We start from the raw sequence: 72,089 nt of genomic DNA, 5'->3' as shown, positions 1-72,089 counted from the left end.
AGTACAAATGTGGGCAGTCTGCCAGGAGTATCTTAGAGCCAGCTTGGACCCATAATGATTGGCAAATTTTCTGTGTGATCATTTACCCCTCAGAAAATAGCAAACACTACACCCAACTTGATTTGTTATTTGATTGCTCAGTCATTAAGAATAATCCAAGGTCCTTGGAAGAAAAGACAAGGGATTGGGGTTTTTCAGATTGGAAAAACCAAAGGAAGATGTTCCCAGATCTACAGCCACAAGGGACCTTAAAATTCAACACATCAATTTATGGGTGAAGAAATGAAGAGCAGCTCATAGAGGGGAATGATGCCAGGTGATGCAAAAGTTCTTGGAGTGCTGGGCCCCCAGTCAAGAAGACTCCTTTCCTTAGTTCAACCTGGCCTCAGACACTGAGAAGAGGTGTGACCCCAGACAAGTAGCTTAACTTGGGTTTTCCTCATTTTCTCATCTTTAAAATGAGTTTACTAGCTGTGTGACCTTGGGAAAGTCACTAAATCCTGTTTGCTTCAGTTTCCTCATCTGAAAAATGAGCTTGAGAAGAAAATGGAAAAACAATCCAGTATCATTATCAAAAAAAACCCTAAATGGAGTCATGAAGAGGTGGACACGCCTGAAAATGACTGAGCAACAAAAAGTAGAGTTGAAATCAATGAATGAATGTGCCTCATATTGTAACAGGCCCAGGAAATCCTAAGAGGAGGGTCTCCTCAAAGGACTTACTTTATTTCAAGGATATCTCGGTATGTGTACACACACACACACACACACACACACACACACGTATTTATACATACATATGTATGTATGTATATGTATATGAGTGTGATATAGATATCCATATATATACATACATGTCCTTATACAGATATCTATAATATAGATACACACACATATACACATATATGTATGTGTGTGTATATGTACACACACACATATGGACAGAAATGCATAAAATAACTACAAGATGTTTGGAGTAGGGGAGGCCCTAGCAGCTGGGGAAATAAGGGAGGAATTCCTTTGGTAAACAGCCCATGAGCTGAACTTTGAATAAATTGGAATAAAATTGGAGACTCTAAGGTATGGAGATGAGAAAAGAGTGAATTCTAGGCCTGGGGCACAACCACGTGTCTGTCCCAGATATTTTAAGATGAGGACTCCTGTCTGCCATAGACAGTTTAACTCCAGTCACCAGGCAGAAGTTAAGGGGGTTGCTGTGGTTCCGTTCAGTTACACATTCTGATTCTACGACTCTGTGACTTCAGTTCATTCCTCTGCCTTTTATTCTATCGCCAAGGAGCTTGTTGTCATTTCTGCTAGGACAGCTCATGGGTTACCTTGTGTACTGATGATTTACTAGCAGTACTGTTGCTCTTCCTTGTCTTCTCTGGCAGCTACTGCAGGTGGACTTTCAAGCAGTAGGAACAAGAGAATCATATCAAGAGTATCCTTATACCTCAACCTATTTAAGGTATAAAGGAGAGAGAACCAGTCTCTCCCCTTTAAAACAAAAACCAAATCAACTCTGTCAGCAGATGTCCTAAAGTGACCTGTCCTGTCAGCAGTCATCCTAAAGTGGCCTGTCCAATGGCGGTGTCTCTTCTTTCTTCTCTGGTATGTACATCCCCTGCCCTGCAAGGTCCATTCACTGACCTTATGTGCTGTCATTTCTATGGGCCAGCAAAGCACTTTGGAAAGAAAGAAAAATTCACGGGGTCTGACTTCTTTCTGCTAGGGGGTTTTCATTGTTAACCTCTTAGTTTGTGGATACTCTCATCCTGGGTGATCTAACTAGTTTAAACCTTGGTTTCTTTTCAGTATGTCAAAGAAGCTTTAGAGAAAAGCATGGGGAGTCAGAATACCCAGCATTCTAATCTAACTCCTACTTACCCATCACAAGGAGACAAGAACTGTGGCCTTGAGGAGAAAATAATCTGCCGGAAGGCAGAGATCCATCAGCTCCTGGAACAGAAGAGAAAAGCTGAAGGGGAACTGAAGGATCTGAAAGCCCAGCTTGAGGAAGCAGGATTCTCCTCTGTTTCCCATATCAGGTCAGAAATAGGCATCTGGAAAAGAGAAATTCTTCCAGGCTAGAACTATGATACTCAAGAGACTTGTTCTGCCCCAGTTGGGAGAGGCACTGGGCTACATGCAGGAAGAGCACTGATCTTGGCACTTGAGAGACCTAGATTCTAGGAGGGAGGGAACAAACATTTCATAAGCACCTACTAAGAGCCAGGCACTATGAAAAGTGCTTAATGAATATTATCTCATTTGATCCTCACAACAATGCTGGGCCATTATATAGTTGAAAAAGCAGTGGCAGACAAAGGTTAGTATTATTATCTACAGTTGGGATAGAATCCTAGTTATGGAATAGAAATTGGGATGTCATTGTGAATGGAGTAGTGGAATTGGAGTCCTAGATTCAGAAACTTAGAGGTGGAAGGGATCCCAGAGGTCCTCCAGTCCAGCCCTCACATTTTACAGAGGAGCAAACTGAAGCACAGAAGAGCTAAGTGACTTGCCCAGGATCATATAAGTAGTAAGTGCCTGAAAAGGTCTTTGAGCCCTGGTTTTCCTGATTCCAAATCCAATGCTCTATTCATTGAGCCATAAATCTACTTGTATAATATGATACTGATACATATACCATGGTGTGTAATGGAAAGAGCTGGATAGAGCTGGATTTGAGTTCCAGCTCTTTCTTACATGTCCTGACTGTATAACTCTGGCAAAGTCACTTGGCTTCTATGTGGTCTAGACCACTCTCATAAAACTGTAAGTTGCAAAAAAGTGGGTGATCAGAACTGAGAGGTTGTTTTCACACTGATGCTATTAAAAGGTTGAATGAAATGTATATTTGATAGAGAGCTCCCCTTGAAGCCAAGATGACCTGGGTTTAAGCAGCCACTGACATATACTGGGTGTGTGACCCGAGTCAACCTCAGGACTTTAGGAAACTCTCTAAGACTATAAGATCTAGAAGAGGTGACAACCTATATTGCTGGGGAAAATTTCCTCTCTGGGAAGTTCCTTATACCAATGAAATCAGAGGTCCACTCCCTATCGTCTCTCCCTCTCTTTCTGTCTGTCTATCTGTCTCTGTCTCTGCGGTTGTCTGTCTCCCTCTCCTCCAGTGTCTGTCTACGAGAGACAGAGAGACAGAGAGAGAGAGAGAGGGAGAGAGAGAGAGAGGGAGAGAGGGAGAGAGAGAGAGATAGTAGAAATAGTAGAAAATGCAAAGTTCAAATCATTTTGCTCTTCATCATTACCTTGGTAAAGAATTGGGTAGAAGAGAAAGAACAATAATGTATTAGAAACAACTTAGTTACTTTTGAATGCCCTGTGAATATTATTGTGACTTGTTCTCCCTCATCTCAGTCACCATCTACTGCGAAAACACTACATGTATATGAGTAAAAAAATGCCCTAAAACTCATGGAAATTAATGTTTCACAAGCAAGAATATTCTTGCCTTTTGTCTCACACAAGAAATTAGAGATTTATTTCTGAGAACTCAGATGATCTTGGCTCCTCAACAACTGGGATCGAATCTTGCTGATTGTGGGAAAAAAAACCTGAACCAAGAGTCAGAAGACTTGATAGATTAGTCCTAGCTCTGCCATTCCCTGTTAGTGCACCTCTTTGAGCCTTGTTTTTCTCTTCCATGAAATGGGAAAGTCATTTTCCACCACTTCTAGAACAAAACGTTTAAATCTTTAATTGCCTGTAATAACATAATTCAGTTCATTAAGGAGAACATTAGAGATGTTGTTGAGGTCCTGAGCCTGGTGCCCTGTGTCTGTGTGTGCATCCTGTAGGAACACCTTGCTGAGTGTGTACTTGGAGAATGTGGAGCTGAAGGAGCAGATGGCAGAAGCAATGTCTGAAGCCCGAAAAATGAAGGAAGACAAGGAGAAGGAGGAAAACTGGCTGGTGGAGGAGGCCAGAGGGGTTTTGAAGGAAGATAGTCAGTGTGCTGAGGTCAAAAACGCTCACAGGAAGCTCCAGAATGCCAATACCATGATCAGCCTTCTGAGACAACAACTGGTCCTGAACAGCAAAGAAGGGCGCAAGAAGTTGAATGCGCAGCTTATTATCAGCCTGACCAAGGAGATTGACCGTCTGAAGACGGAAGTCATTTGGACTCCTAGGGATCCCTCGGCTCTAGCAGAGCAACTTCAAGACAGAATGTGCAAAGGGCTGTATTCCAGACCCCAGATCATTGACCTTGTATCTATCCTTGACTTAAAACGCAAGGAAGACCAGCAGGTAAGTATAGGCTTCCAGGAGAGAAACCTAATGTGGAGTCATTCTATCTACCCTTAACTTGTTGGGGAAGCCAGGGAAAGTGGGATGTAGAAGGTAGGATCTCCTAGAGCCTCCAAACCTTGAAGTGTAGTAGTTAATCATCATTCCTTTTCTGGGAATCTTTTCTGGGAACCACCCTCCTACTCCTCACTAATTGTCCTGGGAAGCAATAGTGATGCAATCCTCTGGCTTGCCCTAAGTCTGACTTTCAAATCAAGATAGGGGTGTCCCAGGGGTATTAATCAGAGAATCTCAGAGTTACAAGGGACCTTAGAGTTCTTTTACCTCAGTCCTTATCTAATCTATGATACATACTTACTCTTAATGATTTTTTCTTACATATGACATATAGTAGCAAAGGACAGAGCACTGTCCCTGGGGTCATCTTCCTGAGTCCAAATCCAACCTCAGACACTTACTAGCCATGTGAACCTGATGAAGCAAGTCACTTAACCCTGTTTACCTCAGTTTGCTTATCTGTGCAATGAGCTAGAGAAGCAAATGTGCAAAACTCTTCAATATATTTGCTAAGAAAATCCCAAATGAGATCACAAAAAGTCAGACACGATTGAAAGATGAACAAACAAAAAACCTATTTAGTGTGGAGAAGAGGAGGAGCCAAGGAGGTCGTGAGAGCTTTCTTTATGTTTTGAGGGCTTTATTGTGTGCAATGGAGATTAGGTTCTTTTCTGCTTGAACTCAACAGAAAGACCCAGGAGCCAGAACTAGGAAAGAGGCAAATTTAGGCTCAGGAATGTTTCTAATTAGAATTGTCCAAAAGTGGAACAGTGTTGTTGGGTTCCTGGATCTTTGTGGTGCATGTGGGGATGTGTTCCAGAAGTAATCAGAGGACTGCTTTGTTGGGTATGTTAGAGTGGGGAACCATTTTCTATATGAGTGGAACAAAATGGTTGTTGATCTCCCAACTCTAAAAGTCTGTGATTCTATTCCCCTTTATTAGCAATTCTGACACTTGTCTACTTAAATATTTTTAGTGATGGAGAATTCAATTACCTGTTAAAACATACATACCATCTCCTTTTAGCATTAAGAAGTTGTTGAGTGGCACCTCTAGGCAGGTAAACTGTAACAGGTATAATACCCAACTGGAATCAGTCTAGGTAATAGCTCAGATTACATATTAGCACTCTGCCCACTACCCTCATTTGCAGGTCTCCTGACTGTTCCTTGCTCCAACTATGGAGCTCTTAGAGTTTAGTGTTTTCATTGATGTTTTTCTAATTTTGTGGAAAAAAGTAAATGTTGGCAATTTTTTTTTGCATAAGTGTTTATACAATCTCTCCCTATGCTAGGATTTAACTCTGTGGAGTTAGGTGAGGTAGGAATGGGTAGGAATGATGGATCAGTAGTTCCTAAGCTCACTTTAGGATGATAAGAATAATGATGATCAACATTTATATAGTACCTTCTATGGGTCAGGCACTGTGCTAGGTTTATTCAGTCACTCAGTCATATCTGACTTTTCCTGTCGCCATGGACCATACCACAAAAAGATGCATTTCTATGCCCTCTTATCCTCCAAAGTCTGTGCAATTTAATGGTCAGTGTTTCCATGGCACTAGCCATCTCATCATATGCCATTCATTTTTCCTTCTGCCTTCAATCTTTCCCAACATCAGGGTCTTTTCCAATGAGCCCCATCTTCTCAGTAGGTAGTCAAAGCTTCAGTATTTGATGTTCCAGTGATAGCCTGAATTAATTTCTTTACTTTTTAACTGATTTGAACTCCTTCCCATCTAAGGAACTCTCAAAAATCTTCTCCAGTACCACAGTCCAAAAGTATCAATTCTGTAGCTTTCAGCTTTCCTTAATAGTCCGAGTCTCACAGCCATATATTACTACTGGAAAAACCATAGCTTTCACCATATGGACCTTTGTCAGCAAGGAGATATCACTGCTTATTAGTATGTTGTCCAGATTTGCTAAGATTTTTATAATTACTACCTCATTTTATCATCATAACAACTCTGGGAAGAAGGTGCTATTATTATTATCCTCACTTTACAGATAAGGAACCTGAGGCAAAGAGAAGTGAAGTGACTTGTCCTGAGTCACACAGATAATAGATGTGTAAGTGTGGATTTTCACTTCAGATGTAGTGCTCTGTCTACTGCACTACTTAGCTACAATAATGAGTAGTTATCCAGTCTGTATTTGAAAATTCATTTCGGGGAGCACACTAACATCCAAGGCAGCCTTCTCCATTTTTATACAGATCTCATTATTTAGAAGCTTTTACTTTACCTTAAGACTACATCTGCCATGTGTTATCATTCTTTCTCATTACCAATTAATGGTCCAATCCTTGAAGATGGTGATTAGGCATCTGCTCAGTCTCTTCTTTTTTCTAGGCCAAAAACCCATTCCTCTGTCGAATCTGTTAGTTGACTAACGCTCCCTTTCTGGCTCTTTCAGGTGAACAGCCAAGGGCTGCTCAGTAGCAATGTGTTACTAGAACAAGCTAGTCTGCAGGAGTCAACTCACTATCTCCGCTCCCAAGGGGAACTGTATGAACAAGGCTGCCAAGATCTCCAGGAGAAACTGCTCATGTCTGAAGCTACAGTCAAAATCCAGGCCACTCAGCTAGAGCAATACCAAGCCTTATTTTGTAAGTCCTAAGTTAAAAGTCATCAGACTGATGAATTGTGCATTACCTTAGATGTTAGTAAGATATCTTAGCTTTTCTGAAGAGTTGAAAATACTTTGTAGGTGTTTTACAAACCCTTTTATGTTAATTCTGTCCTCATATTTCTGGCAATTAGGTAGGTATGTTTTTTACCCTATTTTACAGATGGTTCAGTGATTTGAAGCTACTCGATCTAGTTTGCATTCATTTTTTAAAGACGTTTATATATTTTTAGTTTTCAACATTCATTTCCACAAAATTTTGAGTTCCAAATTTTCTCCCCATCTCTCCCCTCCTCTCACCCCATAGCACCTTGCATTCTGATTGCCACTTCCCTCCCTAAGCCCTCCTTTCTATCACACCTCTCCCTTCCCTTGTCCCCATCTTCTCTCTTTCTTCTAGGGCAAGATAGATTTCTATACCCCATTACCTGTATTTCTTATTTCCCAGTTGTGTGCAAAAATAATTCCCAATATTTGTTCCTAAAACTTTGAGGTCCAACTTCTCTCCCTTCCTCTGTCCCCACTCATCCCTACTGAGATGTCAAGCAATTCAATATAGGCTATATATGTGTAGTTTTGCAAAAGACTTCCATAATAGTCATGTTGTGCAAGACTAACTCTATTTCCCTCCATCCTATCCTGCCCGTCATTTATGCTATTCTCTCTTTTGACCTTGTCTCTCCCCAAAAGTGTTTGCTTCTTATTACTCCCTCTGCCCATTTGCCCTCTCTTCTATCATCTGTCTCACTCTACTTGTCCCCTTCTCCCCTACTTTCCTGTAGTGTAAGATAGATTTTAATACCAAATTGAATGAGCATGTTATTCCCTCCTTAAGCCAAATGTGAAGAAAGTAAGCTTCACTTTTCCTTTCTCACCTCTTCTCTTTTCTCCTCCCTTTAAAAACTTTTCTTGCCTCTTTTATGACAGATAATTTTCCCCATTCCATTTCTCCCTTTCTCTTCCCTTCTTCTCTCACCCCTTGGTTTTACTTTTTAGATATCATTCCTCCTTATTCATCACACATTGTGCTCACTGTCCATACATATATGTGTGCGTGTGTGTGTGTGTCTTTGTGTGTGTATAAACTCTCCAACTACCCAAATACTGAGAAAAGTCTCAAGAATTACAAATATTATCTTTCCATGTAGGAATGTAAACAATTCAACTTTAGAAGGTACTTTATGATTTCTCTTTCATGCTGACCTTTTCATGCTTCTCTTGATTCTTTTGTTTGAAAGTCAAATTTTCTATTCCATTCTGGTCTTTTCATCAAGAATGTTTGAAAGTTCTCTATTTTATTGAATGGCCATTTTTTCCCCTGAAGTTTTATAGTCAGTTTTTTTGGTTATGTGATTCTTGGTTTTAATCCTAGTTGCTTTGACTTCTGGAATATCGTATTTCAAACCCTTTGATCTCTTAATGTAGAAACTCCTAGATCTTATGTTACCCTGCTTGTATTTCCACAATACTTGAATTTTTCCTTTCTAGATGCTTGCAATACTTTCTCCTTGACCTGGTAACCCTGGAATTTGGCTACAGTATTCCCAGGAGTTTCTCTTTTCAGATCTCTTTCAGGAGGTGATCTGTGGATCCTTTCAGTATTTATTTTACCCTCTGGATCTCGAATCTTAGGGCAATTTTCCTTGAAAATTTTGTGAAATATCATATCTAGGTTCTTTCTTTGATCATGGCTTTCAGGTAGTCCCATAATTTTAAAATTGTCTCCCCTGGATCTATTTTCCAGGTCAGTTATTTTTTCCAATGAGATATTTCACATTATCTTGTATTTATCATTCTTTTGATTTTGTTTTGTAATTTCTTAATTTCTCATAAAGTCATTAGTTTCCATCTGCTCCATTCTAATTTTTAAAGAACTATTTTCTTCAGTGAGTTATTGAACCTGTTTTTCCAGTTGGCTCATTCTGCTTTTTAAAGCATTCTTCCCCTCATTGGCTTCTTGGCCCTCTTTTGTCAATTGTTAGCTTATTTTTGAAGGGGTTTTTTTTGCAGCATTTTTTGATCTCTCCTTTAGCAAGCTGTTGACTCACTTTTCATGATTTTCTTACATTGCTCTCATTTCTCTTCCCAATTTTTCCTCCACCTCTCTTACTTGATTTTCAAAATTCTTTTTGACTTCTTCCATGACCTGAGACCATTGCGTATTTATTTTGGAGGTTTTGAATGCAGAAGCCTTGACTTCCTCTGACATTATGCATTGTTCTTCCTCATCCAAAAGCATGGAAGAAAATACCTTTTCACCAAAAAAGTAACCTTCTACTGTCTTGTTTTTTTTCCTTTTTGGGGCATTTTCCCAGCCAATTACTTGACTTTTGAGTCCTTTGTCAAGGGGAAGGTATACTCTGGGCACCTGTAAGTTTTCAGTTCCTCCAAGGTTGCACAATCAGTGGAGAGAAGTTTATTCCTCTCCTGGTCTGTGCACTGGACTGGGAGCAACCAAAAGCATTTCTGTCCAGAATCTGCAAGCAAAACTCCTTTTCCACAACCACTTCCAGTGCTCCTCCTCACCTCAGGGCTGTGCTCAAGCTGAGATTCAGATCAATAGCTGAGTTCCCCCAGGGACTTTAGGGGGAGGGCTCCAAAAATGGACCCTGTTGCTGCAGTGGTTGCAGTTGGTGGTCCAGATTTCCTTCCCTTCTCTTGGGTGAAGATTTCCCACTGACCTTTGAAGCTGTCTGTGGTGTTTGTGCGTTGAGCAATCTGGATACTGCTGCTGCAAGCATCATGGGACAAGAGGAAGAGTGAGGACAGGTGCAGGGAAGGGAAACCCTGCAGGTGTTGGTAACGCGAGGATGGGGCAAGGAAAGGGAATAAGCATTTATATAGCACCTACTGTGTGCCAGCCACTGCACTAAACACTTTTTCAAGTGTCATCCCCTTTTGCCCTCACAACAACTCTGTGAGATAGGTGGTGTTATTTTCTCTATTTTATAATTGAGGAAATTGAGACAAACAGGGATTAAGGGATTTCCCTGGGGTTATTTCCAAATATAGATTCTCTTTCCAAGGAAATGTGGATATGAATAAGGTGATCTATAGTGTTGGTTTGTTGTGTTCACTATGGGTGACACTCTGACCCCGAAAATTCCTGGGAAAAACAGTCAGAATTGCACTGATTTGTATAACACAAAACCTTCTCTTTCACTCATGGGTTTGTGGACTCCACTCATCATTCAAATAAAAATGCAGCTGCTTCATCTAAACCATCCTCTGCCACTGCATCTCATGGGACTAAGAAGAAACCTGGCAGCATCCCCACAACCATGATATCTTCTCAGAAACCCCCCAAGGATACCAGCCAAGTTGATGCCCATGGGCATGTGTTGGACCACAGCCTTCTGAAGGGGGAAAGCAGAACATCAAAAATCTACCCTTGCCTCAGAACTCAATTGAACTCTACCTGTTCAAATCTGCTTTCTTCCATTTGGCTTCAATAAACAGTTCAATGTTTAAAGGTTTACTTGGATTAAAGGTTTTTTGTGTAAAACTTCAAATGATAGGCACAATTCTGTGACTGTATTAGAATACTGTGTTAATTTTGCAGAATATGTGTGACATCTATTGGTTTAGATTTGAAGGTCTTAATGTTATACAGGGACATCTCTGTAATGGTTAATTTTTATAAGAGGTCCTGACTTATATTTACCCATTTCTCTCTGGGGTTGTAGTAGTGATGTATGTACCTCATTGTTAAACTGTTTTCTTTAAATGAGTATTCTTATTTCATTTTTTCATGGGACCTTGAGGACAGAGGGTTGAAAATAGTTATTTTACTAAGACATCACTGAAACTTGGATTTGAATCACTGGATGAGGGGTGGGGAACCTGCATCCTGGAGGCCACACCACCCCAGGTTACCTCCTACCCTCACCCTGGAGAAAGCCCGATGTTCAACCAAAGACTTCCAGATACCAGGAAAAAAAGAAAACTTTGATGGACTTCTCAATATTTGTAATTAGCATCATGAAGCTTTTCTTCATCTTAGAAAGCAGCTGTGGTGTCTGAAAAGAAGCATGTCCTTGGAGTCAGATCTGAGTTCCAGTCCTTGCTCTGACACTGGTTGTATGATCTTGGTGAGATTACATAACCTTTTGGGTATCTTAATTTCCCCACATGTAAAATGACGATGATAAATGTTGGGCATGAAGTACTTTAGAAATGTTAAGGACTATGCAAATTTGAGTTTTTTTTTTTTTTTTTATTTCCACAATGGGATGTGATTCCTGCAGTTCTCCCAGAATTTGGATACAGTTTTTGAGGAAATAAGCCTAATCTTTCTCAGGAATTGTCTGGCTTTCATTTGAAGGAAAAGGAAGTCCCATGTGTTCTCCTTAAACAAGAGGGCTTCAGTGGCTATGTTTGTAGGAGATTAGGAGAAAACCCAGCTCTGGGGTGTCAGTACCCTGATGCAAGCAGGTTTCTGGCCATCTGGGTGATTTCTTTAGGATCAGATAATTTAAATCAAACATTTATTGAATCCCCCACCCCCCTTTACTGTGTTCAAGTCACTGTTTGGTGCTATGGGACATACAAAGATAAAGCAGAAGCAAAATTAGAACAACAAAGACTTCAATTTTAGCCTTTGAATGACTCCTTGGTCAGAATAACATTGACATTTTGGATGACATGAAAATGACAAATACCAGGACATCAGGTTATCAGCCTGCAGTTTAGGGGACTCAGGACATTTAGGATCACAGCATTTAAAGATGGAAAAGGCCTTAGATCATCTAGCTTGTTAAACTGGCCTCATTTTATAGCTGAGGATACTGACAACCAGATCCAAATGACTTGCTTGGGATTACATTGGTAGTAAACAGCAGCTCTCAGACGAATACATATCCCTTTCCTCTGACACCAAATCCACTCCTTTTTGCACTCACTGCCTCTGCATCTTGGAATTTAGCAAATACCTTCCTACGATCAGACTCTGGAGAGCTAGCCCACTGCTTCAGATAGATGGTAGGGAGATGGCATCTGGCTTTTATCAAGCCAGATCCTTAATTTCATCTAACACAGATTACATTTCAAAAGACTCTTCTTTGGGGAATAAGAAGAGTAATACCAAGAAGGTAATGGACTCTCAAGGAGGTAAGAAGTCAATTTTTGCCTTTTCAGTAAACACCAAGCCTCATTGTACAACTATCTGAAATTCGTCTCTCTCTCTCTTTCTGTCTCCTCTTCCCGCTTCTCTCTCTCCTGCTCTCTCCTTCTGTCTGTGTCTATTCACTCTCACATTCTCCCTTTAATGATTCCCCCCCCCCATCCTCATCTTTTATGTTTGTTTCTAGGCCTTTATTTTAACTCCAACCCAAGTCAAGTGGCATTCGCCAGCCTCCACTTTCCTCAACCCCCTCCACATTTCTGCCTTTTGGTCCCCCTCGCCCTGCTGCTCCTCCTTCCTTGACTGCTGTGGGACATTGGTACTCTTCTTGGCAGAGACTCAACAGGAGTTGCAGATGCTACGGAAGCAACTGGGAGAAAATGAGAGACTTCCAGTGGATTTGTTCCCTCTCTGTAGCATGTGACTTGCATGGCTTTCAGTAAACCGTGGGGCCTAAAATTAAAAAAAAAAAAAGATATATTTGCAACGTTTGAAGCAATAGTAAATTGGGGGCAGCAAAGGCCTGCTTGCTTGGTACATACATTCATTCAACTTCAGTTGGCTGAGGGAATGTGTGTGTGTGTGTGTGTGTGTGTGTGTGTGTGTGTGTGTGTATGTGTGTGTGTATGGTGTGAAAAGCATTTATTCCTGAAGCTTTAGACATTGTCCAATTATCATAGCTCTATATAAATATAATTTCAAGAATATCTAAAGTAATAGTCTTTAATGCAAGGGAGGACTTCCCTTCCCTCTGACATGGTTTGTGCTGTGGAATCTTTAGATGAGACCCTAGACAATGGCAGGGGAGAAGTGGTCTCTTCCATACACTATATTGTCCTCCCTAACTGCAAAATGCTACTTAGTAGCATTTGGTCTCGTCCTGAGAACAGCCTTGCAAAACAGCAGTCACCAGACCAAGAAGGTAGAAGGCAAATTCTTCCTCTTTCCCTTTTGTAGAAGGTGATATATCTTGTCTGGTTTGGACTGCCAGTGACAAGGTAAGTGTCAGATCTCCAGAGACCAGAAGAACATGCTCTGGGATTTATGGGAGGAGGACTCTGTATTCCATCTTCCAGGATGGTTGTTTACTTCATCTTGTCCCATACACACCCTCCCCAGATTGCTGGCTCTCTATCTTGCAGGAGAAGTCCTTGCTTCCTATGTTGGCTCTACTACTCCTCTTTAAAAGGTCAATTTCATAGGATCAGCTATAGGCAAAATAAGGTTTTCAAAAACCCAAACCTTTTTCACCCTGTGGATTGTTTAATCCAGCAGACCGATGAATGTTTCTGGCTAGGAAGAAACTAAATGGACTTGAAAATACCCCCTGGAACAAACCTGAATGGGCATGCTGGGCTAGTCACTGAGTGAAGGGATCTGGTCAGTGTCAGAGAATTCCTTTTGCCTAGAATCTACCAATTATTGACCCTGAGAGGAGGAGTATGCCAAACTGGAAGTGTGTAGAGTCAACCACACCTGGATTCACTCCCCTGATGTTTTTCAAATATGTTCTCAGGATGAGGCTACATAGTTAACTCTCTACAATAGTCAGTTTGGGGACATTGGTAGATGGAGCTCAGTTCAGTGGAACATGAAGGACTCAAATAGTCCAAGCTAGCCAGCACAGCCTGGTAGTTTGAAACTTAACTGAGCAGAGACCTATTTCCAAGAGGACACAGAGATTATGAAATCTCTTTCCAAACAGGAGAATCGTTCATTTGCCTAGCCTCAGTTACCTACGAATAAAATTCTGCCCAGAATGGGAGGGCAGAATGAAACAATTTCTGGACGTCCCTTCTAGAGATACTAGAGATGTAATTTCTCCTCTTTCTAAAGGATTAGAGAAAGGTGCGAAATACCAGTTTAGAAGCAGAGGCTCTAGAGGCAAGGCCGCTAGAAAATCCACTGTTCCTGTACCCAAATGGCATAGACTTTGCCAATTTCTGCAGAATCATAGAATCTGAGATCTGGGAGGATAGAAGTCATCAGGTCCTTTTGTTTCCCCTCCTCTCTTCCTTTCTCTTTTCCTTTTTGTTTCTGGTTAGCTTCACCCTGACTCAAAGCAAAAGATGGAAAAATGACAAGGGGGCCTCCCTGATACAGCCCTTCAATGAAGAGGGTCTGGCATGGGCTCTTTGAGCCACCCACTTTGTAACTTCTTTGAGTTGAAACATTAGCACCAGATTATCCCAGAGCCTCGGAGGCAGACACATGAACTCCATTTTGTCTTTGGATGCATTCTTCCATCAGAATGACTGTTGCTTAGTGCAGCACTTTCTCCACTCCAGGAATCATATGCTTAAGCTATATTGTGGTTTGCATGGCAGCTTTGATGGTCACTGAAAAGTTGATATACAATGTGCACAGAGGTTACCTGCATGAGTATGAGTCCTTACAGAACATGTGTATTTGTATGTGCTTTGAGCTTTCTGGAAAGGGGAGTGTGGGATATATGAGCATTGCAATTTTGCTTACTAACATACACATGTTTCCAGGACTGTAGTTGAAAAGTATATTCACTGCCTTTGGTTTGTTCCTTTGCCTTAGACCTTCTCACCCCTAATCCCAGAGACTCTAAAGAACACTGACTGGGTATTGTCTGAATTGGGGAAAAGAAGGGATTGTAAAAGTGGGATGGACTGGTCAATGAGGACCAAACACATTGATCTATCTAAGTACCCTGACTGAATGAAGGGCAGAAACAAAAACATCTCTCAGATTTCCAGGCAGTCACAAAAGCTTTGCCCATAGTTATGTGCCCAGTACACAGTAAGTGCTTAATAAATATTTATTGACTTTCTTACTGCCTGGAAGGAAGCAGAATCAGCTGAATTTTCCCTGAGGTCCAGCCTCCCCACCCAGGCTTTTCTGCCAAGGGACACAAGCTTAATCAGAGATGACAGAGGGTCCAGTGGAAGGGCCCACATTGCACAGAAGTTTGATGAGAGAGAAGCTTACGTGTCATCTAGTCCAAGAACTTCCCAGTGCTCATTCTTTCCCAGGAGCTGGATGATGTCTGCTTTAAATAGTGGCCCATTGTACTCCCCATGAGAAACACTTAACTCAGGCTCACTGCTCACCATGGCCTCTGAGGGGAAAGGATCCCATATTTAGAGGTTGAGTGCCTCATCAAGACAAAATAAGTAAAGCACAGATCATCGATGTCATCATTGCCCAGATGACATATCATGTTTTCTCTCCTCCTCCCACTGTACCAAAGTGGAAATTTGAAAGATTAGTCAGATGGCTGCAATGCCAGGATCTGCTCTGTGGTTCCATGGTTTGTTAATGAAATATGAAGTCCCAGAGCTCTTGTCCTAAGCATGTATGGTGGGAGCCCTCTCCCCACCTTCTCCCCACCTCTTACTGTGCTAACTTTTGTCCCTGAGGTGAAAGTTGCAATTGCCAGCAGCACCCTAGACAAAGCCATTTTCTAATTCTCTGCTATGGGAAGAGGTGGGATGTGGAGAAGGGGGTGTGAACCCCCACCTGGCTGATATTTTGTATGAATGTCACCTGGTGCAAAGATCACATAATCCTGTACATATGCCACTTCAGTCTCCATATGTTTCCAAAATTACATCCAGCCATACTGACCCCCTCCCCAATCTTCCTCCTTTTATTTATCTTATTTCTTTCTTACAAATGTCTTTTTCTGTCCAGGTATGAGTCCTACCACTCCTGCCATGCCAGCCCCATTGCCTAGCAACCCTGCTGAAGTCAGTTCTCCTCACTGCCTGCACACCCCCCACTATACTTCCCAGCCCCATCCTCTGTGGATATCTGCAGAACTCTGCAGGTCAGTCACCTCAGGACCCCTCAGTAACAGTGGCCTTTGGGAAACGATTAGAATTCAGAAGCAAACTGCTTTGGGGGGCTTGTCCTCCAACTCTGCAATGTGCCAGCCACAATCTAAACTCTCATGTAAATGTCATGATTTTGAAATTTCAGAATTGGGAGAAGGGGATGGGTAATAAGAGGGATCACTTTTCTCTCCTTTGTCAAGGGCTCTGTTACCTTGCATTTTCAGGGAGCTGGGTGGGGATTTAGAATGACAATTCTTATTTCAGTAATAGAAGCAGTGAGATGAAGAAGTGAAGGGATTGAGTTCCCGCCTTCCTTCCAGTGCTGCTGACCCCTTGATCACTCCTCTCTTCTCCAGCATGCTCTGGGAAAGGATTAGCCATCAGGAGAACACGTTAATCTTATCTTCTCTTTCAAGGGCATTAGCATTTTAAGCCTTTTCTTAAATTATTGAATGACAAATTTTCTTCCTTATCAGAGGTGTGAATCAGCAAATGTAAGAAGTATGGTTTTTTGTGTTGTTTTTAACTTCTTTCTTTTTATTTTTTTTAATGGGCTTAAAATTTATTTAAAATTTGAAGACAAAATAAGAAAACAAAAAAACATTGCCATTTATACAGTAGAAATTTCCATTTCAAGAAAACATATGTAATAAATATGATACATTATTTTCATAGCTATCCGTATATTCTTTACATCCTTGTAGGTTTTCTTTTGTTGTCTACTGTGTACTTTTTACTATATTTTTTTTCCTCCTTCCTCACCCCATCCCCTGGAAGGCACAATTGAGTGTGGAGATTTTATATGTACATATGTGTCTATATGTGTGTGTGTGTATATCTATATATATAGATATACACACACAGATATACATATACATACACACATACACATATTTATATACACACCTACATATACATGTACATATATCCATAGATATCTATAATCATACACATATATACATATATATTCATGCACATATAGGTAAGTTACATACTATGTTTATTTCTACTTGTCCTCTGTTTCTCTAAAGGTGGATAGCATCTTCTTTCATAAGTCCAAGTTTTCTATACTTTTCTAAATCCACTAGCTCATCATTTCCTACACCAAAACAATATTCCAACTTTATACTGCCTGGTTATTTTCAATAGTTTAAAACAATATTGATTAATATGGATGACATGTAGTATAGTTTCTGTGTTTTTCTCTTTTAATGAAATCTATTTTAGCTTTAACTTTACCTGAGATCATGATTACTACCTCTACTTTCTATTTTTATTTAATAAAATCTGCGGATGACTTTTATTTTATGTATGTGTGAATCTCTCATTTTTATAGGCTTTCTTGAAAGCAACATATTGTTGAATTCAAATTTTTAATCTGCTGTTTCCATTTTAAGAGTAAATTCACCACATTCACATCCTAGACTATAGTTACTTGTTTATTTTCGTCACTGTCCTTATTCCTATCCCTCCTCACTCCTCTGCTTTACTTCTACCTGCTACTTTACTCTCCTGTTCCTTAATCCACCCTCCTTCACAAATCCCTACCTTATTCTCTCCCCTGACTGCATTCCCTTCCCTTCTTTTTCTGTCTGAATTTGGAAGATATTTATATCCTTCCAAATATATCTATTGCTCTCTCTTTATCCCATTTCTACTCATCTGCTCACTTTTCTATACCCACCTATTCTCTCTCCCTCATATTTCTTTATGTATTTAGAAGACTTTTAAACCCTTCCAAATGTATATATTGTTGTCTCTTTAACTCAGATCTGATATGAGTAGGGTTCTTTCTAAGAATCCCTCCCTTGTGCTCTTCGTACTGAGCATACATTTATTCTCTTATTTCTTTCTGAATATACCCTTCTGGATACATCTTATTGTTCCCTCTTTATCCTATTCCCAAGGAGAGCAGGGTTCTAGAACTACCAGCTCTGTCCCCCCATCTAATTCCTCTGTATCAATTCTTCTTCTACCATCTCATTTGTATGAGATAATTACTTTTTACCTTTTCTCATATCACTGGGCTTTTTAGAATTACATCATTCTCAGCTTTACCCTAATCTATCTTTTGAACTACCCGATCACTAATAACAATTTCAGACGTTTATATTTCCATGTGTAAGAAGTAAACAGTCTGTCCTTATTGAGTCACTTGTAATTTATTCTTTAATGTTTACCTTGTATACCTCTTAGATCTTGTGTATCAAATTTTCTACCAAGTTCTGGCCTTTTTGCACCAAAATTCTGAAAGTCTGTCAATTCATTGAATATCTTTTTAAAAATTTATTTATTTTTACTTATTTATTCAGTTGTATTTACCTTTGTTGTGTATGATATTTTTAGCCACAACCCCCATTCTTTTGCTTTTTGATAGATAGTATTGCAAGACATGAAGTCTTTTAGTGTAGCTGCTACTAGGTCTTGTATAATTCTAATTGTGGCTCTATCATATTTGAATTGTATTTTTTTTTCTTGTTGCACAAAATATTTTCTCCTTAAACTTGGAGATTTCTGAATTTCACTATGATGTTTCTGTAAGTTTTTCTCCTTGGGTTTGTTTTATGTGGTGACCAGTGAACTTTTTATATTTATATTTTCCTTCTTGATCTAATGCTGAAGCACTAATAATTTTCTTTAATTATTTCTTTGATTATTTTATCAAAAATCTTTTTCTTAATCATAACTTTAAGGTAATCTGATTATTCTTATGTTTTCTCTTCTTGATCTATTCTTCAGATCAGTTGTATTTTTTTTATGAGATGTTTCACATTCTCTTTGTTTTTTTCATTCTTTATATTTTGTTTTATTATTTCTTGGTCTCTTGTAACTTTGCTGGTTTCTCCTTGCCCAATTCTCATGTTTAAGTAGTTGTTTTCTTCCTCAAGATTCTGGATCTCCTTTTCCAGTTGGTTGACCTTTGTCCATAATCTAATTTTCTTGGATTGTTCTAATTTTTTTAGTTTTACTCCAACCTCTATGATTTGATTTTTGAAGTCTTTTAAAAATTATTCTTTGAACAATTTTTGTGTAATTAGTCATTTGACATTAGTCTTTGCTTCAGTAAACTACTCTGAGGATGAACCATGGTATTCTCTGTTCCCGTAGTAAGTGTCTATGGTTGGAATCTTTCTCCTTTGCCTAATCATTTTTTAAAATTTCATTTATTATTTTTAGTTTTCAACATTCATTTCCACAAGATTATAAGTTCCAAATATTCTCCTCATCTCTCCCCCCTGCTCTCCAAGATACCATACATTCTGATTACCCCTTCCCCTATCTGCCCTCTCTTCTATCATACCACTCCCTTCCTTTATCACCATCTTCTTTCTTTTCTTGTAGGGCAAGATAGATTTTTGTACCCCATTACCTGTATTTCTTATTTCTCAGTTGCATGCAATAACAATTCTCAACATTCATTCTTAAATTTTTGACTTCCAGCTTCTCTCTCTTCCTCTCTCCCCACACATCCCCCCTGTGAAGGCAAGCAATTCAATATGGGCTTTACATGTGTACATATGTAAAAGACTTCCATAATAGTCATGTTGTGAAATACTTTATTTCCCTCTACCCTATCCTGCTCCCCCTTTATTCTATTCTCTCTTTTGTCCAGTCTTTCCCCAAAAGTGTCTACTTCTAACTACTCCCTCCTCTCATTTGCCCTCCCTTCTATTATCCTCTCACAGCCCACTGTGCATGTTATTCCCTCCTTAAGCCAAATGTGATGAGAGTTTCACTTTTTCCCTCTCACCTCCCCCCTTTTCCCTTCCATCGAAAAAAACTTTTTCTTTCCTCTTTTATGAGAGATTATTTGCTCCATTTCATTTCTCTCTTTATCCTCCCAATATATTTGTCTTTCATCCCTTAATTTTATTTTTTTAGATATTATCCCTTTCTATTCAACTCATCTTCTACCCTGTCTATATGGATATAATCCCTCCAACTTCCCAAATACTGAGAAAAATCTCAAGAGTTACAAATATTATCTTTCCATGTAGGAATATAAACAGTTCAACTTTAGTAAGTTCCATTTCCTGTTTACCTTTTCATTCTTCTCTTCATTCTTGTATTTGAAAGTCAAGTTTTCTATTCAGCTCTGGTCTTTTCATCTAGAATGCTTGAAAGTCCACTATTTCATTAAATAGTCATTTTTTCCCTTGAAGTATTATACTAAGTTTTTCTGGGTAGGTGATTCTTGGTTTTAATCCTAGTTCCTTTAACTTCAGGAATATCATATTCCAAGTCCCTTGATCCCTTAATGTAGAAGCTACTAGATCTTATGTTTTCCTGATTGTATTTACACAATATTCAAACTTTTTCTTTCTGGCTGCTTGCAATATTTTCTCCTTGACCTTGGAACTCTGGACTCTTGCTACAATATTCCTAGAAGTTTTTCTTTTCAGATGTCTTTCAGGAGGTGATACATGGATGCTTTCAATATTCATTTTACCCTCTGGTTCCAGAATACCAGGGCAGGTTTCCTTGATAATTTCATGCAAGATGATGTCTGGAATCTTTTTTCATCATGGCTTTCATGTAGCCCCATAAATTTTAAATTAATTCTCCTGGATCAATTTTCCAGGTCAGTTCTTTTTGCAATGAGATATTTTGCATTGTCTTCAATTTTTTTCAATCTTTTTGTTTTGTTTTGCAATTTCTTGATTTCTCATAAAGTCATTAGCTTCCATCTGTTCACTTCTAATTTTTAAAAAAAATATTTTCTTTAGTGGTCTTTTGTACCTCCTTTTCCATTTGGCTAATTTTGCTTTTTAAAGTGCTTTTTCCTCATTGGCTTTTTGGACCTCTTTTGCCATTTGGGTTAATCTATTTTCAAAGCTGTTATTTTCTTGAACATTTTTTTAGATTTCTTTTAGCAAGGTGTTGACTCACTTTTCATGATTTTCTTGCATTGTTCTCATTTCTCTTCCCAATTTTTCCTCTACTTCTCTTACTTGATTTTCAAAATGTCTTTTGAGCTCTTCCATGTCCTGAGACGATTGCAATTTTATTTTGGAGGTTTTGGATGAAGAAGCCTTGACTTTGATGTCTTCCTTTAATGGTATGCTTTATTCTTCCTCATTCAAAAGGATGGAGGAAAATACCTGTTCACCAAGAAAGTGACCTTCTATAGTCTTATTTTTTTTTTCCCTTTTGTGAGAATTTCCTCAGTCAGTTACTTGACTTTTGAGGGCTTTGTCAAATGGAGGGTATGCTCTAGGGACCTGTAAGTTCTCAGTTCTTCCAAGGTGGCACAATCAAGGGAGAGGAGTTTACTCCTTTCTTGGCCTGCTCTCAGGTCTGGGAACAATCACAAGCTTTTTGGCCCAGGATCTGCGAGTAGGGTTCCCTCTCCACAACTGCCTCCAGCTCTATCACACCAGTGCTCCTTCTCAACCTAGGGTTGCCACCCAGGGCTGAGATTCAGATCAGCTGCTTGATCCCCCCAGGAGCTTTAGGCTGAGGGCTCCTAAAATGGATGCTGCAGCTGCCTGGGGATGGGGATAGGGCAGGACCCTTCTCCCTTCTTACTCAGGTGAAAGAGTTCTCTCACTGACCTTTGAAGTTGTCTCTGGCATTTGTGGTTTGAAGAATTGGGGAACTGCATCTGCTACATCGGAATTCTGTGCCCTGAAGCCTGTTCCAGTCCTCTCCCTGCTGGCACCACTCTTGCAAGTCTGGGCTGTGCGCCACTCTGGGCCTGGTGTTATAGACCTTTCTTCTCAGTCTTCCAGGCTGTCTTGGCCTGGAGATCTCTTTTAATGTGTTGTTTTGTGGTTTCAGTGGCTCTAGAATTTGTTTAGAGTCATTTTTACACATATTTTATTGGTGTTGTGGGCAGAGCTACAAGCAGGTCCATCCTTCTACCACACCATCTTGGCTCTGCCCCTGCCTACTCATTTAAAAATAAATTAGCAGCTTGTTATTATAATCTCCTCTAATACTAGGGTTTGGTGGATATTGCCTCTGGCCTCAGATGCTTCTTAATGTAATTTTGTGAACTTTGTCCAGAGCCCAATCTCTGCACTCCTTTCCCCATCCAAACCACAGGTAGGACCCCCAGGCACACTATTCTGGAAATGCTCTTGCTCCCTGATCACCTTGCAGTGGCTATAACCTTCATTTCTCCACACTGACCTGGAATGAATATCAAGGGCTCAGCTCTCCTGTAAGTATCCACAGGCACCAGTGTCACTATCCCACTGCTTCTGTACTCACCTGGTGTATACTGGTTCCTTCTTGCCCAAGACTGCATCTCACCAGCACAGCTGAATATGGTATCCCTTGTCAGCAGAAGCCTCCTTAATGTCTCCTTGCCCTCACCCCCAATCCAACTCTCCACTTTGTCTAGGAGATGAAAATTCCTGTGTCTGAGACTGAGGCTAACTCCCAGCCCAACTGCTTCCAGGGCTTGTTCTTTGTTGTTTTATAGGAGATAGCCTGGAGGTTTTTATATTTCACTCTTCAGAACAACCAGGGATCTTTCTTTGCATCTTCTCCAATTGTCCCAGGAGGAACACTGTTCTACCTGTGTCTATTTTGGCCACTCTGTGTACACTCTGAGGCACTATTTGTCTTGTTTGTGGAACACATATGGAGAACTTGGAATTTCCCAACCAATTTTGCCATCTTGCCAGAATCCTCTCTTTTGTTTCTTAATAAGGGAGACTCATAGGCTTTCCATACTGCCTGAAATCTCAGCCTAATTTGTTCAATAAGTGTGTATAAATTCTATTCATCCCTCCTCCCCCACTCCCTACTAACACACACAGTTGGGGCACCATGGAAGTCAGCAAATCAGAGCTTGAGTGCCTCCTGAGATACACAGCTGAGCATCTTTGTAAGCTCTGTAAAGCTTCTCAAATGTGAACCCAGGCACAACTAGATAGTGCAGTAAATAAAGCACTGGCCCTGGAGTCAGGAGAATCTGAATTCAAATCTGGCCTCAGAAACTTTTTATTTGTGTAACTCTGGGCAAGTCACTTAACCCTGACTGTCTCCCCCAGGAAAAAAGGAAAACAACATGAACCAGTGTTGTGTTTTCCTCACATTCAATCACAGGCCAGTTTATTGTCCATTTGCAGTGCCTGTCCAAAACATTTGGAGGAAAAGAATCAACTCAGTGGACTGCCTATTCATGACAAATCATAGTATAAGCAACTATCTACTTATCTACTTCAATATGGGCAAGATCATGACATCCTCTCCATCTATTTTTTTTCTCTATATGTGTTATTAAACTCATCTTTTTTTGAATAGTCATATAATCTAGCTGAGGAGTTAAAAAATCACTTTGGCTTATTGTAGCTATCATATCATACCATTGATTCACACTAAGCTTGTAACTCTCCAAAATTCCCTCAGCTCTTTTCCATATTAACTTGTTGGGTCATAACTCCTCCCTCCTATAGATTTTTTACATCTAAAAGCAAGACTTTTCATTCATCTTTATTAAATTTCATTGGATTAGATTTGAATTACCCTTCCAGTCTTTTAAAATCAGCACCTGCTTCCTATGATTGTACTGAAGATCAAAGGTGTGATGGATGGCCTGCATCCCCACTTGGCTTAGTGATGTGGCGAAGAAGAAAGACACAGGCAGGTGGAAGAAGATAGGGCAACTCCATTTATTAATCTGAAGGTCAGGGTATATATAGACAGAAACTGCAAACCTACATGACATTCTACTCATCTCCTGTCCTAGTGATTTGGTCAGTCTTATTGTCTTTAAAGACTGTTAGCCTAAAGATCATCTATTTTACATATCCCTTGTATTCTATAGTTCTCTTGTTTGTCTCATGGAGACATCAATATCCGGGGGCATGGAGAGCCATTCTAGATGATAATGAGCGCAGTCACAAAGAACAGTTTTCCCGAAGGTCTATTCTGAACTTGTCAACCGGACTCCATCCTAGACCTCAACACAAAGGAGATAATATATGTAAAACTCTTAAGTTTGTGCCCAGCACAAAATAGGTGCTCTTCCCTTGAATTCTATCACGACTCTGTCATTCAACATGTTCCCTATCCCTCTTACCTTGGAGCCTTCTGCAAATGAGGTAAACACACTATTTATTACTTCAATGGCAATCCAGGTCATATAGAAAATTAATGAATGCCCCAGAGCCAAGAGCAGATCCCTCAAACACTCTCCTAGAGACTTCCTTCCAAGTTGATATATATCTCTCTGCTTTGGTCCAGTCATTCCATCCATTTGGAAGCCACATACCTGTACTCTCATCTGCCCCACCTCTCTCCATCTCATCCTCAAGGATAGTATGAGAAGCTTCCTCCAATGCCTGCCTAAAAATCTAGGTATATTTTGTTTCCAGAATTCCCTAGATCTACCTGAGAAATACCCTTTGAAAATAAAAAGTGGGGTTGGGTGGACTTTGGCTGTGGTGGGTTGGAACCACTGGGGATCAGGAATGAGCCTATCATTAAGTCAATACAGATGCTGCACGTACATAACTCGCCTGAGCTGTCCAGTCCTTCATTCCTGTAACAGGCTTCTCCTCTAGCATTCACATGCCGAATCCAGAGTCCATGTCTGAGCTGGGCAATGAGATCAGAATCCTCCTGATAGAAAAGCAAAACCTGCAGGCTCAGCTGAGCCACCTCTCCAAAGGTAACAGGGGCAAGAACCCAGACAATGGCCTCCTCCATCTGTGGGGGAAATTCTGAAGCTGCTTCCATTGTTCCATAATGCTCAGAATTCTCAGAGTGGCTTTGGATCTGAACAGCTTCTTTCATGAAAGAAAGTCTGTGGGTTCTAGGAGGGCATACAAGTCAATGTTGTAGGTGCTACAGCCCTGGTCAAGCTGCCATATGTTGGTCATGGCCTAAAGAGAGGCATTATAGAAAGAACAATCAGACTTACCCACAGAAGGCTTGGGCACAAGTCCTGATTTTGTCATTCCCTATTTGTTTGACCCCAGACAAAATTCTCTTTCTCTCACCCTTAGATTTGTATTTTCATCTGCAAAATTTTAAGATAATTAATACTTGCCCTACCTACCACTTGGGTGTGTTGTATCAAATATTTAATAATAGCTCCCACTTATAGGGCACTTTAAAGTTTGTTAAAAGATACTTTATCATGTCTTTTTTATCATATCTAAAAATTAAATTAAAAAAATTATTTTCACCTCAAATTTTCTTCCTCTCTCCTCTCCTCACCCACCCATTGAGAAGGGAAGAAACACAATACCCATCATAAATAGGAAGTTATCATATCTCTTAATAACTGTGACAACCCTATGATTTACATATGAAATTGAGACTGAAAGCAGTTCAGTGAGGTGGGATTTGAATTCAGGTCTTCCTGACTCTGCAATCCAACACTCTACCCATCAGCTTACCCAACTGACTCAAATGTGATGGTGCCTAAAGGGTATATATAAATATAAGCTAGTACTATCATTATTATCTAACTTCATTTTGGAGCTATATTGAATGTTATATCTAGAGCCTATTACATCAGGAAAACCTGAGTTCAAATCTGGCCTCAGACATTTATTAGCTGTGTGACTCTGGGCAAGTCATTTATCCTTGTATGCTGCAGTCTCCTCATCTGTCAAGTGAGCTAGGGAGGGACATGGCAAACCACTCCATTTATCTTTGCGAAGAAAACCCAAACGGGGTCACCAAGAATCAGACATAACTGAGACAACTGAAGAAAGCACCATATTCACTACTAGTCTTTTCAGTGTGTCTTCTCAAGCATATTGTACAGAAAACTTTTCCAGAGAGAAGCAGATGTAGCTTTTCCATTCCAGGAGGCTAAGCTGAGTGCCCAGTTGCTCCTTTGTTTTTAAGTCACTAACTGTGACTTAAGACTATGAAAGTTCCATTTGCCCTGTGGTAGAGTCTGATGTTTTCCCACTTCTGATCACCATCTGCAGGCATACTGTCTCTCCCTCCACCTTTCCCTTCTCTCAGTTTGCCAAGGCTGTTGTGGTGGAGTTCTCTTCTTCCTTGGAAGGGGTCTGGGAACCTCAGTGCCTCAGAAACCCAAATACATCTTCCCTGCCCCATCAGAGCATTCTAGGGAGCTGGAGCATATGAGGGAAGCTCTGCTGGTCCCCCACAGGAGACATCAAGAGCTAGAGGCCACACTGGAGAGGCAGAAGGCCGAGCAACAGCAAATGGTTGAGGACCTGAAGGAGAGGCAGCAGGAGATCCTGCAGTTCCAAATAGAGCAGCTCTCCCTCCAGGAGAAAAACAGCATGTGATCCAGGCCTGTCTAGGGGTATGGCAGCCCTCTGCCTCACACCTTCTACAAGATTGGCAAGACAGGCTGTTAGGAGCTTCTTTCTCTGCCTCTGTTCCCAACTACCCCTATAAGCAACCCTAAGTCTGGAGTGTGCTAGAAGCCATCGGGATGGGCTCAGGGAGCCAGCTCGTTAGTTTTCAGTGTGAGTATTTACATTTCAGAAATCAGAAAACCCTACATATCCAGGCTTGACTTAATGTTTTGTTCATTTTCTAGACCAGCCCTTCTTAAACTGTGGTTTTCGACCCCACATGGGGTCTTGAAAAATTTGGCAGTAGCAAAACTGAAACTGTAACAACTAAATATTAATTAAAAATGAAATCCATAATGGATCCAAGGTGTTTCTGGCAGTGCTTCACCATAGTTTTGGTTGTGAACACAAAGCATGCACCCTTTGCACTGTGCATGCCATCGGGCCATGAAATGCCAACAATGCTCCTGAAAGTTGAAAGGGGGTTGTGAGTGGAAAAAGTTTAAGAAGTACTGGTCTAGCTTTTAAAAAGTGATAGAAAAAAATGTTAAAAATGCATATTAAACTTGAAAGTCTGTGGTGTCCATTTTTTCCAGGCAATTAAACATTTATCAGCAAGACCCCCTGCTCTAAGTGCACGAGAATCTCTCTTGAGAAACCTCCTTTTCTTCCCATGTATCACCAGAGAGAGGCAGCTAGTGGCATAGTGGATAGAGCACTGGCCCTAGAGTCAGGAGGACCTGAGTTCAAATGTGACCTCAGACACTTACTACCTTTGTAATTCCCACGGCAAGTCACTTAAACCTCAGTTTCCTCATCTGTAAAATGAACTGGAGAAGGAAATGGCAAACCACTCCAGCATCTTTGCCAAGAACACCCCAAATGGGGTCATAAAGAATTAGACACGACTGAACAACAAATTGGGGACAGACTGGTACAGTAGATAGGAGGGTTAGTATGACCTTGAGTCAGATAGATCTGAGTTCAAATCTTACTTCAGATGTTTATTAGCCATGCGACCTGGGGCAAGTCATTTAGCTTCACTAAATCTCAAGTTCATCTGTACCCTATTTCCCAGGGTGGTTGTGAAGATTACATGAGATGAAAATGATGATGATGATGATTGCTAACATTTATGTAGCACTCACTCTATGCCAGGCACTGTGCCAAGAGCTTTATAATCATTATCTCATTTGTTTCTCGTAACAACTTGGAAAGGTAAGTGCTATAGTCTTTTGGGATTCCAGGTCCAGTACTCTATCCACTGCCCCTGTGCCAATAGATACAATTCTTTTGACAGCCTATTAATCCCCTCAGTGATATGCAGGGCATCTTTCTTGTTCTAACACAAGAAAGCCTTCATGGTATCTGTTTACCTTGGGTCCTACCCCAATCTAATTCACCTGCCTCTGGAGAGTAACAATTGATCACAGTGATGCTGTCCTGATGGGTCTGTTGCCCTGTGGAATACCAGGTATTTCTAAGCCCTTTTCTTTTCCCTGGTAGGCTACAGCACAAAATGATCCTCTTACAGCAGCAGTGTGAGAGGAACCAGAAACTCTTCTAGTCCCTGCAGTCTGAGCTGTAGGTCTATGTAACCCTCTACTGGAGCTGAAGCAGAGGCTGAAGGGTAAGTGATTTCATCCCCATCTGCCTCCTGCCCCAGCTCTCTGCCTGGGAACTCCATCTTCCATAGAGATACAGCATTCCATCCTGGAAAGATACCATGAAAGATGGGCTGGGTTTGGAGGGAAGAGAGGAGAAACCTTTTCAGACACAAACAGCATGGATGAGATGTCTATGTTGAGACTTGGGTCATGTCTAGGCAGCCTTTACAGTAATACAATAGCACAGTTCAACCTTATCCAGTCAGGTTACTTAAGACAAAGGTCAGTGTGAATTATTGAAATGCCCAAGTCATACACTGGATTTTTAAAGAAATCCAGTTGCATTGCCTTCAAGTAGAAGAATACTTCTGGATTCCTGGGTTCACAGTGAGCAGGTTTCAGATACTCATGATGTACAGATCCAAACCAGTAGCCCAAACCCCGCAGTTCATCTTTCTTGTTAACACCTACTTGGTAGTTTGGTCCAGAGCCCAGAAAAGCTAGGAGAATCTTCTCTGTCCATCACACAGACAATGTAATATTTCCAAATTACAGCAGAATGTGTTTTCTGTGGAGGGGGGGGGCTTTCTAAACATAGCCTGACTGACACTAGGAAATAAAATGTCTATGACTTTCAACAAGAAAAAATTGAACAGGGAATCTGAATGATTACTGTTTCAGGGAGGAGGTGGGTGGAAGGATAGAAGTTGGAACTCAAAACTATTTCTTTAAATGTTTAAAAAATTTTTACCATGTAATTTGGGGGAAAATAAAATATTAAAAAAGACTTAAGGGTCACTAACAAGATGGGTAAAAGGGAGAGCATGCTATAGCAGATAGGGGACTGGATTAAAAAAATTTAATGGGGACAAGTTAAAACTTCAGATTTAGGTTAAAACAAATTTATTTCTTTAAATATAAGGTGAAGGAAGAAGACCTGCCTTGAGAGTGTTTCACATAAAATAGTTATAGGTTGTTTAGTTGAAACAATGTTAATAGGAGACAATATTGTACGTGGACTTATACTTTCTCACACGTCACGCTCCATCTCCCATCTCTGCCTTTGCAATGGTTGTCCCTTATGTCTGATGGGCGTTCCCTGTCCACTTTTGCCTATTGAAATCCTAAGTTTCCTTCAAGGCTTGGTTTATACACATGAAGTCTTCTAGAGCCTCCTGAGAGACTGGTGCCTTCTTCCCCAAAGAATCTTACCTATTTTGTGATGTGGTGAAGTCAGGGAGGTCTGAATTCCAATCCTCTTAACATTTATAAACTATGGAACCTTGAGCAGTTTTCTAAAATGCTAAGTTACAGCATTGGCATTGGTGGTGGTATGCTCCTATTGGGAGTTCCCTGTATGAATGAAATCACAGGTCTGGGTTTAAAAAGAAAGTGAAGATGGAATAAAGAAGGAACATAGTGAAAGAAGTATGTTTAAACATCACTTAGTTTCACTGCCTTATGATATAAGGAGAAAATAAAAACAGGAAGTTAAGAAGGTGAATTGCAAAGATGATGAGATGTGGAAGGTATGGAGAGGGTAAGATTTGGAAGAATTGAGAGAGAAGGACAATAGGCAACAGAGATGGAAAAAAAAATTTGTATGGTGCGTGTTGACATTTAGCCTAGAGAAGACTAGAGTTGAGGGGCAGGGTGCATTATGGCCACACAAACCTTGAATTTGAAAGAGGGTTTAGGCCTTGTCTTCCTGACATCAAAGGGTAGAATTAGTGGGAGGGCAGAGAAACTGAAGGAGGCAGGTAATGTGGGAATGGGATGATGATCTCCTGGACAAAAGCAGCAATTGTTTGGTTGGTTGTTGATCTTCTATTCTTGAAGAGGACTAAAATGACACCATGATGGTAGAGTGAAGTGACAACATATCTGGCTATGACTGATCAGACCAATATGAGCTCAGAATGCTTGTAGTTCAAAAGAAGGGATAGAAATGAGACATCTCAAAGAGAAAATGAATAGTACCTAATGATAGTTTGCATATAAGATGGGAAGGAGAGGAATGGGATATAAAGATAATGCCAAAATTTCAAACCTTCAGAGACTGGTGCCAATATTGGCAGAGATGGTAAAGTAGGAACAAAGGGAGTCAGCTTGGATGGGTTGAGGAAGGTGGGGAGCTGTGTCAGCAGGATGTGACTCCACAGGACATTCCCAAACAATTCCACCAAGTTGTCCCTTGATCTTTCAGCTTCCAGCTGTGAGATCTATCACCTAGGTTCTCTGAGCAGTGACTTAAGCACCCTCATGGCAGACGGTCAGGCTCTTCGAAGTCAACTGGAATACAGCATCCAAGTGAACAGTTCCCTGCAGAAACAGCTGGTGCAGAACTCGAGGCCAGTCCTGGGAAATCTACCCTCAGCTCTTCCTGCATGATCCAAGATTTCTCAGCCACTAGCCTTGGGAACAAGTGCCAATTTTTCCAAAGTAGGGAAAAAAAGCCCTCACATAGACATGGGGGTGAAGAGTTGGGGAGAGGGTGGGGTTGTTTTCAAAGAGTCTGTGGTGGAGATACCTACATTGAGCCTTTGGAGATTTAGATGGCGTCATCATCCATCATTCATTATCATCCATGTGGAAGCTGGTCCATCCTCAGGTTCCTCAACTGTAAAATAGGAATAATGGGGAAAATAACAGCCCCTCTCTCCCATGGATGGTTGCTGTAACAGTAAGCACACCCACATACACAGGGGGACTTACTATCACAGGTTCTTAGATCAGCATTCATAAGATGAAAGGCAACTTTTGAGGAATTAACAATCACTTTAATCAAGCACATACAGCAATCCTTTAGTCAAGTACATATGTCATTCACCTAGTTCAGGGGAGTCAATATCCTGGACCCCAAAGAAATCAACAGACATGGTTTCCTCTGATCCTAATTCAAGAGACTGACAGCATTCTGGAGAGGGAAGCACGACATCTGAGTTCTCAAAGCCAGGGCTCCTTAGCAGCTTCTCAGCATCCTCCTCTGGCACTCAAACCTTCTTACCAAAACTAAGCTGCAAAATAAAACTGCACCTCAGCGTCTTTATACACTTCTTAGAGTCAGAGGGCAGCACATCCGTAGAGAACCAGTGCCTCAGTAACAAAAGGCTTGGACTTTCTTACAAATCTTCCCAGGCCTGACAATGGGTGGGAAAGATCCTCCTCAATCACTTTCAAATAGAGGCATTATACTTCTTGATTATACTAAAACAAAAACAGCAAAAGATCTGACTTTCCTTATTACAGTTGCTAAGCACAGTACCTGGCACATAGTAAGCATTATACAAAATTATTATTATGTAGTTATGTGATACTCTAGACAATATTGTTCTTATCAATGCAAAGTGAGTAGACCAGTATTATTTCAAATGTTTTACAGATGAGAAAACTAAGGTTAGAACAGCAGTGAATTGTCCATGATCAGTCTCCAACTAGGAAGTGGCGGCATAAGGATTAATTAACTGTGGGACTATGGATGAGTCACTTAACCCTATTTGCCTAAGTTTTCTCATCTGTAAAATGAGCTGGACAAGAAAATGGCAAACTACTCTAGTATCTTTGGAAGGAAATCCCAAATGGGGTCTTCTGACACAAGTGAAAATGACTGAACAACAAGGATTCCAAATTCATAGTCTTCTCAGTGCACCAGTGTGTCAGTTTCTGATTTAAATCTAAATGAAAGGAATATAAATCTAAGCTGAGCACTAGATGGTTTTCTTTTACCAGAGAGGTAAATTTAACTTTTTAAAATTTTTTGAATTCTACATAAAAGCTATTTTTAACATTCATATTTTAAAATATTGATTTCCAAATTCTCTCCCTCCCTCCTCCTTGCCACCACTGAGGCAATAAGCAATTTGATAAAGGTTATACATGTGGTATCATGCAAAACATTTCCTTATTAGTCATGTTGTGAAAGAAAACATAGACCAAAAATAAACCTATGAAAGAAACAAAATGAAAAAATAGTAAGCTTCACTCTGCATTCAGACTCCATTAGTTCTTTCTCTAGAGGTGGGTAGCATTTTTCATCATGAGTCCCTTTGAATTGTGTTGGATCTTTGTATTGCTGAGAATAGCTAACTCATTCACAGTTTATCATCGTACAACATTGCTGTTAAATGTTCTTCTGGTTCTGCTTATTTCGATTTCCATCAGTTCATGCAAGTCTTTTCAGGTTTTTCTGAAATCTACCTTCTCATCATTTCTTATAGTAGTATAGTATTAGATCACAATCATAGACCACAACTTGTTCAGCCATTCCCCAGCTGATGGGAAGCCCCTTGATTTCCAATACCTCAACACCACAAAGAGTTGGTATAAATATTTTTGTGCAAGCAGGACCTTTCCAGGGAGGTCATTCTAAACAAGCAAGATAGGGACTTGAGTTGTCCAGAGTCATCAATTAAGCTGGGATCCAGAAAAACATAGAGATTTTTTGGACTTCAGTGCAGTCTTGTGTGAGGTTTGCATGGCCAAAAAAATGTTGTGGCCATTCAATCTCTTTCTTTCTCCTTATAACCATCTTCATTTTCCTGTAAAGCAGCAGACCAGTTGCTTTTCTGGAAGAACTGGGGCATTCTGGAAGCTCTCAACTCTGGGCTCATGTATGTTCCAAGTTCAGGGCTGAGGGAAGTGTGGCCTCAAAGGACAGGGGTCATCTTGTTGCCTTTAGCTCTCTGTGTCCCCTAATCCACAGCCCTTGGATAAATCACCTCAAGGTTTAGATTTGACTTATGTCAATGGTCTAGCCCAAAGGAAGAAAAAAAGTGTTCAATGTCCAAGAAAGATAAGCTACAGGACAGCAACTTATTTCCACTTCTACAAAAGAAATACTTATGAAAACACAAAAGTCTCATAAGCATACATTGACAAAAGTTAAAACCAAAATCCATAACCTATAAATCCCAAGTGGTTATATTTAAAACATTTTTTAAAAAAGCATTCTTTTTTGCATGTGTTTATTTGCATATTAATAAGATACTTCTATTCTCTAATGTAAACTCATTGAGGACAGGGATTTATTAAAAATTTGTAAAGTTTCTGTCTCCTACAGGACATAAAACTCTCCTTTCCTTCACGAAATGTTTTCTTGTTTCTAGACAGAAAGTGAGTCCTTCCTCCTTTGAAGTCTAGTATTACACTGTGGTTCTTTTACATACTCTATATTATACTCATTTGAGTTTATGTCTTATCCTTCCTCCCCTACTGGATTATAAATTCCATGAGGAAATGGACAATGACTTTTACTTTTTTAGATGTCACTCAAGTCTTGACACTGTACATTCATTTCACATAATTCATGGCTGTCTTTTGGGTACAGATTCACTTTCTTCTCCTCCAGTTCAGAACATTGATATGAAGGTTCCAACTTCAGGATACTCCATGACCACATCCAGTAGTCTTGACTCAGAGACCTCATCAGAGAACAAAATATACAAATATGACAGCTGAAGAGAATTGTGATACCTAGTAGGAATAATATGGATGTAGTCACAGTCTATTTATCTGTGTGCAGATTGCTTTCACTGTGGTTTACTCTTATGCTTTTATGACTGTCATTGTCACCCCTGCTAAGGATTCCCCACCATTACCTTTTTGTTTCCTTTCTATGCCTCTTCTTCAGTAGTAACTGCCCCCTGCATGTTTTCCTAATTTTTTTCCAGTCTGGACAGCTAAATCTGTTAATGTAGGAACTCCCTTCCTGATATCTCCTGGTCCCTCTGTCTTCTCTAAGTCATTCCTTGGTTCAGCTGCTTCAGGATTGAACTACTTCTTTCCTAGCTCCTGTTTGGAGCATACAAGCTGCACTATTTCAACTGTCAAAGTCTCATCTTTTTTCACCTTGCTTCTTTCACTGCCTTAAGTTCACAAATAAATAATCACCTAGAGAGCAGGGCTGAGGTACTCAGGGCTGTGTAAAAGCTACAAATGTCAGAGTGCAAACATTAAGGTGATATGGATTCACTGGCATCCTTGCAGGTTATGGGTAAGTTCACTTTAAGCACACAGATTAGAGAATCAGAGAGATTAATCATGAGATCTTCACATTTACATGGAGCAGTGGAAGGTTCACTGACAAGACAGACAGGCTTTTAAAAAATCATTTGGGTGATGAGATGGATTTTTGATGGGCTGATTTGAGTGATCATGCTGCTTTGAACAGGTGTTACACTGAGATTCTTGGCTTGGGACATGTGACATCCAAGTATGATGGGAAAATTAGGCACAGATAAGAATTGCAGAGAGGTGGGCAGTTAGTTCTCTTTTGAAAATAGGGATATTCAGTCCAAGATATCGGACACTTTATAACACTAAATGGAGAGAATCCTCTGGGAATGAATGAGTAGATTTTCACATTATCCACTTTGTTCAGGCCCTACTCTGTTGTTTCATGATGTGTTGTGGTGGAACAATCTCAAAGAATGCAGAGTCAGACACTTCTAATATAAGAATAGGCATTTATTGAGATTGACGCCTCTCATGAAGCAGGCTAAGTTTCAAGATGAAAGAACAACTTCAGAGAAGATAGATTTTTACAGGGCAAAGATACAGTTGCGTAACAGAAATCATGAGTATTAAAAAGGCAGGAGAAGTTTGATAAGGGATTAGGTAATAGGGGAGGCATCCTAGCCACAGTGGAAAAGCACATTACCCACATTGCATATGGAAAAGCCATCTTGGGGGGTATGTATGTATGATAATGATATTATAAGAAGACTCTCTATGTCATAAGTTAATCTAAAAGATAGCTTTTGCTATTAATGTGCAGGTGCTTACTTAGGGAAAGTCCCTTCTATTGTTTTGGAGTCCACATCTTGCTCAGGCCTCCTGGTGGTTGTGCTTTCTGATTGGCTGGGTCTTGTGGTCCTGTTGGAGGCATGACTGTAGTTGTGGTTGAATGCATGGACACACCTGCTGTTTTGGTAAGAAATAGGACTTCATGGACACACCTGTTGTCCTAGTGATCAGTGAGATATATATGAAGAAGTTAGTCCGTTGTTCATGAGGCTCATGAAGAAATTAGAATGTTGGGCCTGGGAGCAGCTTTATTAGAATTCCATCACTCTTGAATCATTTTCAGTTGTCTCTGACTCTTTGTGACCCCATCTGTGGTTTTCTTGGCAAAGATACTAGAGTGGTTTCCATCTCCAGCTCATTTTACAGATGATAAAACTGAGGAAAATGGGATTAAGTACTTTCCCCAGGGTCACACAGCTAGTAAGTGTCTGAAGCTGGATTTGAACTTAGGAAGATGAGTCTTTCTGACTCTATGACCTGCACTCTGTCCATTATGCAACCTAGCTGCCGCAATACAACTAATGAATATTGACGCAAAAAGAAAATTAAACAAAAGTCTAACATAAAGGCTTTAACAAAATAGTGAAAAAGATTATTCACTGTGACCAAGCTGTGTTTCCATTAGAAATGCAATGGTGTTTTAACATTAGGAAACCAATGAACATAATCACTTCATACACCATAATTAACTGAAAATATGTGTAATCCATATTTTACTTTGTCTGTATTAGTTTGGTTCTTGGGAAAACTTGATAAATATCTAATAGTGAAAATGATAAAATCCATCAAAGTACGTGTAAGTTTGGGGATCTTTGTAAAAATGCAGCAATTTATACTAGTTAAGTCATATTTTAAAAAAAATTAAAAGCAAGAATATTTGATGTAAAGCCCAATCTTTTGTTACATGATTCACAATATGGCAGAATAGGATTCACCAGATGGCAGAATCGTTGTTTTTAATCATAATTTCTTAGGCCCAAGCACTTGAAATCAAGGCAAAAACATGCATTATCAGTGGAAATTTAATCTTCCTGCAACTGGGAAGCCAGAAAATCCAACTGCAGGGGCTAAAAAGCTTTCTAAAATGACACAGGAGAACTGAGATATTTGTAGCTCCCACACAGCCTACACATCTCCAATTACCCTAGGTGCTGAGCTCAGTCAGCAGAAGTTCCCTCATAGGTTTTGGCCTTGAGTTTCTAGCTCTGCCTAGGATGACAACCCTCTCCCCTCACAGTACTGAACACAGTGGAACCCATTCAGGCCCACAAGTGGTAGGATACTTGATGGAAAGCAGGTCACAATTATGGACAGGAGTTGCAGGAGATAATGTACCATGGAGTCACTTAGAGGGGAAGGGGTTTCATGACTATGGAAAGTAAGACGAGAAGACCACCTATCCTTTCCCTATAGAATTCATATCAATTTAGCTGTCCCTCATAACGACCAATATAGCATTAAGGTTTTGTGTTGGAGAAAATAGGGGGTATCACTGCAGTGGAAGAAGGAGAGGGGGACCTAGAATAGCAAAGAGATTAAACTTTGTGACCAGATCCAAGCTGTCAATCAAGTAGGTGATGACAAGCCAAGAATAAAACTCAGGGTTCCTAAATTTATGGTCCCTGTAAACCTTGAAATATATATAACTCATCTTCACTGACCAGAGAGGTGATCATGTCCTGAGGCATCTGAGCCCCAATAACCAGTGAGGAACTAGGAGGAGAAAGGTGATACAAGGACAGATGAAGGAGATATAAGTGGAGAGGAACGGAAGAGAATAAATGTTTATATAGGGCCTAAGATATGCCAGGCACTGTGTTAAGCAATTTTAAAATTTATTTTTACAAATATCTCCTTTGATCTTTACAACAAGACTATCAGGTAGATGCTAGATTGCTGTCATTTTATAGATGGGGAAAATGAGGCAAATAGAGGTTAAGTGACAAGCCCAGGGTCACAAGCTACTAAGTGTCTTGAGGCTGGATTTCAAATTGGGTCTTCCTGACCCCAGTCTCAGCACTCTCCCCCCTGCTCCACCAGCTGCCTTTAAAAATAGAGAAAAATCTCCATCAGAGTTAGAAGCAGATCAGTACCCTCCCAAAGGGAAGTCAGTGCTCAAGCTTGGGTTATGCAATGAGAAATGGATTTAGGGGTCCAAGATAGTCTCCTCTCTCAGCCAGAACTCTCCCATGGAGAACATGTTCAGAACTTAGAAGTATGTTTCCCTTCTCTCCTTTACTAGGTTCCACCAACTCCAGTGTAACACCAAAACCCTGCACCAGATCTTGGAGGAGTCTGATGCTCTCCTCACCATGTTCTGGAGAGAAGCCCTGCCCAGTACCAACAGCGCTACATGGCAAATGAAAGCAGTAAATGGTGGGAGGGATGTGTAGCACATGTTTCAGGGCAGATTGAAGTGTTTTCACAAGAGAATCTGGGACTGAGTAACAGACAAAGGGAACTGCCAGGAGATAGCCTTTGGAGAGAGGGAGTATGAATATGAAGGATTAATGCAAGACAGGGCTTTCTGGCTTGTGTTCCCCATATGCAATTCCATACGTATTTCCTCTTCCCCTGGGATGAGCTACTCAACCGGAAAAACAGAAAGGGTTTGAGAAATACTGAAATGACAAAACCCCCTGGAGATATTAAAAAATGTGGTACTATTATTTTTCCACTGGAGATTTCTAGAGTGAAAGAGTCAAATACTCACCATTCGTCTTTCTCCTTTAGTGATAACAATAGCCAACTCTTATCTGTAGCACTTTAAAGTTTAGCAAGTGTTTTATAAATGTTATCTCATTTGATCCTCACAATAGCCCTGGAAGGTAAGTGCTATTATCAAGCCCATTTTGCAGATGAGGAAACTGAGACAGTTTAAGTGACTTGACTAAGCCCAGAGAGTAAGTGTCTAAACTCAGGTCTTCCTGATTACAGATCTAACATCATCTCTGCTATACCATCTGGTTTCCATTAAACTCTTCTATTACAACCATCAGTACTATACAAGTATTCTGACGTACTCAGAAACTGGTCCCACCAGGCACAGACATCGAAATGCTGGCATGGCTTTAGAATCAGGATTCTGGGGGAAGAGGTGGGGATGGTCTGAGAAATTGACAGTCATTCCAAGGACTATTCTCTGAGCTCAAGCCTGGCTTTCAGGTTAGAACAGAGTTGGTGGACATATTTGAAGGGGTCCATGAACTTTGATGGAAAAAAATTTACACCTTTATTTCCACTAACTTCTTTCTGAAATCTAACATACCCTTCAATTATGAATGTAGGTTACATGTAAGCTGAGAAAGGGGTCCATCAGTTTCACCAGATTGCCAGAGGTATTCATGCCCCCCCAAAGTTTAAGAGTACCTGAGCTAGAAAATCTCTAGATTGAGTTCAGTACCTCTTTCTCCTCCTAGTAGGGGTTAGATATTGGATTAATATCCTAGATCCAGCTACAGGTAGTCACATCAGGCTCAATGACTGCTTGCTGTTTTTAAGGGATTTGACCAACTTATGTCAGGGACTTGACAAATTTTTGTCAGTCTAAACATGCAAATTTTTCCCAGTCCATTCATTTTCCCAGTTGCTGAATAAATTAGCACACATTTAATGAATGTCCACCCTTAATACAATGGCACCGCATCCATGCAATTAGGTCAAAGGACCCTGGTAATTGCAAATAAGGAAAAGATTATAGGAGTTTTTTTTTTTAATCAAAATTTTGACATGTCCCATTTCATTCAGACTCCCAGTTTATCTGTATGCCTGCTTTAGATGTTTTAAGCCCCCATTCCTGTGAATTCCTATCTGTAGAACCAGATTTTCTTTGGTTACCAGAATGGTATTGGCTGTAATGGAGGGAAGTCATCCCAGAATTACAGCTGAGAAAGGTGTGGAATCCTGCTTTGGGCTTTATTAGGCATTCTAACCAAGAGCCTCATCTTTTATTTAGGAAGAGTGAATGAAAGGAGAAATTCGAGCTCTGAAAGAATGTCTAAAGACAACCAAATGGGAGAAGGAGAATTTGGAGCAGTTCATCGTCAAGCAATGTAGGTGTTTCCAGCCAGCACTGCTTGAGATCATGGGGGTTGGGGAAATAAGGTAGAATGAAGAAGGTGTTTATACATATCCCTGCCCTTCTGATAGATATCCAGCTACAATGGAGACCAAAGAGGGTCCATCACATGAATGTGTCCATGAATGGAGCTTTCTTGACACCTCCTATACATTATGTCCAATCAATCAATATGCATTTACTATGTGTCATACAATATGCTACATACTGGGGGAACAAAGAGAGAAATAAATGTTCCTACCCTAAGGGAGCTCAGATTCTATCATAGAAAAATGCACCCATATAATAGATACATAATATATAAAAAGGAAATAGAAAACAATTGCAGGGGAGCATACTAGCAGCTGAGGGAGGAAGATCAGGAAAAGCCCCATAGAGGAAGTGGGACTTGAGCTGAGGTTTGAAGTAAGATATGGATTCTAAAACATGTAAGTGAAGAGGAGTCCAAGTATAAGGAAAACTGTATAAGGGCACACACACAACACACACACACACACACACACACACACACACACACACAAATACAAAATGGATGACACCAGCAGGAATGTCTGCTTGAATCATAATAGTATGTGAAGAGGAAAAAATATGTAATGGGACTGGAAAGTATAGGTTTGGGTCAGGTTGAGAAGAGCTTCAAGTGCTAGGAGAATTTGTATTCTATTCTATAAGTAATACAGAGTGATGGGAGCTTTTGAGCAGGGGATGGACATAGTCAGACCTGTGCTTTAGGAATATCACTTTGGGAGCTGTGTGTTAAGATGGATTGGAAAAGGAAGAGACCAGCGGTAGGAAGAACCAAATAGGAGGCTATTATAATTGTTCTGGAAAGAGGTAATAAGGTTTGAAATTAACAGGATGGTCACGTAAATGAAGAGAAGAGGTAGACTTGATATTGGTGATAGGGAATGAGGGTGATGTAAGAGTCAAAGATGGCATTGAGATTGTGAACCTGGATAAGTGAAAAGATGGTCTAGTATTCTCAACAGAAGAAGTAAGGCAGAGAGAGGTAGGTTGTTATGGAAGCATAATGAGTTCTGTTTTGGACATGTTGAGTTTGAGACTCCTTTAGTTTATCCAATGTAAAATTTCTTGTAGGTAGTTGGTGATGAATCTCAAGAACTGTATATATTAGGGTTCTATAGAGAGACATGTAAATTGAACCTAGAGGAATTAGTGAATTCACATAGAGAGTAAACAGAGGGAAGAGGAGAGGATCCAGGACTGATCTTTTAGGTTTATCCATGATTACGGGATGGAACATACCTAACGAAGAGACTAAGTAAATGTCAGATAAGGAGAAATGAGAGAATGGTATCTCAAAAAACTCCCCAAAACCCAAAGAGGACAGAGTAATCAGGAAAAGACAAATATCAAATGCTACTGAAAGGTCAAGATAGATGAGGACTGAGAAAAGATCTTTGGATATAGCAGTTAAGAGACCATTGTGAACTTTGGAGAGTACGTTCTCAGTTGAATGGTAAGGTCAGAATGTAGGTTTCAAAGGATGAGGAGTGAGACGAGAGGTGGTGGAAGCAAAAGGTAAAGACACTGGAGGTTTTCCCCCTTGAAGTTGGCTGTGAAAAGGAGGAGAGAACATAAAAGTGATAGATTGAAAGGGATGTTAGGTGACTTTTTTTAATGGATTCGGGCTACTGCCTGCTTTGGGAGTCCCTTCTGCTGCTGCCTCTACTGATGCCACCTGAGGAGGCCTGCATTATGGGGACACCCAACTCCCCTCTTGGCCAGCCAAAAAGACCCTCTCACTGACCTTTAGCACCTATGGGTTGAGGGATCTGTGCTGCCACTGGAGATTCTGTCCCTGAAGCCTGCTGGGATCTGCTCCTTACGGTGCCACATGGCCAAGGCAGGGCTGGGCTCTATTCTGCCTCCCATGTGTGACAGACCTTTCCTGTCAGTCTTTCAGGTCTCTCTGGGATGGAAGTCTCCTCCACTCCATTGTTCTGTGGCTTCTGTTGCTCTAGAATTTGTTGAGAGGTCTTCTTTACAGGTATTTTATGGGCTGTGGGGTAAGAGCTAAGCATATGTGCTTCTTTCTACTCTGCCATCTTGGCCCCTCCCCCTTGATTGCAGATTAGAAAGACAGGATGACTGCTAGGAATTAGGAGTGAATGGGGTGAAGGTATGGATTCTTTAGTAGAATGGTCATGTCTCATCAAAGACTTGAATAAAGGAGGAAATAAGAGAAGTAAGTCCATGGGGATTTTGATGTGAAGAGTAGTGGTGAATGTTTTCTTTTATTAGCAAGGTAAGTTGAGAGGGAAGGATTCTGTGAGAGGCTGAGGAAGAGAAGTTTCAAAGAGTCTCCATGGAGAGTCTCTCTTGTAATGGAAAGCTGATTGGGGAAGAATGAAGAGACTTCCTTGCATTATCAAGGCCCCATTGAGATTAGATAGAATCAGTGTTGCCCAGAGTCAGCATGGTTTCACGACTTCCTAAAGTACCATTCACCAGTGGAAGTGGATGAAATGACCAAGGTGAATATTCTGAGGTTGGGGATAGTCAGGCAAAAACAGTGATAGGATAAGGGGGCAAGGGATTTGGATAAACAGAAATCATGAATGAGGCAAGGTTGAGCCAAGATGGTGGGGTAGAAAGACAGACCTGTAGAAGCTCCCCCACATTGCCCATAAAATATCTCTGAAAAATGACTCTAAACAAATTATAGAGCAGCAGAAGCCACAAGACAACAGAGTGAAAGAGATTTCCAACCCAAGACAGCCTGGAAGGCTGACAGGAAAGGTATATCACACTGGGTTCAGAGCAGAGCACAGTCCAGCATGGGCCAAATGGTGAGGCGGGGACAGGACTTGGAAGAGACTTCGGAGAGACACCAGTAGCAGCAGTTCCCAGATTGCTCAACCCACAAATGCCACAGACAACTTGAAAGGCCAGTGAGAAAACTCCTTCACCCAGGAGAAGGGAACACATTCTGGACCACCAGCACCAGCCACTGCAGAGGCAGCATCCATTTTTGTAGCCTTCTGCCTAAATCCCCTGGGGGAAGTAAGCAGCTGATCTGAATCTCAGCCCTGAGCATGGCCCTGGGGTGAGGAGGAGTACTGAGTAGTGGAGCTGGAGGTGGTGGTGAGAGGGAATTATACTCTCAGACTCTGGACAGAATAGTTATTGGTTGCTCCCAGGCCAGTGCTCAGGCCAGGAGAGGAGTAAATTCCTCTCCCTTGATTGTGCCACCTTGAAGGAACTGAGAACTTACAGGTCCCCAGAGTATACCCTCCTCTTGACAAAGAACTCAAAAGTCAAGTAACTGGCTGAGAAAATGCTCAAAAAAGGGACAAAATAAGACCATAGAAGGTTACTTTCTTGGTGAACAGGTATTTTCTTCCATCCTTTCGAATGAGGAAGAACAATGTATGCCGTCAGAGGAAATCAAGACTTCTGTACCCAAAACCTTCAAAATAAATATGCAGTAGTCTCAGGTCATGGAAGAGCTCACAAAGGATTTTGAGAATCAAGTAAAAGAGGTGGAGGAAAAAATGAGAAAAGAATGAGAGTGATGCAAGAAAATCATGAAAAGCAAGTCAACAAATTGCTAAAGGAGATCCCAAAAAATGCTGAAGAAAATAACACTTTTAAAAATAAGCTAATTCAATTAGCAAAAGATGCCCCAAAATTCAATGACTGGAAGAATGCTTTAAAGAGCAGAATTAGTCAAATTAGTCCAAAGGAGGTTCGAAAGTTCACTGAAGAAAATAGTTCTTTAAAAATTAGAATGGAGCAGATGGAAGCTAATGACTTTATGAGAAACCAAGAAATTACAAAACAAAAACAAAAGAGTGAAAAAATAGATGACAGTGTGAAATATATCATTGGAAAAACAACTGACTGGGAAGATAGATTCAGGAGAGACAATTCAAAAATTAAGGGACTACTTGAAAGCCATGGTCAAAAAAAGAGCCTAGACATCACCTCTCATGAAATTAACAAGGAAAACTGCCCTGATATTGTAGAACCAGAGGACAAAATAAATATTGAAAGAATCCACAGATCACTTCCTGAAATGGATCCAGAAAGAGAAAGTCCTAGAAATGTTGTAGCCAAATTTCAGTTTTCCCAGGTCAAGGAGAAAATACTACAAGTAGTTCGAAAGAAACAATTTGAGTATTGTGGAAACACAATCAGGATAACACAAGATCTAGCAGCTTCTACATTAAGGGACTGAAGGGCTTGGAATATGATATTCCAGAAGTCAAAGGAACTAGGACTAAAACCAAGAATCACCTACCCAGCAAAACTGAGCATAATACTTCAGGGGAAAAATTGGTCATTCAATGAAATAGAGGACTTTCAAGCATTCTTGATGAAAAGGCCAGAAATGAATAGAAAATTTGGCTTTCAAATACAAGAATGAAGAGAAGCATGAAAAGGTGAACAGCAAAGAGAAGTCATAAGGGACTTTACTAAAGTTGAACTGTTTACATTTCTACATGGAAAGATAATATCTGTTACTCTTGAGAGTTATCTCAGTATTTGGGTTGTGGGAGGGATTATGCATATACACACACACACATACACACACGCATATATAGACAGAGATCGCAGGGTGAGTTGAATAAGAGGGAATGATATCTAAAAAAATAAAATTAAGGGGTGAGGGAGGAATATATTTGGAGAAGAAAGGGAGAAATGGAATGGGGCAAATTATCTCTCATAAAAGAGGCAAGAAAAAAGGTTTTCCATGGAGGAGAAAAGGGAGGAGATGAGAGGAGAAAAAGTGAAGCTTATTCTCTTCACATTTGTCTTAAGCAGAGAATAACATGCTCATTCAATTTGGTACGAAAATCTATATTACACTACAAGAAGGTAGGGGAAAAGAGGACAAATGGAATGGGGGAATGATAGAAGGGAGGGCAAATGGGAGGAAGGAATAATTAGAAGTAAACACTTTGGGGGAGGGACAAGATCAAAAGAGAGAACAGAATAAATGAGGGAGAGGATAAGATGGAGGAAATATAGTTAGTCTTATACAACATGACTATTATGGAAATCTTTTGCAAAACTACACATATATAGCCCTTCTCCGTGGGGATGAGTGGGGAGGAAGGAAGGGAAAGAAGTTGGAATTCAAAGTATTAGGAATGAATGTTGAGTATTGTTTTTGCATACAACTGGGAAATAAAAAATACAGGTAATGGGGTATAGAAGTCTATCTTGCCGTACAAAAAAAGAGGGAAGATGGGGATAAGGGAAGGAAGGGGTATGATAGAAGAGAGGGCATATTGATGGAAAGGGTAATCAGAATGCAAGGCATTATGGGATGGGGGAGGGGAGGGATGGGGAGTAAATTTGGAACTCAAAATTTTGTGGAAATGAATGTTGAAAACTAAAAATAAATAAATAAACATTAAAAAAAAACCCAGAAATCATGAATGAGAGAAATGGAATTGACCAAACAAGGTAAGCCAAAGGAGCAAGTTTACAAAGCACCTATACTTTGTATGCCAAGGCAAGTGAGTCATTAGCAGACTTCTAATTTTGCCTTCCTATTGTTTCAGTAACTAGGTCACATGGGGTTTTGAAGAAGGCAAGAATAAATATTAAGGTAAGAGAACTGGCAGTGACCAGCTCAACCAGCTAATCATGGGAGCCACTACCACCTCATCCCCCATTCTTTACACTTGTAACCAGGTGGCCACTAAAGCTGCAGTTTAGCTTTGAAGGAAACCATGATCTTTCCACCACTTGCAATCATTATAGTGGGGCTGCTGTTCTGCTTCCCATTTCTTTGTCATCCCTTTGCCCTCTCTTATGATGTTAACCTCACTCATGCTCTTCTTTATTCATTTCCATCACCCCCTTTATGCTTTAGGTTTGGTATCTGAAGAAATGCCATTCAGTTACAACCTGGAGATATAGAGAAAGTAAACAGTCATGGCTGTGTGGCTACCAAAGGGAGAAGAGAGGGAAGGACCTAAAGAAACACCAGGACTCTCCTGACTCTTTTCTTTGGAAAGAGTGGCTGATGTTTGTCAAGCTTGCTGGGTAGGAATTAGGGGGTGGCATGGCTAGAGATTAGGCTGGCTAGCCATCCAACCAGCTAGGCTCAACAACAAGATCTCCCTGTAAGAGCTTTCTCCTGTTTGCCACAGGGAGCTGAGAACATGCCCCCATGAGGCAGAACACGAGTTAGGAACCCTTCCATTGTCAGGACCTTCTGAATGTTCTTCTTTACTCGGAAGCCTTCTTTACTTTAAAGCAAGCCAGAGAGCATCTTGGCACATGGTCTAAAGAAAAAGTGTATCTCTGGACAATACTATGCATAAGGCAGGAAACAAGGTCTCCACATCCACTGCCCTTCACAGGTACCCTCACTTGTATCCCTAAATATGTCCTGAAGTGAATAGAATGAGGAATGGAAACAAATCACCTTAAATGACTAAGTGATTAAAAGAATTTGTTCTGTGAAGTTTGGATTCAGTCAAAGTTCCACACTTGAGAATCTAGAGGACCACATGTGTTCCTGAGGCCACAGATTTCCAGACCTGTTGAGGCTATGTAATACTGTTCTCTTACTGAGTTTGTGGTCCAATAAAACCCTCAGATCATTTTCAAATAAAAAAGTCAATGTTCTCCCCAAAGCTTCTACTTGTCAAGTCAGTCACTGTAGAAGGATCCCAAGAGTAGCCTTTATATCTGGCCTTCTAGAAAACCCTAACCCCTCCCCCTCTATCCCCTGGATTTCAGAAGATCAACAAACTTTTTTGAGGGTAGGATAACAGAATCACTTTTGACTTTTCACTAACCTTTAACTGCAATTCAGCGTTTCCTTCAGTTATTTGAAAACATTATTTTCAGGCAAGAGATCCATAAGCTTGCTTGGCAAAGAGGTTCATGACACACACAAAAATAAGAATCCCTGATTTAGACAGGCATTTCTAATTGGTGCATAGTTTCCTTTGCAATCCTCCCAGTCATCCAGGCTTCCAAGTTATCCTTAGCTCCTCACTTCCACTCAGCACATGTATCCATCCAATCTGGAGCTAAGGCTGCTTTTATCTACCTTAGAATCTACCCTCCTGCATGTGCCCTTCTCTCCTGCAACAGTCACCACCTGGCTCATCAACTCATGTCTGAACTATTTCAACATCTTGCTGTCTGCTCTTCCCCCTATTTCCCCCTAAATCTGCAGCCAAAGCAACCTTTCTAAATCCCTCCCCTACTTATTAAAGTATTCTTCTTCTCACTGTAAGAAAAGACTATCCAATAAGCAGAATAATTTTAAAAAAAAATTAATGCTCCCTATTACTTCTGGGATATGTGTGTGTATATATATAATAAATATTATGTGTGTGTATATATATGCACACACACACACACATATACACACACATATGTACTCCTGTTTGGCTTTTAAACCCCTCCATAGCCTGCCCTTCCCTACATCTCCAGGCTTCTTACACTTTACTCTCCTCCACCCATTCTCTGATGTAGTGACACTGGCCTTCTGGCTGGTCCTTGAACAGGATAATCCCATCTTCTGACCTGGCTGTCCCTATTCCTTTCCACCTCCTTTAAGATTCAGGTCAAAACCTACCTTTTGCAAAAAGCCTTTCCTCCTCATTACCTCCCCCCATGCCGCCCCGTCCCACCTCTGATGAGATATCCTGTTCGCTTTTCATATCTTGTCAGTACATAACTGTGGGCACATACTGTTCCATTACAATGGATGCTCCTAGAGACCAAGACCTACTTTGGGCTTCAAGGTTGGCCCCTCTGGGTGCTTGGCTTAAGTGAGCCAGCTGAGCTGACCTCAGCTGCCAGGCTGCATTAGCTTTCCAGTTCTTGCTCTAATTCATTTTCCACCCATAACAGCTCTTCAGACACTAAAAGATGGCTCCCAGAGAAGCCTCGGAAGACACCCAGGTCTAGCACACTGCGGGAGGACAGCGTGCCCAGGTATTGGGCTGCAACTGACCAGCTTAGAATCTGACCAGCCTAGAGACACCGATTAGCCTAGAAACTGACCAGCCTAGAATCTGACCAGCCTAGAGACACCGACTAGCCTAGAAACTGACCAGCCTAGAAAACCTGCAGCCTCCAAGGCAGAAGGACAGGGGAGCAGAGGAGAGGGGCGTGGAGCTGGGCTGAGGGGCGCATTTATGATGAGCACCAAATAACATAGTAAAAAATGAAAGTGTCTACATTTCAAAAGGCAAGACAACTTAGAAAAGGGTTTTATAACCTCTTCATGGAAAAAAAAAATGACTTTGACATTGACATAATTTCATCCAGAAGTTAAACCAATGTAACTTAATTCCCACACAGAGAATGAAGGAATCCAGAAAATGCGTTGGCCAACAAATGCTCATTTGATTTACCAGAGAAATATCTGTCAAAGGTAATACCAAGCTAGAATATGAACTCTATAAAAATATTATAAAGAAGAATTATAAATGATTGTGAGGAATACCTTCTCATAAAGCAGGGAAAAGCAAGAGAGGCTCAAAGGTGTTAAAAGCAAGTATGGCAAGATAGCCAACTAAACAAAGTCATCCCAATGGCATTCAAGGATGAAAAGGAAAAGAAGATTACAAATAAAAGAAAAATGGAAACGATTTACCAAAAAAACATTTCAACAGACCTCTAAACCTAGTGGAATCACTGTATTTCAACCGTAAAATCATAGTCCCTATGGTTGAAATGGCACTAAAAAAAACAAAACATAGGAAAAGCAGCAGGATTTGACCAAGTAAATATAGAAATCTGTTCTGGAGATTATACAATTGTGAAGACATTAAGGGATTGATGTATAAAGTATCTGCAGGAGGAAAACATACCAAAAGTGCAGAAGGAAATGTTGATGGAGAGAACATCAGGGACCACTAACTCATATAGCTTCCTTCCTATCTATATATTAAATTTTATGAAGACCACTAGAATGAAATGAGGGTATCCTTGATGGTGATACTAATAGGGAATAAGCAGATTTTCTATAACAATATTCAACAGTGTGCACAATTGACAACAATATCAAAATGGACTGAAATATGTAGAATATAAGATCCCAATGTGCTCATTGTTTGAGATAATGAGGTGGCTCAGCAGATAGAGCACTTGACCTGGAGCCACAAACACCTGAATTCCAATCCAGCTTCAGATATGAACTATGTGACCCTGAGCAAGCCACCTAACATCTGTCTGCCTCAGCTTCCTCATCTGTAAAATGGGGTAATAATAGCATGTACATCTCATTTGTAAAGTACTTTGCAAAACTTAAAACACTATATAAATGTGAACCTTACTTATTATTGCTGATTATGAAAAGCATTTGGCTCAATAGAACCAGCTCTTTTTACAAGTTGTTTCCCTTCCATCCATCAACATCTTTCAGGATCCCTTGGAAGAGGTTACAAAAGAAATTACTGTTTAGGAAACCTTTGAAAATAATCATCAGTTGAGGCATCAGAGATGCTTGCTCTCCAAAAGTATTTGCTATTGTAATAGAGATCTAGCACAGAGTCCAAGCTAAGGAGGGTAAAATCCTCCAGAAGTTCTCTTTTGCAGATGCTACTTTATTGATTTAATCAATCCCCCAAACATTGCAGAGCCTCCTGAAAGATTTTTAATCACCCAAGGAATTTAACCTGTCTGTAAACATAGGGAAGACCAAATGAAGGAAAACGTCTATTGCCTAGTGTTTCAACATGCATCTGAATGAACATCCTATGGATTTTTCCAACAACAACAAAAACTACACACACACACACGCACACACACACACACACACACACACTTCAAACGGTACAACTGGAACAATAACTTTGGCCCTGCATTGAAAAGGAAGAGAGCAAGCTGGATGACTTTCCAGAAGATGTCAAACTTTTCCTGAGCCCAAACTTCCCATGAGAGTTTTCCTGTCCTTACCAGAACTAGCTAGCCAACCAAGCCCCAGCTCTTTGAGCATGTACAATATGCTGTGCTTGATGCCAATCAGCGTGGATATTTGCTGAACCTGTTTCTAGAAATATATGAGGATAGTGCCTTTTCCCAGGTCATATGCAGGATTTTTTTCTTTTTTAAAAGTCTCCGATAAACAAACTCTTTCTTCGTGGCAGCAGTGTGAAAAGGAGGACATGCTCTGAGCCTTTAAGGAAAAGTGGCACAGGGACAGGTTCACTACCTCCACACCCAGTCACCACATGGTCATGAATTCAATGCACTGTGGATTGGGGTTTTGGGAGGGGGTTTGTCTTTTTGTGTCTATTTCTTTCTCTGAGATGAATAAGTATGGGAGACAGACCTAGGGAATTTGAAGTGATTGGAAGAACACCAGAAATCTGAGGGCTGGTTTCCATATGTAGGATAAGAAGACACAATCCCTCAAGGTAACTACTACAATCGTGACGGGAGAAATAGTCATTGCTTTCTGGGGACCCAACCTGTCTATTGGAGTGGGAGAGTGAATCCAGAGAGATGCTGCATAAATTTAAACAATGTTTATCACTTCATGGGAGGAAACCCTTTCTATAACTACAATAAAACTTTAAATCTGAAGAGAAAATGACATACCCATTAGTAAATTTTTGTGCAGATTGTCTTTGATAAAGGACATGAAAAGCCCATAGTCCAGAGTTGCAAATTGTTGAAGGCCCAGGCATTCCTAGGGAGGAGATGTACCTCCTGCTATCTTTCTTTCAATTTGTCTATTTCCCATCCTTTGTGGATACTTGTACATTGAGCTTAGAATGTGCCCTCACTTTGCCTTCTGTTTTAGCAAAAGTTTCTGAGTTAATTGAGCTCATTTTGGTTGATTTGTTAAGTGAGAAGTATATTACTGTGGGCTAAGGAGCCCCAGTTATGAGTATCATAAGACTAGTTCCTGCACTGTAGGGTGGGAAGTCCCCTAATACCCTCAGAGAGCAAGTTACAGTAGTGTGTACTCTCACTCTGGAACACCTGACCTGCCATTATGAGGGTAGCTTGTATGATCTAACCAGCCCAAAGAAATAAAGAAGGGAACAGGAAAGGGGAATGGGGAGGGGTCAGAAACCACATCCACTCTGCCACATAAGAACTGGAAAAATATCAGGAAGATATAATAATCCTGAACACAGCTATTTAGAAAGTCTGAGTTGCTTTGAAGAAAGCACCTGTCAGAGAATCCATCTCCAGGTGAAGTTGACATCAGGCTTTTGCTGAAATAATATACGAAAAGTTAGGCTGTCAAATGCAAGCAAGAGACCCAGTTACAGCAAGAAAGAGTGATAGCCTGAAGGAAGAAACAAAACTACAAATATACAGAACTAGAAAACCATGGCCACCTAGGGCACTGGTCTCCAAAGTGGAGTGTGCACACCCTTCCGGGTACAAAAGAGAATTCACCAATGTATTGGAAGAAAACAGAACTGCCATTTCTATTTTGTTTCATCTACACAAAGAAATTAAGGTTTGCAAATAGGACTGTGTAGATTGAAACTGATGCCCTCATTCATCCCATATCTTAGAGAGTTGTGAGGCCATATGCCATAGGTCATCCAGAGGAAAGAGAGTGCCTCAATGCAGAGACGTTAACTCTGTAACAACCCTCGTTCATTATTTGCTTTCAGAGGAATATTATGCATAGATGTTTATGTGCCTGGTTAAGTGGATTCATGGAATATATTATCTAGCTTTAATTAAATTAATCTTCCCAACAATGTTCTACATTCATATACAACTTGTTGGGTCATTCCTCTATTGATGTAAAAAGTTGCTATAAATATTTTTGTACATGTGGGTCCTTTTCCCTTTTTCATGATTTCTTTAGTATAAACACCTGGTAGTGATATCGCTGGATCAAAGTGTATGCACAGCTTTATAGCCCTTCAGACATGGTTCCAAATTGCTCTCCAGAATGTTTGGATCAGTTCACAACTCCACCAACAATGCATTAGCATCCCCATTTACCCACATCTTCTCCAACATTTACCATTTCTTCCTGTCAGTCATATCAGCCAGTCTAAGAGATGTGAAGTAACACCTCAGAGTTATTTTAGCAGGCATAGAATTTAAAAATAAATATTCATATATTGCGATTGCATGCTAAATTTTGTTTCAGTGATGGATGTGTGCTATTAGACAAATTTGTAGAAGCTGTCCTCCATGCATTCAGATAAGGGCAGCCAATCCCTAAACATATGAAGAAGCCTGGAGAATATCACTGAATTGTAACAGGAAGCTAACTAAAGATCCTGATGATGGCCCCAAGTCATTGAGAAAGCTGTGAATAATATTCAAAGGTCAGGAAATGAGTTTGCATTTCAATAAAATATTGATTTATTGCCTGTTGCATACAGATCTTGTTTGGGGAGTGGTCAAGTAGGAAGAAAAGCCTTGATTCCTGCCTTCACAGTGTTTACAACCTGTTAAGATTTTCTTTAGGAAGACTTAAAATAAATTTTTTTTTAAAGTTTGGTGCATTGCAAGATCATAGACCCACAGCTGAAAGTACAGTATCAGGCATATGGTAGATATTTTTAAAAATTCTTGATGATTGATGGATGACAGGAGGAAAACTCAGAAGTCATTTAGTACAAAGCCCTTCACCCACCCCCATTTTTCAGGTAAGGAAACTGAGGCCATGAAGGGAAAATTAAGGACTTGCTTAAGCTAATAAATTTATGAAGTCCATCTTGTGACATAGACATGTACCTATCACCAACCAGTGTGTCAGAAGTTCTCCTCTGAACTCAGTCTCTTAGCTTGTCAGTTAAAAACCAGAAATTCACAACATTATAGAAGGAAATTTTACTGACAAAAAAAAAAATTGGGGGAAGATGAACAAGTCTGATTACTATGAATTCATATTAATTAGTTCCAAAGATTTAAATCACTCTCTATCATTTTTAAAAAAGTTTAATAGTTTTCCAGAACCAGATTTGCAAATAGGATGGGTCCTCTAATGTTGTGGTAGCCAGGGGATGGTCTGGTGTGGGCAGAGGCCCATAGCTCTCTGTTGCCTTCCACCTGTTCTGACACAGCTCGAGTCAAGTGGTTCTTCTTCAGTTCCTCAGGCTCCTCCACGTAAGCCCTCTCTCTCATTTGGTTGTTCTTTAGTTCAAAATGTTTAAAAACATTTCTCTGTGGAGCAGAGCTTTTGATGTTCTTAGGCATGGTCTTAGCTACCAAGGGTGTAAAACCAAAAAAAAAATTTACAAGAGAAACAGTGTATCCATTAGTCTAGTCAGCCTCTGGTTACATGCCACTATCCCCAGAACCACAACTTAACTTGTTCTCCAGCTTTGAGAGAGTCCTTATCACTTTGAGAGGGTCAGGAATCAGTTCTACCTTCTGATATGATAACCACAAATCTTGATGTCTTTTCCACCTCCAACATCTGGGAGGAGCATCTTCCACCCAAGGCAACATTCCTGGATGATTTAGCAGCCAATGAAAGTAGCTCATTTTCTCTCTAGTAATCTTTCTTAAAGGACCTGGGTGAGATTATTCTGATTATCTATAGTGATCCAAAGTCATGGCCAGTTGCCACTGCTGCTTAGGGTGAAGTCTGGGTTTCTGAGAGTCCTCAGGGAGGCCTACCATCTGATTTGCCCTTTTGATTTTCCCAAGCAGTTCGGTACGAAAAGGGAAAGGGGAGAAGAGCCCAGCACCTGCAATACCTGTTAAACTAGGTAACAAATTGATAATCTCTGCAAATTATACCAGACACACAGAGAGGCAGCTGTGGTATCAAGCTCAAACAAAAATGGGGGACCACTTAGGCCTAAAGATCCCTGAGAGCCACATGTAGACTTGGTTTTCCAGTTTAACATTATCTATGTTTTATTGGATTTGAATCTATTTTGTTAAATCTTTCCCAATTACATTTGAATCTAGTTCAGACTAGACTTAGATGTGTGGTGAGCCTGCTGAGGTCTCTGCCTTCAGCTCTAAGCAACCTTCTAAGATCAGAAGGTGCCATTCTATACTGGTAGAAGTTCTCTCATCTGGAAGTTTACCTTTCCTTTTGTCCCCAGTGTAGCACAGTGCCTGGCACATGAGAGGATTTAATAGATGCTAACTGACTGTCAAAACTATCCATATTACATTCATACTAACAAGACCACAGGTCCACTCCCTATCCATGTGCTACTGTTCATCATAAAAATCATAATAATGAAAATTTGCGTAGCACTTGAAGCTTTACAATGAAGTTTTACAAATGTTATCTCATTTTATCATATTCATACAAAACATGTTTATCTACATGTACATATATATACATATATATATATATATATATGTATATGTATTATAGTCTGTAGGCAACTAAGTGGTGCTGTGGATAGTGCACCAGTGCAGGAGTGAGGAGAACCTGAGTTCAAATCTCACCTCAGACACTTGACATTCACTAGCTGTGTAACCTTGGGCAAGTCACTTAACCCCACTTGCCTCATTCTGGGTCATCTCCAGTCATCCCGATGGATATCTTGTCACTGGATGCAGATGACTCTGCAGGAGAAATGAGGCTGGTGACCTGCACAGTCTTCCCTCACTCAAAACAAAGTCAAGTGCAAGTCATAGTCCTTATTTCTCTGATGCCATGGTCTTCTTCAGCAATGAAGGACAAACACACATACTTTATAGTCTGTGATACATATGAAATAAAGAATATATGAAACAACAATATTGTTGTAAGAATGATTTTGAATGAATAGGTCATTTTGACTATTATAAATCTCTGAATTAACCATAAAGGACATATGAAAAAGGATGCTATCTGCATCCAGATAAAGAACTGATTAAAAAAAAGAACCATATATAGAAAAGTTTTACATATATGTACCCATTTGTGGCTAATGGATACCATGTCTAGGGTGGGGGGCAGGAAGAAAGAAAGAGGATAAAAAGAAAAAAAATTACATGAGAACTTTATCATATATTTAAAAGGAATAGTAAGTTGTACAAAATCAATTTTTGGTTTCATGTAAAATCATCCTTTTTTATTCTACTATGTTACGGAAATGCTTGTTTTATTCCATGAATTAAAAAAATAAATGTGGGGAAAAAAGAATATATGATGTTTGTGCCTAGTATAATCCTACCTAGTAAACTTTATTCACACTCTCTTAGGTATCTGCCATTCTCCACAGGATGCAGTCTGCTCTCAGGGTCAGGCATCCCCTACTTGCTACATCTGTGACATCACTTCAATGGGCAGAGTTTCAGAGGCTACCCATAGAATCCAGGCACTAACTTGCTGCCACTACGTCCTGGTTTTCAGTCGTTAGGGGAGAAAAGTTTTGACCACCGTCAGTCACTCAGTAAGTATTTATTAAGCCCTACTATGTGCCAGGCCTGTACCACACCAGGAATACAAAGAAAGAAGTTCTTGAGGAGCCCTGTGCAGGCTAAGTAGAATATAATTGACTAGAATGAAGAGGGGATGGGAAAGGCTTCCAGTAAAAGGTAGGAATTTAGCTGGAACTTAAAGGCAGCTGGGGCAGCCAGGAGGCAGAGATTAGGAAGCAGGGCATTCTGGGAATTGGGGACAACCCATCAACATTCCCAGAGCTAAGAAATGAATTGTCTTGTGTGGGGAAGGCAGTGACGAGTAGACAAGCTGTGAATGTTCTGGATACTTGAGGATTCTCAGGTGTGTCTTCTGTAGAGAATCACATATTCACAGCATCTGTCTCACCAGGCAGGTGACATCCATCCATCTGCCTGTCCCTTAGCAGTCATGGTGGTGATGAGGGAATAGCCTCAGGGGGAGGGGGAGGAGAGCAACAAGGATTTAATAGGTGCCTACTGTGTGCCTGGCATGGCACTAAATGCTTTGCAGTTATTTCTGTTTATGCATACAACAATTTTAACCCTGTTAGTTAGGTGCTGCCATTATTGCCGTCTGGTAGTTGAGGAAATAGTTAAATGACTTGCCCTGATGTAGGTGTCTGAGGCTGGATTTGAACTGAGGTCTTCCTGACCCTAGGTCCAGTGCTTTATCTATTGCCTTAGGGAAATATGTGTGAATGTACATGTGTACATGCAAACACATATAGATACATACATATACACATATGTGAGTATATATATGTGTATACATATATATTATATATGTGTATATATATATGTACACATATCATTTGAGGCTTGAGAGAGGCTGTTCTTAGTTTAATATCTTTCCTCAATTCAATTTAAAAAACATGTATTAAATTCATACTACGTAGAAATCTTAGGAATGCAGAGATGACAGTGAGAGCATACTGAGGGGATAAGATACATACACAGGAAAATAAAACAAATACAGAGTAACACAAAGTTGCTGGATGAGGGCCTAGAGCCACTCCCTGGGGAGATCAGGATAGGCCACCTCTGGGAGGTGTCACCTGAAGGCTGAGCATTCTACAAGGCAGAGGTGAGGCACAAATTCCAGATCCTGCTAGTTACGGAAGGAGCGATCCACCTGTGCTAAGGAGGGGCAGGGAAATGTCACATGCAGAGAACAGGTAACTGGTTAGCTTGTAACAGAGAGTGTGAAGGGGAAAGATGGGAAATTAAAGTGAAAAGGTAGGTGGGAATCAGACAGTGGACATGTGCAGGTGGGAGGCTAAGTATTCCTGTACCCTGTGCTTGAGAGAATAGGGAGCCACAGTTTTTGAGTGTGGACACATGGATCTGATTGAGACATTCTTAGATCTGTGTTTCAAGAATGATTATTTGGAAGCTTTGTGGAGAATACATTTGATAGGAAAGAGGCTGGGGGTGAGGGGAGAGAGGGTAATCACGGGTTCTAGCTAGAATCCAAATGAGAGATGATGACATACTGAATAGGGTGGAGGTTATGAAACTGGAGAGAAGAGAGATTGGTTGGATAGAAAGGAAGAGATTTTGCAACTACTGGGGCCTGGGAGCTGAGGAGGAAGAGTTAGGAAAAAGGACAGGAGCAGTTTTCCTTTTGTCTCTGTACTGCCAGCACCCAGTATGGCATCTGGCATACAGTAGGAGAGCACATGGGGAATGGCCCTATGATTTCATTAGCACAGGAAATTCTTGTGCTCTCCTTCCTTTTAGTCCACCTAATTCCCCTATGATGCATCTAGGTGGTGCACTAGATAGAGCACTGGATCTGCAGTCAGGAGGACCTGAGTTCAAATCCTGCCTCAGATACTTACTGACTGTGTGACCTTAGGCAAGTCACTTGGCCCAGTCTGCCTCAGTTTTCTCATCTGTAAAATGAGCTGGAGAAGGAAATGGCAAACCATTCTAGTATCTTTGCCAAGAAAACCCCAAAAGGAGTCACAAAGAGTGGGATATGACTGAACAATGTTCTTTCCCAGGCAGTAAGTTAATGCACTGCATTGTCTTTGGAGAACCTGTCCCTTGCATTTGTTGTTTGATAGAATGACAGACTTCCTGACAACAGCAGCACCATGTCTTTTAAAAATACTTATTATGTGCAGGGCAGTGTGCTAAGCAATGGGGATGGGGGTGGGGAATATCAAGTTTAAAGAACATATAGTCACCACCCTCTCAGAGATCTGACAGAACACTGCTTCTCAGCAATCCCCTGGCTTGTGTTTTCTAGTGACACTAAGATGATTTAACAGGACCTCCACTTACCTGGAATTCCTGACAACCTGATCATAAAAAGGCAGGTGAGTCCTATCAATATTCAATGCTAAAACTATGGCTATCTTTCTGGGTGTCAGTTAGCCCAGTTACAAATCCAAGGCTGAGATCATTGAGAAGTTTTGCAATGTTGATACAATTTTTCCAAAGATTTTAGTAACCAATTAAAACTTAGTCACTCTTTCACCTCATGATAGTTCTTTGAGGGTGTCCAGTGCTTCTTTTTTCCCCCCAAGGTCAGTACTTACTGATTGAGTCAGTATATGCAATACCACTCATTCCAAGATGTTGGACAAAACTGAAGCTTCTCAGTGGATAGATAACTTTAGACTGGTCACCTCCAGTCTGCCTTATGGAGTCTTGCCTCTGGCTCTAACAACTTCTTTTCATCCAGGTAGGGCAGCCCTTCTAAGAAATTCATATTGCCAATCACTTTTCCCCGTGAATTGTTGAAAACAAAAAAATTGTTCGGTGTCTGAGAAATCGTTTACTTGAAGCCTTCACTTAAGTCAGTGGTTCTTAAACTGGGGTCCAAGAATCCCTATGGGGTCTTTGGATGGATTTCAGGAGATCCATGAATTTGGATGGGAAAATAATTACATCCTGATTTTTACCAACCTTTAGCTGAAGAAATTTCCTTTTTTTCCCACTGTGAATATAAGCAACAAAATATTCTGAGAAAGGCTTCATAGGCTTTAGGATGCTGCCAAAGGGCTAAAAGCCTTTGACTTAGATAAGTAGAGCTCTACTGGGTCAACATAGCCTTCATGTCACAGGGATCTGAAGGCTTTCTCTTTGGAATTATAATATGGAGAATCACTGAATACCCAACAAGCAAGCCAAGGCAAACAGAACTCCTTGGCACAGTGGCTGGTCCATCTCCTTACAAGGTATTGTTCTTAACCCTACTATGGCTCATTTCTACGAAGGTCATGACCCTTTTCATCAATAGCATATTTATTTTCTAATCTTTCCATACAACTGGAAGACTTTTTACTCACCTCTTACCTGTAGTTTAGAATTAAACACAGATGTCTTTAGCATGGCCTCTGGCCCCAAGAGGCAGCTCAGGATCTTCAAGCAATCATGTGCCATACCAGAATAAGTGGTTTTCCATTTGAAGCATGAAACACATCAAATCTAGGTCTTCGGAGAATCTCCAGATGTTGTCTTAGTTTCTACTTTTGACACCTATGATTTCCATAACTTGGTAATTCAAGTTTCTCCACTCCTTCTAGGACAATAGTATCTCTAAATAGAATGACCACTTCCTGGGGCTATCCATTCAGGGTACAAATATCTCCCTCTATGTCTGCTCGAGGACCTTTCTATGCCACACTGAGAAGCGCAGTAAGTATGACATGCCTCACACCTCTCTCTTTCAAAAATATTGTGAAAGCATTTTCATGGGATCCTAGATCAGAGTCTCTGGATCAATCAGCATGAGAAACCTTCTCTCTCTTTAACTATCAATCCCTAAAAAAATACAAATCCCTTTTCCTCCTAGTCAAAGTCCTAATCCTTTCCTTTGAAGAAATTGAATAATAAGATCAGAAATTCTGTTCTCCAGAATGACAAAAATCAGGCCTTTTATAACCTTTCCAATCTTCTGAGGCCCTTCTCCCTGTCCATGTTCTATGCAATCCAGTGACACTGTGGCCATATCCCATTCCTGGGCTTCCTTCCCTCCTCGGCTCTGCCTCCCAGCTCCAACCATTTCCTCTCATCATTAGGAAGCTGTCCTTGACGTTAAGCTTCAATGTACTTCTTCTTTTTTTTTTTTAATATTAATTTGTGGTTTTCTTTTTTTTTTTTATTTAACTTTTAACATTTATTTTCACACAATTTTGGGTTACAAATTTTCTCCCCTTTTCTCCCCCCCCCCCAAACCCAAGCTTTCTGATTGCCCCTGTGACCTATCTGCTCTCTCCTCTATCCTCCCTCCCTGCCCTTCTCTCCGTCTTCTCTTTTGTCCTGTAGGGCCAGATAGCTTTCTTGACCCTTTAACCTGTATTTCTTGTTACCCAGTGGTAAGAACATTACATTTGGTCCTAACACTTTGAGTTCCAACTTCTTTAGCTCCCTCCCTCTCCACCCCTTCCCCTTGGAAGACAGGCAATTCAATATAGGCCATATCTGTTTAGTTTTGCAAATGATTTCCATACTAGTTGTGTTGTATAGGACTAACTATATTTCCTTCCATCCTATCCTGTCCCCCATTACTTCTATTTTCTTATGGTCCTTTCCCTCCCCATGAGTGTCGACCTCGTATTACATTCTCCTCCCCTCCCCTCCCCTCTATCCTCCCCCCCACCCTGCTTGTGCCCCTGTCCCCCACACTCCTGTATTATGAGATAGGTTTTCCTATCAAAATGAGTGTGCATTATGTTCTTTCCTTTAGTGGAATGTGATGAGAGTAGACCTCATGTTTTTCTCTTGCCTCCCCTCTTTATCCCACCACTAATAAGTCTTTTGCTTGCCTCTTTTATGAGAGATAATTTGCCCCATATAACTTCTCTCTTTCTCCTCCCAATATTTCTCTCTCACTGCTTGATTTCATTTTTTTTTAAGATATGATCCCATCCTCTTCAATTCACTCTGTGCACTCTGTCTCTATGTGTGTGTGCGTGTGTGCATGTGTGTGTGTGTGTACTCCCGCCCAGTACCCAGATACTGAAAAGTTTCAAGAGTTACAAATATTGTCTTTCCATGTAGGAATGTAAACAGTTCAACTTTAGTAAGTCCCTTATGACTTCTCTTTGCTGTTCACCTTTTCATGGTTCTCTTCATTCTTGTGTTAGAAAGTCAAATTTTCTTTCCAGCTCTGGTCTTTTCATCAGGAAAATTTGAAAGTCCTCTATTTCATTGAAAGACCATTTTTTCTCCTGAAGTATTATACTCAGTTTTGCTGGGTAGGTGATTCTTGGCTTCAGTCCTAGTTCCTTTGACTTCTGGAATATCCTATTCCATTCCCTTCTATCCCTCAATGTAGAGGGTGCCAGATCTTGTGCTATCCTGATTGTATTTCCATAATACTTGAATTGTTTCTTTCTAGCTGCTTGCAATATTTTCTCTTTCACCTGGGAATTCTGGAATTTGGCCACAATGCTCCTAGGAGTTTCTCTTTTTGGATCTCTTTCATGCAGTGTTCTGTGGATTCCTTGAATATTTATTTTGCCTTCTGGTTCTAGAATCTCAGGGCAGTTTTCCTTGATAATTTCATGGAAGATGATGTCTAGGCTCTTCTTTTGATCATGGTTTTCAGGTAGTCCCAGAATTTTTACATTGTCTCTCCTGATTCTATTTTCCAGGTCAGTTGTTTTTCCAATAAGATATTTCACATTACCTTCTATTTTTCGAATCTGCGCGGTATGTTCTGAGATATCTGTCTTTCTCATAAAGTCCTTAGCATCCATCTGTACCATTCCAGTTTTGAAAGATCTATTTTCTTCAGTGAGCTTTTGAATCTCCTTTTCCATTTGGTTAATTCTTCTTTTGAAAGCATTCTTCTCCTCATTGGCCCCTTGCACCTCCCTTGCCAACTGAGTTAGGCTAGTTCTCAAGGTGCCAATTTCTTCAAAATTTTTTTGGTTCTCCTTTAGCAGGGAGCTGATCTGCTTTTCATGCTTCTCCGTCATCCCTCTCATTTCCCTTCCCAGTCTTTCCTCCACCTCTCTAACTTGATTTTCAAAATTCCTCTTGAGCTCTTCCATGGCCCGAGCCCATTGGGTGGGCTGGGACACAGAATCCTCGATTTCTGTGTCTTTGCCTGATGGCAAGCATTGTTCCTCCCCATCAGAAAGGAAGGGAGGAAGTGTCTTTTCTCCGAGAAAATACCCTTCGATAGTTTTATTTCTTTTGCCTTTTCTGGGCATTCTCCCCAACCAGTGACCTGACCTCTGAATGTTCTCCTCACACCCACCTTGCCTCCTGGTCCTCCCAGCCAGCGTTTGGGGACTGAGATTCAAATGCTGCTTCCTGCCTTAGGGTTTTTGGTGGGGGCAGGGCTGCTATTCAGTGTGAGAATTAAGTTCAGGTGGTGAGGGGCAGGGCCGCCTCTCTGGCTCAGTTCCCTCAGGGGATTTATGCACAGACCTTCCACAATGGATCTAGGCTCCCCCCCGTTTGGGGAGCCCCTGTCTGTAGCCACCTCTCAGCTTCTATCTCCTGGGGGGGCCCGAGACATGGGGCACCCCACTCCCTTCTCAACCCACCAAAGAGACTCTCTCACCTATCCCCATCAGTCACCTGTTGGTGGGGGGGCTTGTGCCACCGCTGAAGATCCCGCCTCTGGAGCTTTCTCAGATCTGTGCCTCTCGGAGCCGTGGCCGCTGCCGCCTCCGCAGGTCTGGGCTGGGCTCCATGTCTGCAGCGCGACGGACCTTTTGCGAGAGGTTTGCAGGTCCCTCTGTGGGTGGGGGGACCCACGTGGCCACTGGAGATCCCGTCCCCGTAACCCTCTCGGATCTTTTCCTCTCGGTGTCGTGGCCGCGGCAGGGCTGCACTCCACTCCCCGTCCCGGGGCCCAGTCCACAGCGCGAAGGACCCCCGGCGAGAGGTTTGCAGGTCTGTCCGGAGCAGAAATCTCCCTAGCTCCAATATTCCGTGGTCTCTGGGTGCAGAATTCGCCCTGGCTTGGTCCCCTCTAGCCGTTCTGTGGTTTGTGGGTTCGGAGCTATGTGTATGTGCGTCTTTCTACTTCGCCATCTTGGCTCCGCCCTCTACCCTAGCTTTAAATGGGATTTCTCTTTCTGTCTGTTGCTGTTGGACTTTGTCACTAATATATAGGAATGCAGAAGATTTGTGCAGGTTTATTTTGTAACCAGCAACTTTGTCAAAGTTGTTTATTATTTCAAGTAGTTTTTTAGTTGAATTTCTGGGATTCCCTAAGTATATCATCATATCATCTGCAAAGAGTGATAAGTTAGTTTCTTCTTTGCCTATTCTTATTCCTTCAATTTCTTTATCTTGTTTGATTGCTACAGCTAACATTTCTAGTACCATACTGAATAATAGTGGTGATAATGGACATCCTTGTTTCACCCCTGATCTTATTGGAAATGCATCTAGCTTATCTCCTTTGCATATAATGCTTGCTGAAGGTTTTAGGTAGGTACTGATTATTATTTTATGGAAAGTTTCCTTTATTCCTATGTTCTCCAGCATTTTTAATAGGAATGGGTGTTGTATTTTGTCAAAAGCTTTTTCTGCATCTATTGAGATAATAATGTGATTTTGGTTACTTTCATTGTTGATATAAGCCATAATGCTAAAAGTTTTTCTTAATATTGAACCAGTCCTGCATTCCTGGTATGAATCCTACCTGATCATAATGTATTATTCTTGTGATAAGATGCTGTATTCTATTTGCTAAAGTCTTCTTTAAAATTTTTGCATCTATATTAATTAGAGAAATTGGTCTATAATTTTCTTCCTGTGTTTTGTCTCTTTCTGGTTTAGATATCAAAACCATATTTGTATCATAAAAAGAACTTGGGAAGACTCCTCCAATTTTCAAAAATAGTCTATATAGTATTGGAATTAGCTGTTCTTTAAATGTTTGATAGATTTCCTTTGTAAATCCATGCAGCCCAGGAGATTTTTTGCTAGGGAGTTCATTGATGGCTTGTTCAATTTCTTTTTCTGAGATGGGGTTGTTTAAGTATTCAACTTCCTCTTCTCTTAATCTGAACAATTTGTATTTTTTAAAATACTCATCCATCTCATTTAGATTGTCGTATTTGTGGGCATAAATTTGGGCAAAGTAATTTCTACTTATTGTTTTAATTTCCTCCTCATTGGAGGTGAGTTGACCCCTTTCATTTTTGATATTAGTAATTTGATTTTCTTCTTCCTTTTTTTTAATCCAATTGACCAAAAGTTTATCAATTTTATTAGTTTTTTCATAAAACCAACTATTGGTTTTATTCATTAATTCAATAGTTTTCTTATTTTCAATTTTATTAATCTTTCCTATGGTTTTCAGTATTTCTCATTTGGTATTTACTTGTGGTTTTCCATTTGTTCTTTCTCTAGCTTTTTCAGTTGCATGCCCAAGTCACTGATCTCCTCTTTCTCTATTTTATTTATGTAAGCATTCAAAGATATAAAACTTCCCCTAAGAACTGCTTTTGCAGTATCCCATAAGATTTGGTAGGTTGTCTCATTATTGTCATTCTCTTGAATGAAGTTGTTGATTGTTTCTATGATTTGTTGTTTAACCCACTCCTTCTTTGGGATTAGCTTATTTAGTTTCCAATTGATTTTTGGTTTATCTTTCCATGGCCTTTTATTACATATACTTTTTATTGCATTATGGTCTGAGAAGGATGCATTGACTGTCTCTGCCTTTTTGCACTAGATTGTGAGGTTTTTATGTGCTAATACATGCTCATTTTTTGTATATGTGCCATGTACTATTGAGAAAAAGGTATATTCCTTTCTATTCCCATTCAGTTTTCTCCAGAGATCTATCATATCTACCTTATCCAGAGTTTTATTTACCTCCTTAACCTCTTTCTTGTTTATTTTGAGATTAGATTTATCAAGTTCAGAGAGGAGGAATCTGAGGTACCCCACTAGTATAGTTTTTCTGTCTGTTTCTTCCTTCAACTCCCCCAACCTCTCCTCTGAGAATCTGGATGCTCTACCATTTGGAGCATACATGTTTAGTAATGATATTGCTTCATTGTCTATGGTGCCTTTTAGCAGGATATAATTTCCTTCCTTATGTCTTTTGATTAGGTCTCTTTCTGCTTTTGCTTTGAATGAGATTAGGATTGCTACCCCTGCTTTTCTTACATCAGCTGAAGCACAATATATTCTCCTTCAAACTTTGACCTTTACCCTGTATGTATCCCCCCGTTTCAAATGTGTTTCTTGTAAACAACATATTGTTGGATTATGGCTTTTAATCCATTCTACTATCCATCTCTGTTTTATGAGAGAATTCATTCCATTCACATTCACAGTTATGATTACAATCTGTGTATTTCCCTCCATCCTCTTTCCCACCCTTTGTGGTTTTAGTTCTCCCTTCTCTCTTCCCCTTCTCAATAGTTTTCACTATTCACCACTCCCTCCTGTAGCCTTCCCTTCCTTCTTTTAGCCCTCCTCCCCTTTACTGCCCTTTACCCTTACTGCTTCTTCCCTCCCTTTTAGCTTCCCCTTCTCTTTCTTCCTACTTCCCCGCCTACTGCCTATAGAGCTAGTTAGAATTACATACTTAAGTTTATTCTTCCCTCCTTGAACCAAATCAGATGAGAGTACCTCTCAAACAATGCTCATCTCCCTCCCCTCTTTACCTCTACTATAATTTTGTACTTCTTCCTGTTATGTAATTTACCATTTTCTGCTTCCTCCTTTTCCTCCTGTTACAAGCCTTCACATGCTTAAATCATATTTTTATCATCACATGATTTACTTTATATGCATTCTCTCTATGTATATCCCTTTTGTATTTCTTAATAGATGTACAATTCTCAAGATTAACAGGTGTCATCTTCCCTTATAGGGAGGTAAACAGTTTGCCCAAATTGAGTAGCATGTTTTTTTCCCTCTGTTTTCCCTTTTATTTCTCTCTTGAGACCTGCGTTTGAAGATCTAATTTTCTATTAATTTCTGGTGTTTTTGTCAGGAAGGTGGAAATCCTTTACTTCTTTGAATGACCATCTCCTTGCGTGCTTTTGCATATGCTGACGTATATTTTCGAGGGCTTTGTAACGAACAGGGGGGAGGGAAATTTGGAACAGATTTCAAAAGGGATTGGCTAGATTTCGTGCCTAGAATGTAAGACCATATTGCCCAGCCAATGAGAATAATGGTTAATGGTGGGAGGGGTTTTCATGTTAGGGTCTCTATATATCACTGCTCTGCCTTCGTCTTCAGCTTCCCTGCTCCAGACTACCTGGTGAAGGGATTGCCCTGCTTCTCGTGAGAATTGAATAAAGGAACTTTCTGTTAACACTTTGAGATGCCTCTGAGTAGTCAATTTGAGTAGGGGCTCCTGCCATCCCATACATTAAGTCAGAACATTTTCATTTTGTAAGAAACAGTTTTGCTGCTTGAGAGAAGTTTAATGATGGAAGTTCTCAGGAAAGAGAGTCATACTCTTAAGGACATATGTAAGATGAAAGATGAAGGAAGATATTATTTTCAGTCATTTCAGTTGTGTGTGACTCTTCATGACTGTGTTTGGGGGTTTCTTGGCAGAGGTACCTGAGTAGTTTGCCATTTCCTTCTCCAGCTCATTTTACAAGTGAGGAAACTGAGGCAAAGTTAAGTGACTTGCCCAGAGTCACACAGCATAGAAAGTCCATCTGATATGCATGAGATGAAGCTTCTGACCTTGGAGCTAAGCCATGAATCTAAGCTCCCTCCTTTTACCCCTGGCACCATATGAAACCTATAGCTGAGAAATTATAATAAGTTTCAGTCATCCCTCTGGAAATGGCATAGATCAATTCTCTTTATGGGAATTATCAAAAGTAAAGTTCTAATTTGTACAGTCATGTTGCAACATGGAACAAAATAAGCATTTCACAAGTACTCAGGCATTCACCAGCAAAGCCCATTTAATTAGGTTACAAAGGCCCCAAAACAGAAAAGTTGATTCTTCCCCAGGGACCATTCCAATGAAATAACTCTAGGCCAGATTTGCCTGAAAGAGCATTGGTGATCTGTCTGGCTGCTCCTTGTAATGCAAATGTAATCTTATTTTTAAATGAATTTTTTTTAAATTGACGCTCAATTTTCTTCAATCCCTCACCATTGAGGGGAAAAAGAAAAAAGGAAAAGAAAGAAAGCCCTTGTATCAGATCTGTATAATCAAGCAAAAGAGCTTCCTTCACTGGCCATGTCAAAGCAGTGTGGTCTGCTAAGAGTTGCAACAGTGTAGCTTGGATGGCAAAGCATCAGGCTGGGGAAACCTCTACATAAGGTTCTGCTCACAGTAGCTGTTAATCCACCTGGAGCAGGAAAAGCTATGCTATGAGACTCAATGTGATAAGAATCCTTAGAAAAAATGGCACATTACTACTATTCTGTTTTTTGAAGTCACAGAGACCAGGAATTTGGAAATCGCTATAGCATCAGGTGACAAGTAACCAGAGTAATGCCACATGTCCTTGTGAACCTCCTTGGCTGATAGTCAACACTTTCCTTGTTAGTCATACTGAGGTTTTCCTCCAAAGGTGTCCAGATTCAAGGTGGCATGTCCTCATTTTCCAGGTGGAGAAGACAAGAGGAAGGTATTTATGAGATGAGATGCCAGAGGAAATGGTGATTTCAGTGAAGTAGGTACAGATAGGGAACACTGTCACAGTACATTTGTACCTATATCTAACGGTGCCAAGCACTGAATTTGTTCTTCGGAGGGCCTGGTTGTCCTATCTTGGTCTTCAAAATTACTCTGTGAGTTTTCTTTTCCCCATCAGTAAAATAAAGAGGATTGAGCTAGATATCAAAGTTCCTTCCAAGTCTATATTCCTTTGTTACTGGAATTCCCATCACCTTCTGCAGAGCCAGGAGGTGTTTGTTACCATCACTGCTCATATTCTGATCTAGTTCAGAATGGCTGTATACCCTGATACCCATTTGGGAAATCAGTGTGACAGCCTGGTGATAAAAGAGACATCCTTCACAAAAGCAGTCTCACAGAGCAGCCTGGGGGTTCTCCTGCTGATGAGATAATAGACCAGGCTTGCGAAGTGGACAGGTTTTCCAGTTTGGATTGACTTTCACTTGGGGAAATAAATACCATGAAGAAGTAAGTACTTACAAGTGAAAACCCTCACAACAAGGGAACTCCAAGGAAGTTCCATTTCCCCAAAGCAGATAGGTGATGTAGTGAATAAAGCATAGGGCTTAGAATCAGTTCATGAGTTCAAATCTGGCCTCAGACACTTCTGATCTGTGTGACCCTAGGAAAGTCAATTATCTCTGCTTATCTTAGTTCATTATCAGTCAAATGAGGTGGAGAAGGAAATGGCAAACAATTTCAGTATCTTTGTGAAGAAAACCCCCAAAAAGGGTCACAAAATATTAGATGTGACTGAAAGAACTGAATCATTTTTCTAGCAGAGATAAAGATGCTACAAAATTTAAATCCAATGAATGTTATAGTTGGGGAAGATCTAAGAGGGTGAGATCAATGGCATATATGAAGCATATATACTTCTTTCTGTGTCCTCAAGTGCAAATCTTGAATGATCTTGACTTGTCCCAGTTCCCTCTTTGGGTCTGGGCTGTACTTGGCATTTTGGGTAGCCTGAGATCCTTGGAGGTGGAGGAGGAAGAGTTTTTGGACTGTCATTCCTTCAAATGTCAGCATTCTTAAGCAAGTGGAAAAGATAGGAGGAGTTGGGTAGGTAGGTCTATTGGAGAAATTTACATTAGCAGCCATCAAAAAACAGTAAGTCTTCTTAGGGTCTGGTAGGTGTAAGTTGATAGGTGGGTTGTGGTCCCATTTTATTGATGGGGAAAATAAATTGAGGGAGACAATGACTGAGCTGGGAAGAAAACCCATACTTGCTGGATTCTGGTCAGCATCTGTGTTCACCTGCCTGCTGTAATGGTGAGTGTCTAATCCTTTGAGTCTATTCAGACAAGTCCAGGTTCAAGGACAGGTCTGGTTTTTTCATGGCTTGGTAGCTCCACACCTGATATCTTACAAGACTATTAATCACAAAACAAATAAATCCCAAAGTTCTAGTAGAAAAGTGTGGCTTTTCATTTCTTCTTCCCTCAAGGATGTTAGTGCTGGGTGGGGCTGAGTGTTGGTGGTGGATGAGGAAGGCAGGAGACCACAGATTGGCAACAAAAGGAACTTAGTGAGCTTAGCTGTTGTTTCGAGAAAGGCTATGTTATTTTCTTGGGTCCTTTCATCCAGCTGTGGGTGAGAACACCAAGGATACTAGCACTGAGTTCACTGATAGTATTGAAGAAGAAGCCTCACCCCACAGTTCCCAGCAGCAAGTAAATCTGGGCCAGGTACCAGGGTACCCGGGGGGGCAGAGCTAAACTTTGGGGTTCTGATGGTCTCCTGAGGCCTGTGGCAGCTAGAAAAGCAGCATTGTACCTATGGACTGGAATAACCTGCCAGTATTTTCCCTCTCCTTTGCCCTTTTGGAAAAACTTATTCTCCCCCACTTACATCTCCCTTCTCCACCCCTCCTCTCTGCACCAGCTGCTTCAAGAATTCTCTTGCTTCCAATAGAGCAGAGCCCCCTTTGGCCTCTTTGAGTCAGAAGGGTGTCTTCAAGGGGGAATGGGGGACTGCTTCCGGAAGAGGTGCTCTCTGGGTAGCTCTGGAAGGCTTCCTATTGAGTGGAATCTGACAGACTGATTAGTGACCAGCATTTCCTGGCTAGAAGACAGTGAGGCAAGAGTATGCCTGAAGGGTTAGAACTTACTTATAATGTTGTGGCAAAGGTAGACTCATCTCTGTCCACAGAACTACCCTATTTGCAAGTGTGTGCCTTATGTCTATATTTGATATGTTTTAAAATAAATGCCACATGCCAAGCAAGGACCTAGGCCAAAGACAGTCTCATCACCAGAGGAAGGATTCTTTCTTTCTTCCCCCATCCCCCACACATTTGGTATTATGCAAGGTAATTGCTCAGGTTATTAGAGTCAGAGAATATGTTCTGAAGTCTCTTCCTTCCCCTAGACAGTGACTAAATTTCACCTACCCTGGAAATCCAGGGGAAAAGGTAGCTGTAATGGGGATATGATAGTGGCTTCCTGAGGTAGTTTCATTTCATTGATAAAACCTTTCCTCTTAATAAGTCTCATCCCTTCAGAGGCTAATTTCATGTGTGTTGACTTTGGAGATGGCCATCTAGGAGATGACATAGGGATTAGATGTGCCTCATTTTCCCATGAGTCTTCTTCACCTTATACCAAGATCTTCTTTCTGTGGCTTGGATATATCAATCTTGACCTTTCTCTTGAAGTTATGCATGAAATTCCCTCCTTCTTGAATATGAAATATCTCTATTGAACCCTGCGTATACTAACCCAGGTTTCTGTCTTTAACTATGCCTATTTGAGGCTGACATTTCTACTTATTTTTAGTATTCTCTTTCAATCCTGGACTAGGGGTCCCTACAAGATAAGTGAGAATGACCCTGAGGAGTATCATGACAAGGACTGTGGCTAGGATCAGTCTTAGAATTTAAAGGAAATAATGTTGGAAGGGGAGAGATACTGATGATCTAAATCAACCACCTGCAGAGGAGCTGGCCCACGGTTTAGCAGGCTTTAGAATCCTTCACTATAGCTTCATCCTAGGGGAGCCAATATACAGGTCATTTCCTCTGGTCTTCCTCCCTATAATATAGAGTGTTCTGACCCACTTTGAGGAAGTTACTCTAACCCCATAGGAAGCTGTTTTTCTCTTGTTGTTTTAGGATTTGTATCTTTCTTCTCTCCACCATGTCCCCACTCTTGAGACTTTTCTCAATATTTGTGTAGTTGAAGGGATTATACACACACACACATCTATATCTATATCTATATCGATATATATGTGTAGCTATATAGACAGGGAGCACAGGGTGAGTTGAATAAGAAGGAATGGTATATAAAAAAAGGAAAATTAAAAGGTGAGAGAGGAATATATTGGGAGGAGAAAGAGAAAAATGTAATGGGGCAAATTATCTCTCATAAAAGAGGCAAGAAAAGCTTTTCAATGGAGGAAAAAAGGGAGCAAGTGAGAGGGCAAAAGCAAAACTAAATATCTTCACATTTGGCTTGAGGAATAACATGCTCACTCAATTTCGCATCAAAATCTATCTTACACTACTGGAAAATAGGGGAGAAGGGGACAAGTAGGGGAATGATAGAAGGGAGGGCAAATGGGAGGAGGGAGTAATTATAAGTAAACATTTTGGGGAAGGACAAGGTCAAAAGAGAGAATAGAATAAATAGGAGACAGGATAGGATGGAGGGAAATATAGCTATTCTTATACAACAGAATTATTATGGAAGTATTTTCCAAAACTACACATACATAACCTGTATTGAATTACTTGCCTTCTCAGTGGGGATGGGTTGGGAGGGAGGAAAGGAGATAAGTTGGAACTCAAAGTTTTAGAAACTAATGTTGAGAATTGTTTTCACATACAACTGGGAAATAAGAAATGCAGGTAATAGGGTTTAGAATCAATCTTGCCATACAAGAAAAGAGAGAAGATAGGGACAAGGGAAGGTAGGGGTATGATAGAAGGGAGGGTATATTGAAGGACATGGTAATCAGAAAGCAAGGCCTTATTGGGTGGGGGGACAGGAGAGATGGGGAGAAAATTTGGAACTCAAAATTTTGTGGAAATGAATATTGAAAACTAAAAATAAATAAATAAACATAAAAAATGTAATGTAGTGACACAATATGAACACATACTGTTGGAAATATGGTTGTGATAGACTTCCTCAATGTATGGTTAGCACAAAGTTTCAATTTGTCAAATCAAGCAAGCAAAATGCAGTATTTTTGAAATAAAAGGAAGTGCAATAAAATGAAAAAATAATAAAAAAAATTAAAAAAACATCGTGGACAATATCTTCCAAGAAATCATCAAGGAAAACTGCCCAAAAGTCCTAGGTCCAGAGGGCAATATAGTCATCAAAAGAATCCACCATTCACCTCCTGAAAGGGATCCCAAACTGAAAACACCAAGGAATGTTGTTGCCAAATTCCAGAACCAGCAAGTGAAGGAGAAAATACTATAGGCAGCCAGGATGAAACAATTTAAATATTGAGGAGCTACAAGTCAGGATCACATGGGACCTTGCACCTTCTACATTAAAAGATTGTAGGGATTGGAATATGGTATTCTGTAAGCCAAAGGAGCTTGAACTACAACCAAGAATCAAATACCCAGCAAAATTGAGCACACTATTTCAGTCAAGGAGATGGACATTTGATGAAATAAGGGATTTCCAGACCTTCCTTATGAAAAGGACAGAGCACAATAGAAAATATGATCTGCAAACACAAGTCACAAAATAATGAAAAGCAAAGGAGAGATTAATAAAATTGATATTGAGAAAACTATAGAACTAATAAATAAAACAAAGTTGTTTTTATGAAAATAACAATAAAACTGATAAAACTTTGGTCAACTTGATTAAAAAAAAGAAAGAAGAAAACCAAATTACAAATATCAAAAATGAAAAGGGTAGGCTCATCTCCGATGGGGAGGAAATTAAAACTTTGACTAACTGTACAACTGTGTGTCAATAAATTTCACAATCTAAATGAGATGGATGAATATTTTAAAAAATATAAATATATAAATAAAAATTGTCCAGATTTACAGAAGAGGAAGTTAAAGACTTAACCCCATTTCAGAAAAAGAAATTGAACAAGTCATCAATTAACTCCCTAGGAAAAAATGTCCAGGGCCAGACGGATTTCCAAAGGCATTCTATCAAACCTATAAAGAACAGTTAATTCCAATACTATAGAGATTATTTGCGAAAATTGGTGAAGTAGGAGTCTTACAAAATTCTTTTTATGATAGAAATATGGTTCTGATACCTAAACCAGAAAGAGCCAAAACAGAGCAAGAAAATTATAGACCAATTTCTCTAACAAATATAGATGCAAAAATTTTAAATAAGATATTAGCAAAAAGAATACAGAAACTTTTCATGAGACTAATACATTAAGATCAGGTAGGATATATACTTATATATTCAGGGCTGGTTCAATACTAGGATAACTATCAGCATTATTTATCATATTAACAACAAATCTAATAGAAACCACATGATTATATCAATAGATGCACGAAAATTTTTTGACAAAATCCAACACCCATTCCTGTTGAAAACACTGGAGAGCATAGGAATTAGGGGAACTTTCCATAAAATAATGAGTATCTACCTAAAACCATCAGCAAACATTATATGCAATGAGGATAAGCTAGATGCATTTCCAATAAGAGCAGGGGACAAACAAGTATGTCCATTATTACCACTATTATTCAATATGGTATGAGAAATGTTAGCTGTAGCAGTAAGAAAAGGAAAAGCAATTGAAGGAATTAGAATAGGCAAAGGAGAAACTAAGCTATCGTTCTTTGCAGATGATATGATGACATACTTAGAGAATCCCAGAGAATCAAGTAAAAAACTACATGAAATTATAAACTTGGTTAAGATGCAGGTTAATAATTCATCCAGATAAATCATCTGCATTTCTATATAATACTAACAAAGCCCAACAGCAAGAGATAGAAAGAGAAATTCCATTTAAAGCTATGATAGACACTATGGGAGTCTACCTGCCAAAAGAAACCCAGGGACCATATGAACACAATTACAAAAAAAAGAGTACAGAATATTTTTTCGAGACTGTGATCAGGAGAAGAAACACAGAATGAGATCTTGAGAGGTTGACAGGATGAAGCCCATTTTGTTTGGTAGACCCTAAAATGCTCTATAACAAATACTTGAATACAATTGATTCAAAAAACACATATAGTATGGTATGCAGGTTAAGGGAAGTCAGAGGACCTCGGTTCAAATTTTGCCTCTGCAGCTTACTCTCTTTGACAAGTAGCATAAACCCCCTGGGCCTCTGTTTCCTCATGTGTAGAATGGGATGGTTTCTGGAGGGAATGGTTTCTGATGTCCTTTCCACTCAAGTAGTTTCTCTCTTTTTTGTATAAAGAAGCAGGCTCAGACTGTTATATGATTCACCTAAGGTGCCCAGGGCAGCTAGGTGGTGCAGTGGAAAGATCACCAGAACTGGAGACAGGAAGACACATCTTCCTCAGTTCAATTCAGCCTCAGATACTTACTAGCTGGGTGACCATGTGAGTAAATCATTTCCCCCTAAGTTCCTCTCAGTTGCTCATCAGT

The 72,089-nt window shown here is 40.3% G+C and overlaps 1 protein-coding gene and 2 long non-coding RNA genes across 4 annotated transcripts; 2 read left to right on the top strand and 1 right to left on the bottom strand.

Moving 5' to 3' along the window:
• Positions 1-1,237: 1,237 nt before the first annotated feature.
• On the top strand, positions 1,238-12,477 carry LOC140527552 (myomegalin-like). Of its 2 annotated transcripts, none has more exons than XM_072644573.1 (5): positions 1,238-1,614; positions 1,819-2,051; positions 3,825-4,275; positions 6,751-6,943; positions 12,273-12,477. In XM_072644573.1, exons 1-5 carry the CDS (start codon positions 1,588-1,590, stop codon positions 12,386-12,388), a joined length of 1,020 nt encoding a protein of 339 aa, XP_072500674.1. In that variant the 5' UTR covers positions 1,238-1,587; the 3' UTR covers positions 12,389-12,477. The 2 variants fall into 2 exon arrangements, with proteins under 2 accessions (XP_072500674.1, XP_072500673.1); XM_072644572.1 differs by lacking the exon at positions 12,273-12,477 and adding an exon at positions 10,171-10,439.
• On the bottom strand, positions 12,273-24,519 carry LOC140527553 (uncharacterized). Its single transcript, XR_011974840.1, has 4 exons — positions 24,357-24,519; positions 16,103-16,253; positions 15,044-15,173; positions 12,273-12,538 (listed from the first exon to the last, which is right to left on the bottom strand). It is a non-coding gene; the product is annotated as an uncharacterized lncRNA (long non-coding RNA).
• Positions 24,520-38,423: 13,904 nt separating this feature from the next.
• LOC140523923 (uncharacterized) lies at positions 38,424-57,635 on the top strand. Its single transcript, XR_011973513.1, has 5 exons — positions 38,424-38,598; positions 44,162-44,208; positions 53,718-53,908; positions 56,173-56,242; positions 57,455-57,635. It is a non-coding gene; the product is annotated as an uncharacterized lncRNA (long non-coding RNA).
• Positions 57,636-72,089: the final 14,454 nt, after the last annotated feature.

Source organism: Notamacropus eugenii, chromosome 2 (genome assembly GCF_028372415.1).
Source record: "Notamacropus eugenii isolate mMacEug1 chromosome 2, mMacEug1.pri_v2, whole genome shotgun sequence".
Lineage (NCBI taxonomy): Eukaryota > Metazoa > Chordata > Mammalia > Diprotodontia > Macropodidae > Notamacropus > Notamacropus eugenii.
Note: the sequence above shows the minus strand (reverse complement) of the source record. Positions and strands in the feature narration are given on the sequence as shown.

Bases quoted from the DNA above. Each gene is read 5' to 3' on its own strand.
- LOC140527552 (XM_072644572.1), top strand. From the start codon at position 1,588: ATGGCGGTGTCTCTTCTTTCTTCTCTG. The intron at 4,276-6,750 runs GTAAGTATAGGC...TGGCTCTTTCAG, and splicing joins AACGCAAGGAAGACCAGCAG to GTGAACAGCCAAGGGCTGCT. The intron at 6,944-10,170 runs GTAAGTCCTAAG...ATAAAAATGCAG, and splicing joins GCAATACCAAGCCTTATTTT to CTGCTTCATCTAAACCATCC.